Source organism: Thunnus albacares, chromosome 9 (genome assembly GCF_914725855.1).
Source record: "Thunnus albacares chromosome 9, fThuAlb1.1, whole genome shotgun sequence".
NCBI lineage: Eukaryota > Metazoa > Chordata > Actinopteri > Scombriformes > Scombridae > Thunnus > Thunnus albacares.
In genome coordinates, this window is record NC_058114.1 from 34,690,913 (window position 1) to 34,761,140 (window position 70,228).

Genomic DNA, 70,228 nt, shown 5'->3' on the forward strand with positions numbered 1-70,228 from the left:
TAGTAAGCTAGCAGAGCTCTGTTTGTCAGCAAGCCTTTGATGTTCATTATTCACTGTGATGTTCTAACAGAAACACATTGCAACCTACAGCTCCAATTGCACACATGTTCTAGTGGTTCTAATGACTGAACCCTACACTTATGGCTGACACAAGCTTTTCAGGGCTGACATACACAATCTCTCAATCTGCTATACAGTACTTTGTAAAAGTTGTAGGCACTTGTGAAAAAATGCCTACCAGGCAGGTGGGTTGTCTCAAGCATCTTGGAGAACTTGTCCAGCAACTTGTCTCAGTTTCTTCTGTCTCTTCATGTAATCACAGACTGACTCAATGATGTTGAGATCAGGGCTCTGGGAGGGGCATCTGTTGCAGGATTCATGCTACACTCTTAGAAGTAAGGGCTCTTCTTGAAGGGCTGAGGTTCTACCCAGAACCATTTGCTTTTGAAAAAACCTTTTTTGAAGAAAGGGTTCTTCAAGGATTATTGAAAAAATGGGTATTAGAAGATCCTCACCTTCAAATATTCAAATGTTTACCCATGTTTCAAATAGTATTTTTAAATGTCGATGTATTTGGAATTCCTTTAAATCAATTCATTTTACTTGTGTTCTGCCATAGTCTTTCTTTACCATCATTTCATGCCATACAATAATTAATTGCGTACCTGTATTGAACAGACACTATGTTAATTGGTTAGTCCCTCTAATCTGAGATACACTGTATATAGGTGTTGTAGGCTGTGGAGAGACCATAGAGACAAGGGTTGAGTTGAGGGGCATTTGACTTTTGAAGACGTTTTTGATTTTTTTTTTTTTTTGTGGATAATGTCTAATTCATGATGTACAACATTTTTAATTGGTGCTTTTATAAAGAGTTGCTAAGAATACAGTGTATATATATATATATATATATATATATATATATATATATATATATATATATATATATATATATATAAAATGTAGCTTCATAATATGCCTTCAGGTGGGAAGATCATGTCTTGAACCCTCAATCTTCAAAATAGTACTGCTGTGCTCTTACTTACTGAGCCTACATATTAGTTTTGTTTTGACCATTGTAACTACAATCTCTGGAGGGAGGAGCTCATGAGCCTCCCCAAAAAATACCCTAATTAAATTGCCCTTATTTTATTTATTTATTTATTTATGGAGAGTGGGCAGTTGACTCTCCTTATCTATTTTTCCTTTATTATGGATGGTGGGAGGGCTGGGGGGAAAGAGGGGTTACAGTGTGGAGGGGTGTTGGAGCTGGGAATTGAACCCTGGTCTCCCAGGGGAAAGGCTGGGGTTTGGTGTATGGGGCCTGGGAGCTGGCTGCCCTGTTGGGGTTAGTATGTGGGAGCTGAGAGCTGGATTCCCTACAGATTTCACCTCATGGTCTGCTCTTCTCTACAAAATAGGTGTGACATATGAATAATAATTACTGTTCACACATTGTGACCTGTCACCTGTGTATGAATTGAGACTAGAAGCTGGACTGAAGTGACAGAAGATCAGAAACTTCCGAGAATCAAGGTAAGCTAAATCTAATATCTTATTTCAGCAAGCTTGACTCTAACTAAGGACTTTTATGGTGAAAGGTGGACTATTTTAGATAAATTAATGTGAAAACTTTGTGGAGTTCCCTCACTTTCACTTGATTGTGTGCCAGTGGAGGCTCTTAGTATAGGTATATAGTTGGAGGACAGGCTTATTCAATCTGTTCCACTGTCACCATTATTATGTGCCAATACTCCGATTGCTCTCATTGGACCATGCATTACTTTGTTGTTTGTAGATGGCTTACTGCTTCATCTGGTGTAGGAAATGTACCTTGGATTGATGCTACTTTCCTTCCCTCTCTGCTGTGTCACCATTGCAGGGAGATTACATGAATTCACCTGCTGAGGACAGCCTGATGTGCCTGGCTTGTGTCCTATTTGTCATGTTGCTGATTCCACTGGTCCCATGCTCACTTTTGACCTGTTCCCACTGGGACCTACACCACTTCAGAGAGTCTCCCCTCCTTATCCATCATCGTTCCAAGACTTTTAAATTTTTCTTATCAAAAATTGTTTGAATGTTTTCACAATGTTAACAGTGTAAACATTGGTAAATGTAACATATATTGTTAAAATGATTGATGACCACAATATACAATAATTTTTTGCCTGATCTGGAGAATACAATATGGTTCTTCATAGACCCTCAGAAGACAAGCGGGTTCTAGGTGAAACATTTGAAATATGAAGGGTTCTTGGTGGAATCCCTATGTGGGTTCTAGATGAAATCCTTGAAATATAAAAGGGTTTTCTGTGTAGGGTGAGAAAATGAAAAGGTTCTGGATAGAAGCTCTAGTGAGGGTTCTGGGTGAAACCATTAAACCATAGAAGGGTTCTCTATGGAACCTCTCATAGTGGGTTCTGGGTGGAACCTCTCATAGGGAGTTCTAGGTATAACCCTTTATGTTAGATTCTAGGTAGAACCTTCTAAAATCTGAAAACTTCCAGGTGGAGCCTTGAGGTTGTACCAGGAACCAAAAAGGGTTCTCCTATGGGGACAAGATGTAGAACCCTATATGGTTCTACTCAGCACCTTTATTTCTAAGAGTGTTGCCAGCCCAAATGAACCACATTTTATGAACTTCTGCAGCCCAAAGCAAATAGCAATAACCCACTCCTAATGTAGCTAACTAACAAACTAGCTATCAGTCTAGTTATCAGGGAACAACAGAAAGACTAACACCACTGGTAACCCTGTACAGTAAAAGTACATCTGCTGCTGTTTGTGTTTCTCCTTTTGGATACATCATGTGAAATTAGTGTCAGCTCCTCTATCTGGAAAAACACATTATACAGGAGTACTGAGAGAATACATAAACTGTTTATCAAGAAATCCAACACGTAACTTTCCCAAACACTACAAATTGTCATTTTTACATTACTGTTTGGCTATAGCAAACAAGACGCAAAATGTTAATTACTGATACTGATTATTACTTTGTTTTTACTTTTCAACAGTCAACAGTCATACTGGTCATCACTTTATTGCCACTTTATTGCTTTTTTGTCTTATTTGTAGATAGATATGACCTGCAGTGGAAATACACACATGGTGTATAGCATTTTACCGAAATATTGCACTGGAAATTGGACAAATTGCACAAAAGAAAAAATAGTATACAATCCTATTGCACAAGGGCGAAACATAAGATAAACATGATGATAAATAAATAACAAAATGATAAATGAACAAATAAGATATATTGCCTGAGATATATTGTGCTAAGTAGTTGTGATGTTAAAAGTGGTGGGTAGTGGTGACAGAGACAACATCAGTGTTATAGTATGCTACTGTTAAACAGTCTGACTGCCATAGGGATGAGAGACCTGCGGTAGCGCTCCTTCTTTATACTGTGGGTGTAGCAGTCTGATGCTGAAGGAGCTGCTTAAGGTCCTCACGGTCTAATGCAGGGGATGAGAGGTGTTGTCAAAGATTGACAACAGCTTGACTAAAATCCTCCTGTCACTCACCTGCTCTATGGAATCTAAAGGACAGTCCAGGAGAGAGCTAGCCCTCTAAACCAGTTAATCAAGCCTTTTTCTGCCCCTCTCTGTGCTTCCACCTCCCCAGCAGACCACTGCGTAAAAGATTGTTGATGCCACCACAGTGTCATAAAAAGTTCTTAACATTGTCCTCCTTACTCAAAAGGATCTCAGTCTCCTCGGCATATAGAGACGACTTTGTCCCTTTTTGTACAGGACATCCCTGTTGTCTGACCAGTCCAGTTTATTGTTGAGGTTTGTTGAGGTGAACATCCAGGCATATGTGTTCAATATCCAATCCCTGGATATTCATTAGTATCTTCCTGTGGAAGTCTATCACCATCTTCTTTGTCTTGCTGGTATTTAAGTGACTGAGTTTACACTAGTCGACATAGTCTTCGGTGACCTCCCTGTATTCGTGTTAACTCCCTTCTGATAAACATCCAGCAATGGCTATATCATCCAAAGTTCAAGCATTAATTCTTTCCACTGGGGTACAGCAAGAATCTGTGCCATAGACTGCAAAATCAATCAATCAATCAATCAATCAATCTTTATTTATATAGCGCCATATCACACCAGAAGTCATCTCAAGGCACTTTTCACATAGAGCAGGTCAAGACCGTACTCTTTAATTTACAGAGACCCAACAATTCCCCCATGAGCAAGCACTTGGCGACAGCGGTAAGGAAAAACTCTCCTTTAACGGGTAGAAACCTCAAGCAGACCCCGGCTCTTGGTGGGCGGCCATCTGCTTTGACCGGTTGGGTTGAGAGAGAGAAAGAGAGAGGGAAAGGGGGAGGGGGGACAGAAGAAAAACAATGACAACAACAAACAACAACAAGCACAAGCACAGCAACAGCCAGGGAAGGATGCCATCAGGACTGTGAAGGACCGCGAAGGTTCGGCCCGGGAGTCAGGTTTTTCTGTGAGATGAGAAAGCACAAAAAAACTCTGGGGAAGAAGCAAAGTTAGTGACATGCATTGATGTTACATGAATGCATACAGATGGAGAGGAGGAGGAGGAGAGAGGAGCTCAGTGCATCATGGGAAGTCCCCCAGTAGTCTAGGCCTATAGCAGCATAACTAAGGGCTGATCCAAGGCGAGCCTGGTCGGCCCTAACTATAAGCTTTATGAAAAAGGAAAGTTTTAAGCCTACTCTTAAACATAGAGAGGGTGTCTGCACCCCGGACTGAATCCGGTAGATGGTTCCATAGAAGAGGAGCCTGATAGCTGAAGGCTCTGCCTCCCATTCTACTTTTAAAGACTGTAGGGACCACCAGTAAGCCTGCATACTGGGAGCGCAGTGTTCTAGTGGGATAATACGGTATTATGAGCTCTTCAAGATATGATGGTGCCTGACCATTAAGGGCTTTGTAAGTTAGGAGAAGGATTTTAAATTCTATTCTAGATTTTACAGGAAGCCAATGTAGTGAAGCTAAAATGGGAGAAATGTGGTCTCTTTTTCTAGTTTTAGTCAATACACGTGCAGCTGCATTCTGGACCAGCTGGAGAGTCTTTAGAGACTTGTTAGGGCAGCCTGATAATAAGGAATTGCAATAATCCAGCCTAGAAGTAACAAATGCGTGAACTAGTTTTTCTGCATCTTTTAGGGACAGGATGTGCCTGATTTTTGTGATATTACGTAAGTGAAAAAAGGCAGTCCTTGAAATTTGATTTATGTGGGAGTTAAAGGACATATCCTGATCAAAGATAACTCCCAGATTCCTTACGGTGGTGCTGGAGGCCAGGGTAATGCCATCCAGAGCAGCTTTATCATTAGATAATGTGTTTCTAAGGTGTTTAGGGCCAAGCACAATAACTTCAGTTTTATCTGAATTTAGTAGTAGAAAATTGCAGGTCATCCAGGTCTTTATGTCGTTAAGGCATGTTTGGAGTTTGTTTAACTGATTGGGTTCATCTGGCTTCATTGATAAATATAATTGGGTATCGTCTGCGTAACAATGAAAATTTATGGAGTGTTTCCTAATAATATTACCTAAAGGAAGCATATATAAGGTGAATAGAATTGGTCCAAGTACAGAACCTTGTGGAACTCCGTGTCTAACTTTTGCCTTCACGGAGGATTCATCATTCACATGTACAAACTGAAATCGGTCTGATAAATAGGACTTAAACCAGGTTAATGCAGTTCCTTTAATGCCAATTAAATGTTCCAGTCTCTGCAAAAGGATTTGATGGTCAATTGTGTCAAATGCAGCACTAAGATCTAACAGGACAAGTATAGAGACAAATCCTTTGTCCGATGCAGTTAGGAGGTCATTAGTGACTTTCACCAGTGCTGTCTCTGTGCTATGATGCACTCTAAATCCTGACTGAAAATCCTCAAATAAACTATTGTTATGTAGAAAGTCACATAACTGATTAGAGACTGCTTTCTCAAGGATCTTGGATAGAAATGGAAGGTTAGATATGGGTCTATAATTGGCTAAAACACCTGAATCAAGAGTAGGCTTCTTAAGAAGAGGTTTAATTACAGCTACTTTAAAGGACTGTGGTACATAGCCTGTTACTAAAGACAAATTGATCATATCTAGTAAAGAAGTGCTCACTAAGGGTAAGGCTTCCTTAAGCAGCCTAGTTGGGATGGGATCTAAGAGACAGGTTGATGGTTTAGCTGAACAAATCATTGAAGTTAGTTCAGACAAGTCTACTGGAGAAAAACAGTCCAAATATATGTCAGGATTTACTGCCGTTACCAAGGTTCCTGTGTTTGGGGAAAGAACGGTGCTTGTTGAGGGCAGGAGATGGTTAATTTTGTCTCTAATAGTTAGAATTTTATCATTAAAGAAGCTCATAAAGTCGTTACTACTGAGAGCTATAGGAATACATGGATCAGTAGAGTTATGACTCTTTGTCAGCCTGGCCAAAGTGCTGAAAAGGAACCTAGGGCAGTTTTTATTCTCTTCTATTAATGCTGAGTAATAGGCGGCTCTGGCATTACAGAGGGCCTTCCTATATGTTTTAAGACTATCTTGCCAGACTAAGCGAGAATCTTCTACTTTGGTGGAACGCCAAATCCTTTCCAATTTTCGCGATGTTTGCTTTAATTTGCGGGTTTGGGAGTTAAACCATGGAGCTAACCTCTTACGTTTTATTAAACTAAACTACAGGCTGAGCGAGATCGAGTGTTATTCTTAATGAGCCTGCAGCACTATCAATAAGATTATCAATTTGGGAGGGACTAAAGTTAATTTTCACTTGCGAAAAAATAATGGACCATGACATCACCCATTGGTTTATGTGTTCACGTTTCTGAAGCCTCGAGTTTGGCATTTTGACTGTCACCATCTTGGATTTTTGGAGCCAGAAGTGATGAAAAGTGACCATATTTGGACAAGAGGGTGGAGCTCACCCTAACACTAGCTGCTAGCTTGGTTAGCACAGTGCATTTACAGTCTATGGTTAACTGTGGTAATGCTAATGCTAATGCTAATTTTCACTTGCGAAAAACAGTCTTGAAACCATTAAAACAAAATGTACTTACTGGAAAACTAAATATCCAACTCCTTAGAGGTTTTTTTAGTGCGACCAAACACTGAACAAGATTTTTAGGTGATCAGAATGTTACAATTAACTTTCATGAACTGAAAACACACTGAAATAGCGACGGCTATGGCTAAGCCTATACTCTGTGAATCTGGGGTTACACTATGGTTATTAGGGATGTGCAGAGGGCCCAGTATTTGTATTTGTATCAATATTTGTTAAGGCAGCAAAATTATTTGCATTGAGACCTGCTGATAGATGTAACAGCGGAGCAGAGGAGAGAGACTGAGATAGCAATTTAACCAACCTGTAGGCTGGTATTTGACATGTTTTTTGGGGGTTTCCCCCAAAACAAATATTTTTTTAAAGTATTTGTATGAAACAAATATTCATAAAAAAACCTACTATTGTGCTTTGCCGAATAACATATTTGTATTCGGACACACCCCTAATGGTTATGTTACCTAACCAATGTTGTCACCATGGTAGCAACTTGTCAATCACAACATGATTTAATTCAATGGGGCTATAATCAAAATGAACAGCATGCTGTATTGAAGAAAACTTGAAACTAGCGACTGAGACCATAAACTCATTAGGAAAGTTTTTATTGAGGTAATAAATCAAGTGAGAAGTAGGGTCATTTTCCCATAGATCTCTATACAAACTGACTTCTTTTTGGAGCTAGTGGAGTCGCCCTCTGCTGGCCATTAGAGAGTGCAGGTTTAAGGTACGCATTGGCTTCACTTTTCAGACCAAGAACTACCTGCTTGATCTGTGCTCAGTCCCCTTCTCTTCTCATACCACCTTACTTGGTCCGATTATCCGCTCAAATGGTTTTTCTCCCCATTGCTATGCTGATGATACTCAGCTCTATCTGTCCTTCTCAGCCTGCTTCAGTAGCTCTAAATGAATGATGGAACGCCACCTTCAACTCAATGTCTTTAAGACTGAATTACTGGTGATCCCAGCCAGTCCTTCTGTTCAGCACAAGATCAGTATACAGCTTAGCTTCTCCTCACTCTCTACAACAAAGTCTGCTAGAAATCTGGGCGTCATTGATTGACAATTGATGACTGAGCACGCCACTCAACTCCTTGTACAGACAGTGGTCATCTCTCGCCTTTACTACTAACGCCCTTCCTGCAGGGCTGCCAGCATGCACAGTAAAACCTCAGCAGATTGTCCAAAATGCAACAGCACATCTGGTCTTCAACCAGCCAAAAACAGCTCATGTCACTACACTTTCATTACTGTCCACTGGCTCCCGGTTGCTACTCACATTAAGCTCAAGTGACTATTGTTCACTACAGAGTAGCCTCTAGAACAGCACCATCCTCCATTCTGAACTCCCTCATTCAGGTTTATGCATCCTCTCACTCCCTACCATCTGAAAATGAACAACGACTAATTATACCTTCAAAATCCAAAATCTTCTCCTGTATGGTCCCTCGTGGGTGGAAAGACTTGCCAAACTCGATTCAGTAAACAGTATATCTCTCTGTCTTTAAAAAACACTTGAAGACCTACCTCTTCCAAAAGTACTTAAGCACCTAATATGCTCTATATCTCAGTCTTTCTCAGGCTCTCTCTCATTAAAAAAAAAAAGTTTTAAAGTTTTGTACTAGGCACTTACAGAAAGCACCTGCAAGCCTTGTGGCACTTGTCTTAGGTGGAATGTGGAACTGAATGTCAAGGTGCTTATTCTCAAAGGCTTCTCCTTGATCCTTGTAGCTCCTTGTAGCTTGGATTGTACCTCATTTGTATGTCACTTTGGACAGAAGCATCTGCCAAATGAACAAATGTAAATGTAAAAGACTTAACTTTACATTACTTCCATAATGTAAGACATTTATTGATTCTGACATACCGAACTGCTATCTGAGTTGCACTTTCCCTGATGGTAAAAAGAGTACAAGCTGCTAGGGACATGACAACAATTACCACCAGGAGAACAGCGGGTAAAGAGAAGGAGATGAATGAACGAGCCTCCCGGTGTAACTTCTAATCAGTAAGTAGTAAAGTCACAGACATATGAACACATCACCACACACACACACACAAACACAAACACACACACACACACATACACATACATACACACACACTTACACTTGCACCATTCAACCAGCTTTTACAGTCAACTTCCCTTTATTATCACTGAGGGGTTATATCTGGTGGGTTACTGCGTGTGTGTGTGTGCGATTGTCCTTTTCATACTGATATTCGCCATTCCACTATAATTAAGAAACAGACAATGTGGTTCTTTTTTCTTTTCAGTGGACTGAAACACACACACACACACACACTCACACAGTAGATGTGGAACATACAAACATTTGTTCACCAAGTACCAGCGACATTTGACCCCCAAGCCCCTCCCACAGTTCGGTACCCCTCCCCACAATAGCATGCTCCCTTTAATAAGAACAGACTTAAGAAGTGCTCCCCTCACCCAGCTGCCACCACATCTCTGTGGCATCTTGTGTTGTGTGTGTGTGTGGTACTAGCAGGAACCTTGGGGGTCTTGCCTCAGGCCACATAATAGCTCCTCATCACAAGTGATCTCACAGTAATAGCAAGCTTCGCAGCAGCTAATGGGAGCATCTCTTTAATGATGTCTCCATTGATCCAAGGCCATGCAGCTATTTTGAGAAAACTGCTTTTCCACCACCCACCTCCCTTCTAGTCTCTGTCTTTACAAGGTGCTATTAGTTGAGGTTGAGCCAATGAGGTAAATGTGGCTGGGTTAGAAGTGGATCTGGGTTCATGCCTGGGCTAATTGAAGGCCACATCTCTGGCTTTGGTTTCACAATGAGCCCTGCTAGGCTGGTGAAGGTTTGTGGTTCAGCTCTTAACAACTAACTCTCTGGAGTTTATTTTTACACTTATAGTGAACCAACAGCAACACAATAGCTGCCTTGTTTATCTATTTCCTCTGAACAAAACCTACTGACTGAATCATGTCATCCCTCTAACAGTAGGGCAGCAAATAAACAGTTTAACTACTGAGCTTCAATTGTGGGATAGTTTCTGGTTTATTAAAACTTGGGTCTTATTTTTGTCTTTTGTTATTTTGTGTTTTTGTCCATCAGTTTATCAGTTATAACAATATTGCATTCACCAAGTTAATAGCTGAGATCTGGGAGCATGGTGACATCACTAAAAATAGGTCCAACAGGTCAAGAAATACAAGTACTCAGTCAGTAGGATAGGTTGTAAACAAACTAACAGTTCAACCAGATTATCTAAACCACTTGAATGACCTGAAAAATGGCCAATAATCCCTAATTGCAAAGGAAGACAGTACACATTAGGACTGTACCCAAATCAGATTTTTCAAATCCAATTTGCCAATTTGGGCTGATACAAATATTCAGCGGGTGGTTGAGGAGTTCACCCAACTATCTAGCCAGTCTATTTTATTCAGTTGGTGGTTCCTGCTATTTGTTATTTATATAGACAGATCTATAATGGTTTTTTTTCATTTTTTAAATACTCATCATGATATATTGTCATCTTGTGATGCACTGTGTTCCATGTTGCAACAAAAACAGTGTGTCACTTCCACCAAAACATAAGGTTCAAATTGAAGATGATTATTTGAAATTGAGGTTTGTTTATTTCTTGTCTGATCATCTCACTACTCGTGTTTCTATACTGGTCAAACTTCTTTTTATTGATCTCAGCCATTACTTTGGTGAATACATTGTTAGCATTACTGACTGAAATGAAAACAAAACCCAAGTTATAAAGAAGGGGAATTGTCTTTTACATTAACGTCTGTATTTTGTGTCATATTCAATGTCTCCAACATTCAGAAATGCTCATATTTAACAGGAAACCGATGAACTCAGAGCCAGCAAGTTTACAAAAAATTATTTCCCCTGTGATTGGCAGCAGGCATGGCAGCGGAAGGGTGCAAAGGGAATGGGCAAAGCTCCCCCAAACACTACCTGAAATCATCTTTTGTATATTTTTTGACAAATCCATGAAGGCTATTTTTAATAAAAACATTAATAGTTATAAATAATTGTATTTCATGCTAAATCAACCATAGTTGACTCCATGTTTTGATTGATTGCTCCAAGACCACACAAGAACATTTGGCTGTCATAGCTCAGTTTGGCTCTATAAGTGTTAGCAGACAAGCGCCTGCTATCACTAATTAAGCTTCCCCATTGCTCCTCCAGCCACAGTTTATTTTTTAGGAGTATTTTTTGGCACTTTTGCCTTTATTTGATTAAAAGTTAAAAGTGCAGAGAGAGACAGAAAACATATATATGATATGCAAAAGAGGTCAGCAACTGGAAGTGAAGTGGATGTTGCTGATATATGGTATGCGTCTAAACTAGCTGCAGTATAACATCAAAACATAAAAACATGGGCCAAAACCTAATTTCTGCTTCATTGATGCTTACATTGAGTAAAACCCAAAATGTCATCTTTTCGTGGCCTGACATAAAGTATCTGTAAACAGCATTGCCATTAGAATTTTAAATAAAGTTTTGTGAGTTTGAATAGTATTTGGCCACACAACAGAAGTTGGTAAAACTAGATCTGAATCGCTTAGATTTCTTAAATGTGTCAAGCACTTGCGGTGTGTGTGCAGCTCTCACTAGTGAACAGACTTTGAATGTATGCGTGTATATATACACAGTATAATCATGGTCTCTTTGATCATTGCTGTTGTTTCTGGAGTGCCCTGTTTCTTTCAGGGTTTATTACAGGTATGAGTATTGAGAGGACTCTCAGAAACACAAGAACAGTGATGGTTTCTCCTGCCATCCACTTCTGTGTCTCTATTCCTTTGACAACAGTGCCACCCTGTGTCTGCATCAGTGACTGCGGACACATTTACACAAATCCGAGACTGACCCCTGTAGCAGTACAGAAGAACTACAAGACATCACTTCCACATTTAATTACTGATATAACAGAGAAGCTTATAATGAACATTTCCTCTATCAGACTATCTTTAGAAGCTCGATTTCTTACCTGGATGCCAGAGGTGGGGAAGAAGGGGATCTCAAACTTGACATCGATAAGAGGCTGGCCTTGCTTGTCCTCTGCTTCCACACTGAGCAGGCTAAAGGGGGCTCTCATAAGGTATTCTTTGCCACCCTGAAATTCACCAGGACACAGTGAGAGGTTGAAAAAAAACTACACTTACTGGCTTTACCATTTTCTTAGTATAGACGGTAAAAATAAACTGACATTAAAAAAATTACATTTTACCCCATTTATCTGTGCATGATAATAAAAATATGCCTAATACTGCCATGCTGAAATATTTTAATTCATGATATTGATTGTTAACCCTATCCCTATTAGATGTACAGGGAAGGATTTAATGGACCAGACTATCTTGCTGTTCTCTAGGATCCACTTGATGCTGTCAACAGTGGTCTTAAATTAAGGAGAATCAGTGTCAGTGGGGACTGGGATGTGGATCTCTACATTATTAGCTGTAGACATCCTCTTGAACTGACTCTTGGCCTGATAGATGAGAGGAGAAGGTAGAGATCAGCCTAGAAGCATATTTTTAAACTGCTCCGAAATAACCAAATCACACAAATCATCAAAAGTGGTAACATCAAGAGCAGTTAACCAGCGTTTAAAATCGTTAGAATCGCTAGATCCCTAACAAATTCAACATATTCTAGTATATTTTATAAAAAAACAATATATGAACCCAAAGATAAGGGGAGAATAGGGTAACATGAGCCACTTTTTACATTTGATGATTTTACTGCAAAATGAAAGTGTATTTGTTTCAAATCATAATTACTATATATACCTCAGGTTGTTGTGTACCCATGGAAATTAAAACAAGTTTTATTATTATGGTTTTAGAACAATGAAAAAAAAGTTACTCCTACGGCACAACTTACCCCAAGGTAGGGGTAAAATGAGCATGGGGATGGGGTAAATAGTGCTACCATTAAATACTGACATACAAATTACACAAAAACAAACAAATTAATCATAAAATTAAATGTAAATTTGGACTTTATTAATGCCATCAATTTGACAAAGGCAAAAACTTGTCTTGTTGTTCAACATGTTACCTCAACATTTTCAGTAAAGTTTAAACTGTGATCTTTGTGTGTTAGCTACAGAAAGAATGTGCGTGTAAATGTGCTTTTGTATATACAGACGAGTGACTGGAAAAAAAAGGAAAATCAACCTTTAAGGAAAAGCTGCATTTTGCCATGAAGTACTGCTTTTATCCTGGAGTTTTTAGATTTGTTTCATGGGTGCTGCAGTTATCAAACTTGAACTATCTGGAATTAGAGCATTTTTATTTGAAAAGCAGCTGGTCAGGCAAAAAGTTTGTGTCCAAAAATGTAATAAAAATTGCATCTGATGTATCCCCTCTGAGGTGAGCATCATTTACATTTACTAAATCTTTAGTGAATTAAAAAAAAAAAGCGCGATTGTAATTAATGACAGTGAGAAAGTGAGTGGCATCTTCGAGACAGTAGTTACTGAGTTGTCCAACTCTCTGCTTGATGCTGTAATGAGGTAAATCATTCTCCTACAAGAAAAAAACATTACTTCACTGGGATTTAGGTATAATGTCATCAGTCGTCAAACACATGGAACCTGACATACTACATTTGTAGTGTTTGGCCCTAGAAACAGTTAACACTATGAACTCCTAAGAGACAGAGGGAAAGTGCTGCTCCACTTGGTACCAAATATTTTTCGCAGAAAGTTAAGTCTTATGAGAACACCCTGTGTCCGAGCTGACAATAGTGCAGGTGTTCTTGTGTGCACCTGCTCTATCTTCTTCTTACAATTGTCTCCTATTCTCAGACAGTATGTGGTCCAGCTGCTGACACCTGGTTTGATGTCTTTTATATCATGAATTCTCCTTCATTTGGTGAACAGCTCTCCTGTGTAAACTCAGTAAGCTTTCCCCAGGTTAAATGAATGCATAATCCAGTCCAGTGATGGGCTGTCTGACTCTTACCTTCCCCTTCAGGTCCAGCACGTAACTGCACTGGCAGACATGTTTCAGGTTTCAACTGTAATGTCCTCAGTTAACCCACACTGACACAATTTTTACATCATGCATGCGTACAGTCTAACAGCAGCATCGACACAGCACTGCATTAACACTTCAAAGTGGAAGTCAAATCAGCCTGTGGTCTGCTGGAAAGTATAAAAGACCTCCGGTTGTCAGACTTAAGGCAGAGAACTTAAAAAAAAAAATAAAAAAAAAAATCAATAATATCATTAATACCTGGTGTCCTAAAAATAATGGAAAAACTAAAATATGGGTTCTTTACAAATGTTTACAACTCTTTACTATATGTATAAATAACATACAAATGTCAGCCAGATGATGATTTGGAGCTAAGAAACCAACAGATGAAATGTTAGGAATGAAAAAAAAAAATACTCATGGTATTTTCAAATTATGAGATACAAAATCCAAATTATGATAGTAAGCCAAAAGTCAGACTTTTAAATTCAAAGAGATGCTAAAACAAAATGATACCATGTAAAAATAATAAAAGCCAAAACATTTTGCATGACATTTAAATGTAATAGTTTTGATTTACTCTGAGATTATGATAAAGGAAAGTTGTAATAGATAAAGATAGTAAGGTTAGTTTGACTTAGTACTGTATCTCATAATGTGGACTCAACATTAATGTTGTTATCATTTCAAACTTTACTTTTCTTTCTTTTGTGGCAGAGACAGGCATCCATACTACACAACACACTTAAGTAAAGGCACCTTTTCACAATTTCAACTCTGATAAAATGGCAGAAAAAAAAAGACTTGAGGCAAGGGACCATTTCATTACAGTTATTTACAGTCCTAAACTGACTAGTTATCAGTGGCGTCAGAACAAAATTGATCTGCTCCCTGAAAACTGCTCCTTCCTTCTACATATACATGAAGCAAAAAAAATTCTGTTTATTTTGCTTATGTCTCTACACTGTTTGTGGAGACAAAAAAAATGTATCTCATATTTATGATGTTTTTGTTCTGGGGGATTTATTTTAATACTACAACTACATGAAATACTTACATAACTCAGAATAGGAAGTAATTACATGAAAAAGTATCAATAATCAGCAGTGAAAAAAGATTCAAAAGAGGAGCCACCTCACCTTCTTATTCTACATTCTGTCTCAAAGGGTCAGCTTACACAAGTGCTAAAAATGTGTAAATGTTTCCACAAAATTTTGGAGATCTCCACCAGAGAGATTACTGACACCACCCACAGTGAGCAGTTTTCACGAGGACTATTTATTCAGCAGAAAGTAGTTCCATAGTAAGATCTGTAGATTAGTAAGTAGGACATTATTCTTGGAAACAAACATTGCTGTTGAATTTAAATAAACTTTCAAAAATGAATTTATTTTTCAAAATGTCCCCCAGCAGATTAAACTGAATGCATCTATATTGTACATACCATGAGAGGTAAATGAAATCATTTTTTTTTTTATTTGGGTGAAACTGACACTTTAACCAAACAACTAGAGGGAGAGGAACATATTTAACTGTAAATCCCACTTTAAAATAATTTAACATACTTCTTCATTCAACTGTTGACATGTGTGCATAAATCAAAAGCACTGCTGCAGCTATCATAAATGCTGAGGCACAGTCTGACTCAGCACTGTTATCAACCTACACACTGAAGGAGTTCTCAAACTCTGATTTATTTAAAATCAGAAACATTGGAAGTGAAATATGAGTGAGTTAGACTGTAGTAGCAGTGTCCTGGTAAAGGCTAATATGAGAATCCTGCTGAGTTCTGCAGCGTTACTTCTGTTGGTGCCGACTGTTCCATCTGAAATGCTGATGCTCCGTTTGGAAAAACTCATCCATGCTTTTGCAATTGCAGAGAACAGAAGAGCTGCACTTTTTCCACCTAGTGTGGTGCTACTTTGTATCATCACTCTGGTTTCTGAGGAATGAAGAAGGATTTGGGATCTCTGACTAGAATCTCGGATGGAATACTGACAGTGAGACTCAGATCCTTGGTGGAGGTGGTGATGGAGCAGATGGGGAGGTTGTTTGATGCCATCAGTCGGTTGTGGGGGCCTCCTGAGGTTCCCGATTGACTGAATCATGGGAAGAAAAGAATTGTTTAATTTTGTTTAGAAATTATTTTAGTGAAAACAGTACAGTAAGCTACATATTGTACTAGAACACTGCTATCTTATTCCTTTTATTCTACATGGACATGACTGACAACATATAAAGGTGAAGATGTTAACACACAGATAGATAGATAGATAGATAGATAGATAGATAGATAGATAGATAGATAGATAGATAGATAGATAGATAGATGTTAATGTACCTTCCTCTCGTGCCTTCATGCGGGCGACAAAGTTGTAGCTCTTGTTCCTGCGATAGTTCTCGTAAGGGTCGTCTAGTGACACTCCCACACCTTTATACTGGTCCCATTTATCCCTGATGTCGCCTCCTTTGATGGGGTCCTGGATGCCCTGTTCTTTGGCTCCCAACCCTCCTGAACCACTCCAGCCTACAGCAGGTCAACACAAAAGGAATCAGTGGATACGTGCTACACTACATGCTTCATGTTCCCAAATACAGCCTGTAGATTTCAGGATTGAGAACCTCCACATTAAAAACACATAAAACATTCTTACTGGAAAATATAAACATGCGGCTTATCTTAAAAAAACAAAACAACAAAAGCATACCCATCTTCATCAGCAGCTGATGGCCCTTGTTCTCCTCCCCTAGCCTGTTATCTGCAGTCAGTTTGGAGGGAGGAGCCCCCAACACTGACGAGGAGCTGTAGAGAGCAGGGGAGGTGGTCATCTATACTATTATAAAGTATAAAAATGAAAACACCTCATGAAAGTGCGACAGTGAAGAGGACTTACGGAGGGGAGGAGCTCCTGGATTTGGCGCCACGGCGTCTCTTTCCAGGTGACCGAGAACGAGATCTGGATCTGGAGCGAGAGTGACTTCGAGATGACCTGGATCTACTCCTGGACCTAAAGAAAGGCAGGTTAAGACATGTTAGGCTGAGTGCCTCAAGTTTAAAGCATGGATAGCTTTCACAGAACTTAAAACATAACATTACATGTATCCATTGTCACAAGTTCTGCTTCTGTTTCCGCTGTTCTCAGCTTCAGAAACAAGTTCCTGGAGCTAAATATGGGCAATGCTCAGGAGGTGAAAACCAAGGTCCAGGTTCTTTCAGTGGTTGCTGACAATATTGTCAAACCTGATTGGTTGAGCAGATGTGACATCACATCACAATAAAGACAATTGTTTTCAGTGAAAATAAAAATGGTTCATCCCAAACCAGCTTGATGACTATGCTGGTTCCATGATTTGAAGCCTATTGTCTTGTTCTTTTTTTCCAAAGGCAGTATGGGGGGATGTTTTAGATCATTATCTTTCAGTAGGACAAACCCCTGACCAGATACCAGAAGGTATTACATGGCTCTGCAGGAAGCTGTGTTTGCCTGTTTGGTCCAGGTTGCCTGTCACTTTGTGCAAGTCACCAACTCCGGATCCAGCAAAAGAGTCCCAGACCATCACGCTTCCTCCTCCATGCTTTTATACAGACACAGAGTTGGAACTAAATCAACTCAAGTTGGGACACCTGTAGGAATTGTTTACATCAACTTTCAAGGCTTCATTTACTTCCATTGCTGCAGAAAAGCTGTGAGTTGTTAACCCCTTACTTGATCCCTGAAATTTTACATAATTTTTCAGCTTTTGGTAATCTAAACATTTTTTGTTTGTTTGTTTTTTCACCTCTGGCAGTTTACTGCTTACCTTTGTACCATTTAAGGTTATTCACTGGACTTTCAATAAAAACTGGGAAAACTGAGGTGTTCTGAAACTTTTGACTGGTTGTGTATGCACAGTACAAGTCAAAAGTGGACACACTTTCTCATTCCCTTGAATATTAAAGTGTGTCCAAACTTTTGACTTGTATTGTACATATGTACATATCAGCATAGAGGTAACATACAGACATCTGTGTGTTATGTGTGTGTTTCAGACCTGGATCGTGAGTAGGAGCGGGAGCGGCTGCGGGAGCGAGAGGAACGTGACCGTGACCTGGAGGATTTGGAGGAACGAGAGCTGGAGCGAGATGAAGACCTCCCTCTGCTGCGAGAGCGACTTCTGGAGCGACTGCCTCCACGTCCACTGGAAGGAGTAAACCACAAAGGGAGAGAGGGAGGGGGTTGACAGGTACAGGAAGGAGGAGCAGAAAATTGAAATAATAAACCTGTGGGTCATGTGTCTCCATGCCTTAATACACCAATGGCGACTTCCTCCCTAAAAAAGGCCTTCTGGGTTAACCAGTAACAGACTTTTTTAACCAGATCTATGACCAGAATAAACAAAAGAGGGACATTCCAAAGCCCATTGTGAGAGACGTTTACAAAGCTGTCAACACAAGCTGTAAGCTCTGAATATGCGTCACACAGAAACAGGAAGAGATAGAATTAAAGCTGCAAGCGGCAGTGAACGGACCATTGCACCTCAAGCGCATCGGTGGAAGCAGCAGCCGTGGTGTCACTACTGGAGGTCGTTAACATGGCTCTGAATGTTCAGGATTATCGGACACTGTGTGAATTCGGAAAATATTTCCTGTGTGCAGTACATGTTGCTGGAGATGACATACTGGAAATTGTGTATACGTTTGATGAACTATGTGTCAACAGGCTTCTCTTCCTGTTGCCCATAGGCAACACTACATAACTGAAATATTAATGCAGCAATACATTTACCAGAGGGCAACTGACATGGATATACATGTTTATGAATATTGGACATTGCATGTAGGAGATAACACTTCCTGTGTCCACTATGTGGCTCTAGTGAACACCCACAAATAATACATCATATTGCTGTATATCATGTGTAGACCACACTATGTAAATGTCATTTAATTGGATGATTTTGTCACATGAGGCTGACTTTCTATTGACATCAGGTGGCCCTATGACTATGACTCAATATTGACAAATATACATGTTCAGGCCGTTAGGCCCCTGGCACTTTCGTGCTCGGGTCATAACAAGAGACAAAGATCCAGATGAAGAGGACTCTCACCTGTTGCGTTTCTCTTGTCCCTTTTTCCTCCTGGCTCTCATCTTGGCCCTGAAGAACTCATATAAGCCATTCTGTTCCCAGCCTTCACTGATGGAGGAACAAACCACAGCGATTGAGCATAGCTAATAAAAGTACTGTAACTACAAAGTGGAGAACTTGACGGGAGAAAATTAAGGGATTGAAAGGCCAATAGTGAAAAAGTAGACATTGTATGACTAGGGTGAGTTCCCATAACCAGTTTCATTTCGCATCCAGTTCCAAATTGATAAAATCTCTTCTTTTTATTGGTAATGACCATGTTGTAGGTTTACATGACAAGCATTGCCTATGGTAGATTACATCAGCTGTACATAATTAACATTAATGGCAAACTTTACTTGTAAAAAGGTCAAAATAAAACTCAAGTGTTTTGCAGTGGTTACATCGCTTCTTCAACTCTTTCTTTCAATTACCAAAAAACAATGGCCACTTATGGACCAAGAGGAAAATTCTGATGCATTACCCAAATCACATTTTTAATTTCAGTCAGATTTGTCCTGCAGACAGAGTTGGTGTGTATGTACCTGTTACGGGGTCGATCATGGGATGGAGGGCTGTAGAAAGCTTCCACAGCAGCTAGCAACCGATCACTAGGTGGCATGGGAGGGGGCAGCCGGATGTCTTTAGGATCCAGAGGCTTATAATCACAGTCCTCAAGCTGAGCAATAGACAGTACAGGATCATGAGACATGCAGACCTGGTTTGACTTTTAGTCTGTTAGTGCATATATTTTCTATTTACTAGACAACTTTCAGTTTTGTTACAGTCTTTTCTATTTTGAAAACTACAGTGCTGTGGTAGGTCTGGATCAGCCTCCATTATTATAATCTAATTCTACACAACAAGTTACTGCCATTCTTCTTTCATTCTATTTTCCAAGAGTACCTGTCTGTAAACTACTCACAGTCTTGTAACCTATCTGATCTATAAGCCAAAGAGGCAGTGCTGGATCAGTCTTTACTGTTGTTTTTTCTCCTCTGGTGGCATTTAATCATGCTGGCTTTCTTTTAACAAGGAAGTAACACTGTCAGCTGAGCAGTTTCACAATCTGATAACATTCTGATTTATTTTCATGCCCTTGTCATCAGATCTGAGGTAGGTGATTTACTTTGACTAGTGGAGCCATGAGACCAGCTGGCAGGTCAAAGTAGGGCACGTTGGGCACCAGACTGGGGTCATCTTGGACCGGATGCTGCCGATGACGGATGTGGGGTGAATGGCCGTTGAAGCCGTGGGGGGGTGGGCCAAAATCTGGGTGTTGGCTTCCACCCCACGGAGGATGATCAGCCCCCATACCTGGGGGAGGGAGCCTCTGATTGGGATGGTGGTGGGGAGGAGGAGGAGGAGGACCTGGCATGTCTAGTAAACGGTAGTGAATGCAGTTAGATGTGCGGAAACAGGCAGCTTTAGAGCAGAGTTGCTGATCAATAACATTGTTTTTCTGCGCTCACCTCCGGGATAATCTCCCTGAGCGTAGTCAAAGCGGTGTGGGGTGTATGGCGGCCTGTCGTAGTGGTGTCTTGGAGGAAAGTCGTCCTGCATGAAGCGTGGCGGGAAGCGTCCAAAATTGTGTGGTGGTGGGGGGGGCTGGTTGAAAGGAGGTGGCTGCTGGTGGGGAGGGAATGGCCCTCTGAAATGGGGAGGTCTCTGTGAAAATCCAAGTTAGACAATACAATAATTCATGTAAATGAGCACAGTCACATTCAGACTCAGATACACTGTAATTAAAGATGGTAAATGTCTAGTGAACAATGCAATACAATAAAAACTGGTAAAAAAAATCATAGCAAAGCAATTTAAATCACATGCCTGCATGCGTGGAGGAAATGGGGGCTCCCTCTGGCCCCAGGGGGGCTGGTCAGGCTGGTTCCCCCATGGTGGCTGCTGGTCATATGAGTTCCAAGAGGGGGGGCCTGGGTCAGACCCACCTGGACCACTCCAGGGGCCTCCTTCTCTGGGTGGACCTCCACTCCAGTTCCCTGGGTCCCTCTGTTCATTCCACATCCCTTCATGGCTGTTCCAAGGAGGACAAGGAGGGGGAGGCTGGTTTGGGTCAAAAGGAGGCTGGGGAAAGACAACAGTCAGAAAGTAGGTGAGAGTTGCTTGTTGCCTGAGGTGACACATAAACCACACAAACTCCAACATGATGCTGTGATATTGTTGCATGAAGCACAGACACACAGACTTTTAAATGGGAGCCGGCGCTTGAATAGAGGAGACATTGCCATTTTTGTGTTGTTTTAAATAAAACGTTAAAATGTTCACACTCCTTTGTAACTGTTTATTCATGTAACTAACTGTGTTGCTTTCATAAAGCCATGATTATTCAAAGCTCCATCAGATTGAAGATTTTGAATAATCAGCTTAAGCAAGGCTCAGCATCTGACAGAGCTTTGAATAATCGATATGGCTTTATGAAATCAATACAGTTAAAAGTCATGTGAAAAAACATTTGGAAAACAGTGTGAACATTTTATTTAAAATATTTAAACATTCAAAAAAACAGCACTGTCTCCTCTATTCAGCTGAGTCTTGTGATTGGTTTGCTCGATCAATGTGAAAGCGCCTTTATGTGCCCTTCCCTGCAATGTTACTGCTTTCATTCACAACACAGCCGTACCAGCGTCTTTCTGAAATGTTATTTGGTCTTGAGGTGGGAAATTGGCGTTACAGATTTCCCTGAACATCGACTCCTGCTCCCATTCACACATGATCCCATGCAGGAAATGTTCCTGAACATTTCGGGGACAGACTGCGTGTGTGAAAGGGGCTAATAAAATACGATTCAGGAAGTCCTGTTGAAGCTACAGATTAATTTGTTTAAAGACTCTAAAGATCAGATGCCAAAAACACCACACAGCAGTTTGTAACACTCACAGACAGGATTTTACAACTCTGACCACTATCCCACAGCTACTACATTGCCCTACTACACTGGTCATCTTCATCACACAATATAAACCCACTGATGATTGAACATGTGGAGCTGGCTGATTTGAAACTCACGATATGCGTCCTTGTAAATTTGACCATTTATAGTTTAGAATACATTTTCTTTGGGATGTTAGGTAGAGGTGATGGATAGCAGAGATCAGCCACCACCTTCCTGTCCAAACCCTACTGAGCTGCTGCATCTCAAAGCACCTACAAACACAGACTGAAGAAAGTATGCACACGCTCACACAGACTTTTACCGGCTGGTTGGGGTTCCAGGGACCCATGTGCTGGGGGTCATACCACGCAGGCTTGTTGGAGGGGATATCTGAGGGACCACTGGGGTTGCTGGGGTCCTGAGGTCTGGATGAAGCTCCATCAAACTCCCCTGGAGGAGGACCTGGCATGGGAGGCTTCACATCCCCTGCACACAACACACATACAGACACATTACAGCAAAAAACATAAACACACATACATGTACTTGCCCAATTTAGACCAGAGGCCTGTATCACAAAGCGAGTTCAACTCAGTTTGGCTCTCTTTGGGTTACCTGGCTTCACTGAGCCGCGTAACACACTGGTGATCCCGAATAACTGGTATCATAGACCTGGCTATCAACTGGCTCTGATAACTCTGGATTTACCCTTCTAACTCTGAGCATATTCACATGAAAGAGGCAGAGTTCTTAAAGGGGACATGTTCTATATCTTTAATCTGGGGCTCTACTGAAATATATTTGCATGATTTACAGTTTAAAAAAACTTGTGTAGGAATTATTATACATGTCATTTTAAATACATTTGGCATTTTCAACATGTTCAGTAATATACAGTGAATATTTTTGCTGTTTGTCTTTTTGATTAACTATTATTAGTATATGAGATACATTTTAAAAAGTTAAAAGAGAGGAGAAGAACAGTAGTTAATGCCTGATGAAATCTACTTGACCAAAATGTTATAATTAAAATGTATATGCTGTTAATAATTAATACTGTGAGGATTTAATTCTCTAATAAAAGAAAACAGTGGGTATATTTTGTATTTCCAGTTATCATCACAAAGTCACCTCATGAGCTAAAGTGCTGGAATGTAACAGGTATCTATACTGTAAGGAATCCTGGAGGCACTGAAGGAAATTAAGTGTTATTAAAACACAGCTATTACTGTTCTTCATTGTGTATTAAGAGTGATAAACTATCCCTGTTTTTTAGAAGCTCTGTTTCAAACCCAGAGCGAACTCATGGAGAGCCTGGAACAGCAAACTCATTGTACTAATCAAAAAAAATATCTATTGCTCTTATAAACTCTTTATAAGAGTATTTGCAGTATATCCCTGTCAGGATTTTGTCGGAATGATTTTTCCAGTGATGTGTCAGTCAGTAGTCGAGCCATTTGAGCCAATCCTCTGAAGTTAATGTGTTCTGAAGCAAATTAACCCTTCACCATAGGTTACCATGGTGATCTACCCCAGTTAAAAGTGAGCCAGCTTTGTGATACTGGAAAACCACAGGCCCTTGGTCACAGACAAACCTATTCAGCAAAGCTAAGAGGACAAGATGAAAACATCTAGAAAACTGTTGAGTGGTTATTATCTTTTGTAGTTCTATGCAAGTGTGACATGATTTTTCTTAATGAGAAAGTTTAAAATTGAATAAGAATGTGACTGGAGTGTAATAATGTTCGGGTCATTAGCATTTTGGTTTTGTTGTCATTTAAACAATAACTCTGGTTTCCTGTATCAGGCTGTGCCTCTGGTTTTATTACATGTGTCTTCTCACCAGCTTGTGTAGTCATAGGAGGGGCCTTTTCAGGCTCTGTGGGGATAGCCAGCTGTGCTACAGGGGCAGGCTGCGGCTGTGGCTGTGACTGCGGCTGTGGCTGTTGCTTCAGGCTGGCAACAAACTCTTCATGCTGGGTCTTCAAAGCCTGGATCTGCTGCTGGAAGGCCAGCTGGATCGGCTGCACCACCGCAGCGTACTCCGTTATCAGAGATGCCTGAGAGGACAAGGGTGAGTGAAATCTGAGACTCTGACAGTGTTATCAGTGAATGAAAATCACTAAGGGCCTGATTTTTATCATGCAAGCGCAGCAACAAGCGCAAAGCGGTATATCTTGAGTGCATGGACTACCTCCAAGTACACCTGCTATTTTGGTTCATGTATGTGCAGCAGCGCAAAGTGCACAAGGCCTGGGTGAAATAGATTATATATCAGAGGGTGTGGTGATCAGCCAGTCCCATCTCTGGTCTCACAGGTCTGAGCTAAGTGCAGTGAAGAACAACATTAGCTCAACAAATGGAAAGATGCTTCTTCAGGAAATCATATTGCTGTCTGGAGGTGCAGATGCACAATGTGAACACAAAGCAGCACACATATGCAGCATGAGGTGGATGGTGTGGATTTTTTAATGATTTTTTCAGTTAATCATAGCACCATGATAAAAATTAATTAAAAATGTTGTGAAGCAGTTTATATGATCATATCAATCCAATGCTATTTCAGCTTTACTTCTACTGAATTTCAAAAATTATCACATCATACTGTCATTGATGTGACAACAGCATTTGCACAGAGGTGCATTTAAGCAATAAAATATTACACTACTTTGGCTAAAAATAAAATCAGGAGGGAGGCATTGGCACACAGGATTGATAAGCCTACTATAATCAGATGTCTCCCACTTATATATACCAACCAGTCTTATGTGAGAAGAGATGTGTGTAGCTATTTTGTAGCAGCAAATTTCGAGGTCAGAAAAATACCAAACTGCCATAGCACTGTTTGTGTTGGTCACTGTGCCTTCAAAATTGGGCCCTAACTGTTCATCTACTCACCTGGTACTGGCCGAGGCCCAGTGCTGGATTCTGGAGCTGCTGAATTGTCTCCTCATCAAAATACCCATTCTTCTCCCAAAGCTGCAACAACTGTGAAGGAAGGGGAGGATGGGAATCATCAAAGAAAAGTGACTTTAGACTCAGGGTACAGATCATTTCTAGCTTTCCAATTCAATAAATGAAGAGCAGAACAAGCAGAAACTGACGAGGAACTTTTATTCACCAAAGCTGTATATTTAGTACGCATTTGTATGAATGAGTATTAGACTGCTGCACTGTCTGTTGATATAAGCATGTGGTTGACACTATAAGATACACTCCAGTCAGTGCAGCTGACATGATGACATTCACTATACCATAACATCACTAATGTTTTTTGAGGGGAAGTCTTTACACTGGTGACTCAAATTCCATTCAAGTTCATGTGAATGTGTTTAATTCTAATTATTCTGTGTTGAGTTTCAATGAATTATGATTTTTATTTTATTGCCAAGAAATACTCTTATAATCTTTCACTTCTGGGGGCTAGAAAAAAGAGTTCAAGATGTTGAAAATGGACATGGATTAAAATCCAAACCCACACTCTTCTGATCCTAGTACAGTATGTATGTGCTTTTAATCTGCAGGTGTTTACCCTGGTGATCTTCTGCTGCTTCTCCTCCTCGACAGCCAGGAAGCTGGTGCAGTAGATGGGAACCACAACTTTCTGCAGGGCTGCCAACAAATCCTTCTGCTGTTTCCGCTGGCTAGGATGATACATTACAATACACATCGCATTACAAGAAGGAATGCTGCCCACATTATAAATCCTTTTTAAATGCCCAAATAAGTTACTTTATACAAGATTTCATAATTGGACCAGGGTTGCATCTAAAGGTTATTTTTATTATTGGTCAATGTCCACATATATGTAAAAGTTTAAGTTAATTAATTAGCAATGGATGCCAAACAGCCAAAAGCTATGCTATTTGTTCAATGTTTGATACCACTGTACAAACACAGTACATGGTTTTAATTCTTGTGTAGGTATGTGTTCTTGAATCAGAGTTCATGTTATTGCAGGTGTAATAAGGAAATATAACACTACCTAACAGGCTGATTATATTACTCCTCTAATCAACTCAGTGTAGGAATAAAGTGATCCAGATGTGTTTATGTATGTATTTAGGCTTGTGTACCAGTGATGGAGAACATCATTGGTTAAATAGATGAGATGTAGGCGGAGCTCAAAATGTGCTCCATCAGCAGTGATGCGGTTGCGAAGATGTGATGTCATCAGTTCACAGTGCTGCGGAGTCTTGGCATTGTTGAACATCCAGTTCTTACCAGCCTGAAAGACAGAAAAACACATGAATGAGATGTAAAGCTGTTCTTCAACTATTTTGGACGCACATAAGCAACCCTGAAAGAATCTCCATTATGTTGGGCTTACAGAGATGGCATCTTTGGTGCAGGTGTCTATAATGGGCTGCAGCAGGTTGTCAAACTCGGTGATGTCCAACTGAGTTTCCAGCAGCAATTTTTGGGTTTGCTGCTCCATAGCCAGAGCTATGGCTGCAGTCACTTGTTCCTACATTGAGAAAGGCAGAGAGAAATGCATCAGGGTCATTCCATACCAACTCACCTTGGACCTCCTAGTTCATGTCATGGATTTCCTTGAAAAAATGAATGTAAAAACCTCTGTTAAATTCATGGGACCATGCAAAATCCTATAGCTCTACTCAAATACTTTTTTAGTTGAATGAATTTTTCAAGTTTGGCCCTCTGATCTATATTTCATCATTTTTGCAATTCTTTGTACGTGTATTCTAAGCCTCACCGATTGCTTATTTTTCACTGGATTGGGTTGAAGTTTTTACACAATTTTTTTTTCAAAAAAATCCATGACATGAACTGGGAAATGTTCCGAATTCTGGGTGAGTTGTCATGGAATGACCCATCAGAAAACCCTATCAACCACTCTTCCTCAGCCTGCCCGTTCTCTTGTTGTTCCCTGAATTGTAACAGGAGTTAACAGAAAGTAACAGGGATAGATACAACAGACTTTAACAGTGAGGATGTATTCACAGGTATTTAATTCACCCGCATAACTTCTGATCCATGTTACAGGATTACTCTTCTGTACATGTTGTAATTTAATCAAATTAATTAGACTTAAATACAGCACATGCAGTTGGGTTTATTCATTTGGTAAAAAATATCTCTCAGAAAGAATTAGTCTTGCCACCACACAAAGCCCTTCCCTGACTTACTTCTCCTTTCTGGCTGGCTACTCAGACATTCATTGGACTCCCCAGCAGAAAAAAGAAAAAACTAACAAAAAGGATAAATAAATCATCCTTGAGGGGAGGATATCCTCTGTGCCAGATTTATTTATTGGTTTCTTTCTTGCTTGGTACCTGTCTGAGTGTATGCATATGCTGCTCCTGCTGCTGCAGATTCCATTGGCTCTGTTGGATAAGCTCATCGATAGAAGGCGTAGCAGGTGGAGCAATTGGAGGCGGAGCAATCATCTGTATTTGTGGAGGGGGCATATCAACCACATCTTTGGCACCTGGGTTGTACATGTCTGCAAAGACAGCAGCAGAGAACATGACAATCAGGACGTTTGGTAAAGTTTTGATTTCAGGGCTGGAGCTGGGAGGGTTTATGCTGTACAACTGCTGACATCATGCAGATGCCCAAAGAGAAAGATGTATTGCATAAATAATATACATGGTAGATATTGTGTTGTTTGTTAATAAAAAAAACATTTTTAATCAAAGTGACCTCTAAAGCTCAAATAACATGAAAAAGCTTACGCACAGCAAGCAGATGAAACGTTCCAGGGACACAGCAGAAGAGCGAACAAAAGTTAAAGACATGCAACCACTACTGTCAATCCTAACCCCTGACTACTGCAGAAACAGCTGCTGCTGAAAAGAAACATGTTGGCATTAAACAACAGAAGCACCAAGGTTTCCAAACATAACCCGGAAATATTAGATTACTCAACTACAGCCGGGCTGCACAATTAGATGAAAAAGGTGGCAATATTTTGCTACAGATCAAGCAGTGAGTCACAAAATACTTTAGTATAATTAAACACATATTCTAACCAGGGATGTTGATCATATCAGCCATGTAACACCTGGTCAATTTCTGATCCTTTTTCTTTTCTTTTTTTTTTGTGCTGCAACATTGTGTTGAAACATACAAAACTGGAAAGGGATGGCAGACACTTGGTATAAAAAGATTTAGGCCTCTAGTGTGACAGCAGAGTAGGATAGCAGAAGAAGACCGAAAGGTGGAGTTGATTAAAAACAATGAGCTATGCGGGTTGTCTCTCTATATAGTATATATAATATTTAAAAATCACATTTCACTGTCAGCAGTATTGCATTTTATCCACACTTATTTTAGTCTTAATTTACTATATAGTAGTCATAAAGCGACGTTCTGTTCATTCTGCTGTAACTACATGTTTCTCTTACATCAGGCAGGGTATCTGTATAATATTATAGGGACTGAGTCTGTGCATTCTATCCGGAGGCTTTCCAGATAACAGAGAGAGAAGCTGAATATTCATAACACATCCACATCAGGATCGACACACCGGCCCAGCAGTGTGTGCCAGTGCAAAGAGACGAACACACCAAGCCATTATCAGCCACTGCTGCCACTTTATCGTTATGAAACTAGGCCTGAGACTGGTAGTGAAACCCAATTTTTCCAAGAACTGAGATAATTATGCAGATACTTGTGTCATGAACCCAACATTTGCACTTTTGTTGAAATCATGCAGCCTTTACACTACAGCTGCCCTCTGAATCGTCAGCAGAATTACTCCAGAGACAGATCAAACTACAAGGCTTACTTAAAGACAAATCACCAGGCTCCTCCTTCTGTTTGACTGGTCAAACTGATTCAAGGAGGAGGATTAGGCCCATTTTTATAAGCACCATTAAGATATTCCAGAGATATCTCCAATCAGGCTTAATACAACAAAACAGCACAAACTCAAAAAGAAAATATACTAACATAAAAAAGCAACGGATTACAAACAAAAGAGCGTTCATGCACAAGTGTGATAATGTCCAGCAAAAAGGTGCAAAAACAAAATATGACTTTCCAACTGAAATTTTGAATTCATCTGACAAATCTGGTTCCCAATAAATACCTTCAGATTTATACTCCTCCCCATCGTGGGTAGAGGGATCTAAGTGGAGAGAAGCAAACTTTAATGCATTTCAGTGATATTACATGACTGACAGAAGAATTCCATGCAACCCTGCACAACACTGTGTTATTTCCAGGCTGTTGGCCATCTGACCAACCATCAGTGACCAAAGCCTAGCTGCTTGGACTGCATCTCCATCAGCAAGTGACATTAATAAAAAAAAACTATAAATACACTACAGTTAAATAACTTCACTGATTTTATCCTCTTCCTCTCCCTCAAATCAATTGCTTCAGTGAATTAAAATTGCATGTACACTATTTTACCCTTTTATTTGGTGTTTAGTGTTCCCTTTTATTTTCCACATTTCGTATTTCCTTGTCCTAATTTTTGTAATAATTTATATATGTCCCTTTTAGCCTGGGGAGCTAAGTTCTGTTGCTTATATTATGATAAGAAGGGTGCAACTAATTATGTCCCTGACAAGGACTGGTGTGATTGACAGTTTTTCATTTAGCCTTGCTGGCATCTTGCTTAAATGGAGTGAAGGCAGTAGGTCAGTAGGTCATAAGAGGCGGCAGGTCTTCAGCTGAATCTCTATCAGCTGATAATCAAACAGCAGCGGGTGGCAGAGGTCCTGTGATTAACTTCAATTTCATCTTTAAGCATTGGCAGATACAGTACAGTAGAGTTGCAACGATTAGTCACTTAATTGATTAGTCGATCAACAGAAAATTATCGGCAATTATTTTGATAATCAAATTAACTGTCAATTTAAAAGTCAGTTTTTAAGCAAAAATGCCATTTTGCTGCATTTTCAAACTGAGTATATATTTGAGTTTTAGACATTTGGTCAGAGAAAATAAGATATCTGATAACCTCAGGCTGTAAGAAATTGTGATGTTTTCTGAAATTTCTAGATCAAGTGATTAATCAAGAAAATAATCGTTAGTTGCAGCCCTAGTAGAGACCTAAGATTTGACTGACTAGCATCAACTGTTGTTGACATCATGTGTCTACACACTGCTTGTCTGGTTGTTAGGGAATGCAGGACCCTGATGAACCTCTGGTGACACAACCAGCAGGTTGTGTTATTTACTGGATGAACACATGGTTGGGCTCATAAACACAGCGGTGCATTACTATGCAGATGTTGCACAGACTTCTTGAGTTTTTAATTCAACTGATATTTTCTGCTTTTGCACTTTTAACAAACACTACTTAGTTGTGCAGATGTAAGCTTCTCACATACAGTGAGAAGAGAATATGCATTCAGCTCTGACCTACCTGTACCTACCATGACGGATACATACATATACACACACTACATCTCATTTGGTGCACAGGATAGAGGATACAAATAAAGTAGATATCAAATATTAAAAGAAAATTCCAGTTTACTACAACATTGGTCTTATTTTTGAACCTTTGGCCATCATTTCTATCACTTATGATAACATTTCTATCACTTATGATATCATTGTACTCAAACAGGTAACTGTTAGATTTCTCAACAAAGTCCAACATTATTACTACTGGTAGGAATGATAGCCAAAAAACTACCACAGTAAGACCCAGTTTGTATGAAACCAGAATTTACTTTTAAAGATGTGAACTAGGCCAGACATTTTCAGTCACAGCTAACAACTTGGTTTCTGCTACAAAGCCACAAGGGATGAGTCTGAATTCATGTCACCGAGTCATGGTGCTCAACAGGTTTAGGAGATCATTTACTAGATCACAGATTTAGGAACGTGGTTCTTGTTTACGGGCTGGGTACTGTGGTATGCAATACCTGAATTTGGTTACAGATTCCTACTTATACATGCTTCTTACAATAACCTACTTTAATGAGCAATGTTTCATAAAAGTTTTTATAACTGTCTTAATTAATACAGCTGTACATGAACTTCAGGTGGGTGGTATGAATAAAATCCTCTATCATGATGTATGCACTTTTACACTGTATATGATTAAATCCTATCCACACAGGTATGAATACCTGACATATCAAAGTATTAAGTCAAATGTAGAAATTATATTGCAATCCAATATTTCCATTAAGCAGTCCTGCTCATTGATTTTCAATATTAGCTATGTTCCATTTGGTCGTGTCAGCCGGCCAGTTATTATGTATCAACAAGGCAGAGAGGTGTCCACCACTAAATACAATTAACTATAAAATTGACCACATTCTTCTTCATGATTCTTTGAATCATGGAATATCTGATAAAAGTTAAGAAAAAGAAAAACCCGTTGTCATTGGATGCCAACCGTGGGTACTTGACTGTTTAGTGCTACAGACACAATTTACAATTTAATCTGTCCTAAAACCATATTGAGGGTCCATACCCAGATCCACTCAAAATAAAGATTCGCTCTTTCAAATAAAGAGTGAATTCCAAGTTGGATTCAGTTCAGCACAGATCAGCTCCATGTGGATTTGCGGTGAAAATGCGGCCTAGAAGATGAAGGCAGCTTGTGGTTGCACTGCTGCTCCATTGAGAACACAGCTGTAACTGTGAGGAGGTATATTGTTTGCTTGGTAGGGATGCTAGTAAAGTAGGCTTTGGATGCCTATAAACAAAAAGAAAAAAAAAACACTCTAAAACAGAATACACATTATTAATATGATCCTGGAGAGTTCAATTAACAGTTTATTACTGCTTATTAACCTGGTCTTTTATTCTACAATAAAAGCTTTCTTTGATTATTTTCATTGATTTCTTATAGGCTTCTATAGTTCTGGGAAGAACCTATTAATCTTTAATACCAGATGAACTGAACATTCCAATATCATACAAATATCTATGTGAAAATTCTGGTTTTAGAGTGGACTGTCCCTTTAACTACATACGCTGCTGTTGCTCCATAGCAAGCTTGCACTTGTAGTAGCTGAAGTATTCTCCTCCAAAGAGGAAGGAGAACTTAGGGTTGTCCTTCTGTTTCTCCATTGTCATCTTTTCAAACTCTGGCCCGTTCCGAGCGACAAACTGGGCCAGCTTGTCAATCACATTCCTCAGCTCTTGATCTGCACAAGGACAGAAAAGAAGAGGAGAAAAATACAATCAGAGCTCAGAAATAAAAGTGATCACCCACTGCATGATTAAGGATGGGTCACAATTTTTCAAGTCTTTCTTAAAACAACAGTCAGGTGCCCAAATGAACATTGAAATAGTTTTTTCTTGCATAATCTTATCTCCTGTCCATACCGACCATTAGAAGATCCCTTCATAATGCACTTACAATGTAAGTGATGGGGGACAAATCCACAGTCCTCCTTCCATGTAAAAATGTATTTAAAATGTATCTGAAGCTAATATGAAGCTTCAGCGTCCAAATGAGTCAAATCAAGTAGATATCTTTCAACGTTACAGTCTTTTTAGTGCCAAAGTCCCTCTTTTTGTTACTATACTTCCACCGCAGCTCAACAGAGAAACACTGTCTGAGGAAATACAAAGAGGGAATTTGATGCTAAAAAGACTGTAAATGTTGCAGATATCCACTTGATATGACTAACTCAGACTGCTGAAGCTTCATACAAGCTTAAGATCAACTTTTAAATGTGTCTTTGCACAAAATGAAAAGTGAGAAAAAGTTGAAAAATTGTAAACCTATCCTTTAAAAAGTTAGAACTCTGATTCATATCCTGATAGCGTGAAGTGACACACCTTCTTGCTACTTTTGTACAACAAGATAAATACAAACACATAGTTTTAAATGAAGATCAAAAATAGAACATCAAAAGCAACAATATATAGAAAACTTTTTTTACTTCACGTCGTACAAATTGAACAACGACAGTCCACGCAGCGGATGGGACTGTCCTGAACGATCGTAATCTATAGTCTGCTTTCACACACAGCACTGTCTGTAGGGTACGCGGTGATCATGTTACATACAGTAATATGACCCATTTTTACATTACTTAACTATATCGATAACGGCACCAAATTTATAAACAAAAAAAGAAAAGGAAACTGCCAACTTAGCTGTGGACATTAGCTAAGTAAAAAAAAGAACCAACGAACTAGCTAGCCATTACCCAGCTATTCACACATCATTATTCATACTGCTTAGTTGCAAAGGTGTAAGCTGCAAAAATACCTGCAAGATAGCTACAAACGTGTCTAACGTTAGTCAGCGGCTCTGTTAGCTGTGGTATACATGGATGTATGGTTTTATACAAAAGGAGCTCCGGGTAGCATGAGTGCTAGCGAACGCTCAATAGAAACCATACAACGGTGCAGCGTCACACTCACCTTCGGGGGGGTTGGGGATATCCATGTTTGGCTTCAGTTACAGCGAACCCGCTGAAGCTTAATATAAAGTCCAGAAATCAGTCAACTCGCTCTGTATTTCACTAAATGGTTGATACAAATTGACAAAAACCACTTGCATGGACACTGTTACACCGGAAGTATTATGATACAGAAACAGCGCCACGAAAGTAACTGTCTGATTTGTCTACAGCGCCGCGTGCGGGGAGCAGGGGGATGATCGCGTCACTGTTTTACTCTCGTTTCTTTGTTTTTCGCTGAGAAATGTAGTAGTCATATGTATGCATGGAGCCGGCTTTTTTCACAACAGCTAAGATTAATGCGGATAGTTTTCACTGTCTGTCCCATAGCTAGGCTATGCAGTCTATGGCCTGGACTTCAGACAGGAATATTTTAATAATTTAATAATAATAGAGGTATGTGTATGCAAGTGCTACACTGTGCTTCATTTGGCTGACGCCTAACTTCTTCTCGTTCTTCTAAACTTGAGAATCCAGTGGAGCTCTACATACATACATACATTACACAAAGATTTCTGCAGTCTGAAAAAAGGTGTAGGCTGAAACTACAGTTTATTGTGGCTTCCCTTTTTAAAACATATCCTATTTAACACCAAGAGATAACCTCAAATAACAACAACTTAGACAACTGGATGTCAATTCTACAGTTATCAGGTGATATCACTCATTTTTGCCAAACAGAACTCATCATGCTGCTACGTTACTTTATAGGCATGATGATACAAACATCTATCATTCACAAGTAAGGGAATTTGTTGACTGGTGCAAAACAAATCGCCTAATTGTAGGTGTATGTGTATATGTGAGTGATTGTGTATGTATATGTACATGACCTAATTGTCTCTGAACCTCAAAGATGTGGAACTTGTCAAGCATCTCCTTTAGAACTTTCCTGAGATGAAAATCATTCTAGCATCAGGACCAGGTGCCAACCAAAGAAGTTGGTGATCACAGTCCGGTGGTCATACGTAACCAGCCAATTACAAAAGTTCAGTCCTATAAGTATTTTGGTGTCCATATTGATAGGACTTCAACCTGGAATATTCAGTTTGACTGGATATTTTGACCTCTCCAGCGAATTTTTTTTGTTTGTTTTTTGGGTTTGTTTTTTTTTTTTTTTTTTTTTTTCATAGATTGCGTCTGTATGGAGTCGAACAAAAAATATGTTTTTATTTTATCAGGCAGTTTTGGAGAGTGTAATCACTTATAGTATGACTTCATGGTTTGGGTACCTTCCTGTATCATCAAAATCAAAACTGTCGCATTTGGTTCAGACTGCGATGAAATCATCAGTCAGAAAGATCACAGTGCTTAAAGTTTTCAGGCATCATGCCTGATGTCAGGCATAGCCCACAGCAGTTTTAAATTCATATAATACTTAATTCAATACATTGTACACATTTGCTCCTGGATAAAGTTTTCAGGCTCACAAATATTTCCTTGCTTTAATCTCTGAGATCATCATAATCTTCCATCTCTCTTTGACCAGTGTGTACTTATGCAACCGATGGTTTCTAGCATTGTGTGCGTTGTGGTCTGATGAAGAGGCTCCAACCAGGATATCTGGGGAGGTGACCGTTTATTCCTCCGGTCAATTGTGGCATCTAACTTGGGCTCCTCTCCCATGGAGTACAACAAAAAGAGGTAGAGGGCAGAGGTAAAGGTGGGAGACACATGGATGTATCCATGGGGAGACATCATTTATAGGGGGGGGCACGGAAGAGAACGTCGGGGTACAGGAGCTGAGAGTCAGATGTTCCACCCTGGAGGAGTAGCACGTCAGGTTATAACTATTTACAGATTTTTTGTAATTAGAATACTACATATTACTGCTGTTTAATTGACTCTGATACACTTAAACAGATAAAGGAAATCCTCTGTGACCCACCTCATATTCTGTACTCTGAGTATGAGCTGTTACCGTCAGGCAGACCAGACGGAGCTCAGTAGTGTAAATCGGTTTAAAAACTCCTTTGTGCCTGTATCAGTTGGAATTTTTAAACAGTCGCCTAAGCAGAGGTTACAGAAGCTGTACTGCAATACAAAACCACAAACTGATTGATGCCTCTCAGTGTGTATTTGTATGTGTGTATTTTTATGTACTCCCTACTGTTTTCTGTTTGTTGCTGTTGGGTGCCCATATACATGACGGATCAGTTTTCCAATTTCTGAAGGGTGAGCTGTAGAAATACTTTTATTCTGAAAACTTCCCCTGGAAGCCTCTCTTGCCAGCGGAAGTTGCAGGATTCGAGCATGCAGCAGTCGCAGCAGCTGCCTGAGCTGTTTGAACATACCCAGTAGTCTAATCTCTAAAGGTAACCGACAAGTTTTACTCTCTTCACTGACGTGTTTTGGTGTATGTGAATTCGGTATGAGCTAATTGTGAGGAATGTTTAGGCGGAGTTAGCGGAAGGTTTATCTAAGGAAGCTAACAGTTAGCTTCAGCAGGTCAGTCTTTCATAACCTCAGCTGGTAAATTAACGTTACGCCAGTGGACTGAAACGTGGCTGGCAGCCTTGTTTTGTAGTGTTGAGGGCTGTTGACGAGATGAAACGATATCGCTAAACAAATAATTTATCATTAATATACAGTAAAATACACCGCAAGTCTACACCCAGCTGCCATGTGTGTCAAGCCATATATGGCAGCTGGGTGTAGCGAGAGCAAGTGAATTGAGGACTCATGATAGAAACCTTTATACAGTCTATGGTAGAAATTCATTTCAGTATTTAAACTGAAAACTCTAAAAGTTTTTTCTTTAATTTCTTTTAAAATTGGCTTGGCCTGTGCAACAATGGAATGTTATATTTCAGCAAGCTGTAATAAAAGTAAACACAGGTCGTAATTGAAATTTTGGTTTCTTATATATGACGAGTTCTGTCTGATGTAATGCACAGGATTCGTTTATTTTACAGCATATGTTTTAAAAACACCTCATATCGTGATATATTCACAAGGAAATATCCATATTAATCCTCTGATGACTTTGTCTGCAAGCTTAAAATTGATTTGCGATGTTTGGCAAGTTAGAAGCAAAAGAACTGACCGCATGAGCTAGTTTACTGAGCCAAAAGTGATGTCTTTGGACTGCTTATTTTATCTCTTTAGTGCTCATAACCCCCAAAATGGTGAGATCTACAACGATATGAAGCAGAGGAGAGCAGCAAACACTAAAATTTGCACCAGTCAGTGTTAATTAGCTCAGTTGATTTTGATAAATTAATTGTAATTAACCTCTTTAAGCTGGTCTGGTATAAGTCGTATTCAAACGAATCAGGCGGTGCGAAGAAAACGCCGATCCCCCATTCACTTGAAAAGGAGCAGTGTGTTTTGGCTGCTGACATTTGAGCTGTAGCGGCGCCGCACCGGCCTGCGGCCGGAAAGTTCAGCCGGGCCGTTTTTAGACCAAATCAGGCGGCGCGGCCTACCGCCGTAGGGTTGAGCGGAGGTGTGTGGGGGTGTCGGCGTGTTATTTGTGCTCTAGAACGTAACTGCTGTGAAACAATCAGAAAATAATGTTTTATTGATCTGATTCACCGGCTTTCTCGCTACCAGCACTCCCTCTCTTCATTCATTATTGTTGTCTTGTTCGACCACAGCTGATCTCTCGCAGGTGCTCTCTCTCTTTCTCTCGTCTTTTTTAAAATGTGTCGGAAAGCCGACAGCAAAGTCTAACTTTACTTGTACCGTTATCAAACGAAAAGAAACGTCCTCAGAGTTTACGATCAGTCTGATCTCCGGCTGTTATTGGCCAACGCAGCCTTCAGCCGCAGTGACGTCGGGTTGTGTTTCTCAAAAAGTTGAATCTAGCTCAACTCTCCGGCCGCTGTCCGTTGCGGCGCCGCAGCTGAAACGCACTTCCCCCATTCAAAGGAATGGCGTTTTCACCGCACCGCCTGATTTGGTCTGGTTTTGGAGAAACGCATCCCGACGTCACTGCGGCCGAAGGCTGCGGTGGCCAATAACAGCCGTAGATCAGACTGATCAGAGCTGTAAATTCTGCCATGAGGGAGTACAAGGGGGGACATTTCTCTTCGTTTGATAACGTTAAAAGTAAAGTTAAGCTTCCCGACTAATCTTAAAAAATACGAGAGAAAGAAAGAGGGAGAGAGAGAGCAGCCGTGGTCGTGCGAGCTAGAAAGTGAATGAAGAGATGGAGCGCTGGTAGTGAGAAAGCCGGCGAATCAGATCAATAAAACGTTATTTTTTGATTGTTTCACAGCGGTTACGTCCCACATCCCCACATACTTCCGCTCAACCCTGCTGGGCTTCATATTTGTAAACAGTTAAATAAAATAGCTACTCAAATGCTATGCATAGATAGATATAGATTTACCACTATCTAGGTATAATCACACAAATGAAACAAACAGTGCAACAATAAATATAGGCATAATCGATAATAGAATATATTTAATAGACAAATGATTATAATGTCTTACATTTATTCGGCAAACAGTGTTGCCAACACAGCCAGAGAAGGAAGATGGTGGATTGGGACCACAAAAACCACTCCACAGACTACTCACTAACTGGTCCGGACCACTAACTTCAGTGCCCCCAGTGGTAGTAACCAGTGATCTGTGTTACTGACCATGGTCAGTGGACAAATTGCTGAATTGACTACAGCCCCTACTGGATTGGGAGCACAACTAAACTGGATTCTAAACTGTGATTTTAACCATAAACAAGCTGTCATTGCACCAACTGACCAGCTGTGGTCATGCAGACAACTAAAGAGAAAGGAATGGGTTTAAAAATGTGAGCAGAACAGTGTGAGATATTTAACGGGAGAAGTAGTTAAAAGAAGAAGCAGCTCAAATGAACTGGTTAGATAATAATTGCAGGTGAATATGGCTTAATGCAGTTTGCACACCAATAAACCTAATGCATCCACCTGTCTTTCTCCCTGTGTTGCAGTATGGCCAGTGTTGAGCAGGTGACAGCAGTAGGACAGGTTCTGGTGGACCCAGGACTGGACCTGTCCCAGCGGTTCAGAGCATTATTCACCCTGAAGAACCTGGGAGGTACAGCCTATAAAACACATTGCCTAACACTGAAGTATCTAACATGTGGCTTGGAAATTAATTCTCTTTCTGCCCCTTGGTAATTAACAGCTTTTGAAATGGAACTTTTGGTTATATAGTAGGAAAGTACAATGACTCAGTAGACAATATGTATAGCCAAATTCACCAGAACAATTAATCTTCAAGATGAATACTCTAAAGAGGAAATCTGTGTAATGTCTTGCACTATGTGGACTGATGTGTGTGTCAGGTGTTGACGCTATAGAATGGATCAATAAAGCCTTCACTGATGAGTCTGCTCTGCTGAAGCATGAACTGGCCTACTGCCTGGGACAGATGCAGGACAGACGGGCCATACCCGCTTTGACTGCTGTACTCAAAGATACACAACAGGAACCTATGGTCAGGCATGAAGCAGGTATACACACATACTTAAATCTCCTTCCTGACACAAGCCAGACAGCAGCAAAGGATGTTTTCATGATTATAGTATGTCAAAAATGTGTTACAGCACACCATTACATAACAGACATGTATTTACTGTTCAGTAATTCAGAGGATACTAAGAATTGAAACACCAGTGCCTTGTATCTCTGTATGCCTGTCTGTCACTCTGACTGTGTCTGTTTCTCTAGGAGAAGCTCTGGGAGCCATTGGTGATCCTGTGGTCCTGGATCTACTGAAAGAGTACAGTCAGGATCCTGTTGTAGAGGTAGGAACCTAACACTTAGCCTGAAATAACCAAGGCAGCGCTTTCACATCAATAAACACCCAGAATGTTTATGTTTTCTTAACTTCAACAGCATTAAAGTGTACATGCTAATAAAGACAAAGATCTGGGCTGCTATTATTTGCTGGAGGGATTTAACATTTTATCTGTCTATGTATCTATCTGTCTGTCTGTCATCTTGTTTTTTGGGTGACACTTTAAGTCCCCCATTTACCATTTATATACCATATATAAACAGTTAATATAACAGTTAATATGGTTCATGACACACTATAATGTACCTGTAAGCAGATATAAGTGTTTATTAATTTATTAGTCAACAACTATAACTCCTCCTGTGCACTCTTAAGTGTTTGCTGCTGTATTAACAGATACTGAATGACAATACGGCAAAACACAGATGCAATTAAAACTGCAAGCAGCGTTGAACGGGCCCTCGCGCCTCCATGCAAGGGCTTCTGTCACGGGCATGTAGATGTCCTCAGACCCGGGCTGTTTTTAGACAGTGCAAGAAGGAGATAAACATCACTTCCTTTGTCCACTATTTTGCCTGCTGCTGGGGCTGCTTCACTGAAATTTAGTAAGGGGCGCTACTCAGCCAGTTTGCATCACTGATGGAATTTTGTCATGTAGACGTGTTCAGGTCGGGAGTCTTATCAATGTTGACTGTAGTCAACCAAAGAAAATCTTGGCCGACTAAAATGGTACATAATCTTCAACTTATCGATTAGTCGTGCGCGTGGGGGGATGTAATGGGACTGAGTGCACAGTAAACTCGGCAGCCACACATTTCTCTGTTCTGTATTTCTCTGTTTTGTGTCTTCAGGTTAGGCTAACCCATTGTTGCTAACTTTGGAGCTAACCCCCCACGTGACTTTTTAGCATTTATTAACTGACACACTGTAGTCTGTACTGTACATCTACTGCCAGACTGACAACTTACTACTAACCTTTTCCTCTGCCCTGCTCGCATCCACCGTCACTTCTCTGCCCCTCACTCTTTCCCACACGCTACGCAAACATACTCCTTAAAGGAGCCACGCTACCAATAGTTTCCCAGGCAAGGACAGAGGTTGACTCACGTTCCGGAACAGCACTGCACAGAGACTCCCAAACGCCGTCGATTTCAAATCAAAATCAAATATTAATCTTTTTTTTTGGCCTGGCAGGGGTTCTCGTTGTGTCATTATGGAGAAACACAGATTTGGTAAAAGTTCAGTACGTTCAATAAACGTTGAGTATAGTTAGACTCAGCAGTCTCCATTAGGTTGAGCGAGTTCAAAGTTGTGAAAACAACGGGGGTGTTTTGAATACACAGGTAATTTGTTAGTCTGGACCTCCCTCCGCAGGAAATAATGGATTACTCCTGGAAAGCTATTGATGTAGCACTTTTCTCCTTATGAAAATAACACAGAGATTATTCGACCAATGAGAATTTAGTCGGACGAGAGCATATCGACCAACTAATCGACCAGTCGACCAGCAGACTACAGCCCTACTTATCAAACATGCAAAGTTTGGTGCAGACTGGAGCATTTACAATAAAGTTATAGCAACTTCCTCTGTCATGGCGAAACATCAAATCTCAACGGTGTGAGGATGAGAATTTTCTGCAGGGTTAGATATGTCTGTCTTGTTCACACCTGTGTCACCAAAATGATGCAAGTTTTGGGCCCATTCACTTGAATTTTAATTAGTAAATTGAAAACAAATTAATTTCCTAATTTTCATCAAGTATCTTTTTAGAAAAGGAAAGAATTTTAACCCACATGACCTGGTGAAAGTTTGATTGACATGTGTACTGTCAGGTGTGTAGAGACAATAAGTAACTGCAGCTGGACACAGAAAAATACTCATACACTTGAATGGAGAGTGTGAGTGAACCCACACCTTTTTGAACATTTACTGCTTCCACATAGTTTTAGATACAGACTTCATTTGAACTTTAAATGAGTCACGAGACTTTGACCTACAAATCTTGAATTTACATGTTTTTCTATCTTTTATTGTTTTTGAGATATTAGAGTGTGAGTTTTAAAGTCTTTTCTTGCTCCTCCTGTGATTTTATAATGAGTGTGTATTGCGGAATGTTTCACAGCACTGAGGGAGTGACATCACCAGGAGCAGTTGGAGAGGAGGATTTTGAGTACGCTTTTTGTGAAATCTTGTGAATCCCATGACTTTGGCCAAATCTTACATTAAAAATCATATTTTTCAGTAGGAAATTTTGTGGCAAATCCATTCATACAGGTTTGAAAGTGGTCAGACTTATAGTTTAGACATCAGAAGCCTCTGTTTGACATAAAGTCCATGCCCATAGATTGCCTCCCCATTGATTTACATTGTAAGGTGTGATGTGGCACTGCAACTTTTGAGGGCTTATATAATCCAAACCATTCGAGTTGGGATTCTTTTTTTAATTTCCTTGTTCTACTTTATTATGATGAATTGGAGTTTAAAATGTCAGTATGGACATAATACATTAATTTAATAAATAGCTAAAAAAAAAAAAATTTTTAAATTGTACTTGTATATGGACAAACAGTACCCATATGACGAGTTCTGCTTCTGTACTGACTTCTTGCCATATGAGCTCTTTGGTGAACTGCTGCTTTTGTTGTTGAAAACTTGTGAAGGACTTTGAATTTTAAGGGATTATTTTCACCTTTGTATAATTTATAAAGAAACCTACCCTAAAATATTTGCTCTGTTGCAATGTTAAGGAAAAATTATTATCATGTATGGTTCAAGTTAGCTAAACTCATGCTCTTCAGTATTTAGTATACTAAGACTAAGTAAAAATTAAATCAATACTTGATTGAGATCCCTGCCACAAATAGTTTGAGCCAAAAATATGAAAGCAAATGGAGGTATGTTAAAGGTTTGTTAGTTCTGATCAACTGATGGAGAGTGGTTCTTCTTTAGTTTGTATTTTGGACAACTCACAGACATTGATTAGATAATTCAATTTGTCAGGGACAACCAGTTCTTTTTTTTAGCTGACAAAATGAATAACCAGCTAAAACCTCTTAAAAGTTGTTAAGACCACAGGATTTAATGAAAATCACAGCTTGTGCTTTGAAAATTGTCCCCAAATCACAATTTCAACATAAACACAATTCAGTGTACAAACTGTATTGTATGAACAATATAGCATATCACATATCATCACACACTGTATGCTGTTCTACTGTCCACCCACAACAAACACTGCTCCTTTTAACTGTGTTGTGACTTTGCTTCAGTCTTGAGTCTCTGTGTTGTCATGTCAGAAACATGTAAACAAAACTAATGTGTTATGTCACGTCATGTAATGTCCTCTGTCCTGCAGGTTGCAGAGACATGTCAGCTGGCTGTTCGCCGTTTGGAGTGGCTGCAGAGTGGAGGAGAGAAACAATTAGAGGAAGGAAGCACAGATAAGAACCCCTACTGTTCTGTAGACCCAGCCCCTCCAGCAGTGAGGAAGAGTGTGTCAGAGCTGCGCTCCATCCTGTTGGATGAGAGTCTGCCACTCTTTGAACGCTACCGTGCCATGTTTGCACTTCGGAATCTGGGCAACGAGGATGCAGTGCTGGCACTGGGAGACGGTAAGATACACAGTCATATGCACTGGCTTACTATTGCATCTTTGTATTCATGCAGTCATGAGAAAACCCCAAAAAAGACCTGATTACCTTTAGTGATTTTCATGTTTTGACCCCAGTTTAAGGCTCAGTTTTCTTTGCGTCGAAACATGTGTATAACAATTAGCTTGGGAAACAGTTTAAATGCAAAATGGAAAATAACAATGCATTTTTGAGAGATGTTTGTTCTTTCAAACAGTGACAATGTGTTTCCTCTATGGGGTTTATGCTCCTTCATAAACAGAAAAAAAGGCCATGTAGTCAGAAGATTCAGAAGTGGAATGCACGTTTCTAATTTACATGGACATCATTACATTATTAACATGTTTGGCTCAAACCTCTTGTAAAACCTAATAGCACATTTAACAGTAATGGTAGACCATTACTGTTAAAACAAACATGAGTGATATAATTAAAAGATAATTACAACATTCAAAAGTAGTGTTATGTTTCAAAAACAGCTACACAGTTGGTTATGGTTATAATGGCAAACTGCTGTTTTTGGTGTGAGAATTGCACTCATTCAAATCATGATTTTGATATGAAGATGAATTGTTTAGCTTAATGAACTGTATTAGCTGCAGCTGGGTTCTTCTTGCTGTGACTCTGGTAGAAGGCTCCATCGGAAACGGGAGTTAAGTGTTACTTCCCATTTAGGCGAATAGTGACTGAAGATGCCTTCTGCTTTTGACAGTATGAACTGCCTCTCAGCTTCCCAGTGAAGCAGCACTGTAATGTTGTTGACAATGTTTGGATCACCTGTCTTTTAACCTGTTTGTCTCCAGGCCTGCAGTGCTCCAGCGCTCTTTTCCGTCATGAGATTGGCTACGTCCTGGGTCAAATGCAGCACCCAGCAGCAGTACCAGCCTTGTGTGCAGCTCTGGAGCGTTCTGATGAGAGCCCCATGGTCCGGCACGAGGCAGCAGAGGCTCTGGGCTCCATTGGGAAAGAGGAGTGTCTGGCTGTGCTGCAGCGTTACCGGGAAGACAGAGAACGTGTTGTCAAAGAGAGCTGTGAGGTTGCTCTGGATATGCTGGATTATGAAAACAGCGACCAGTTCCAGTATGCAGATGGACTGGTTAGATTACAGGGTTAAAGGTCAATGTCAAAACTGAAGGGGCCTTCACTCAAATGTCTTCTTCATACTTTTACTATATACTATTGTATTTACAACATAGACAGCTTGACAACTCAGTGCTACGTCAACAAAACTACTGGATCTCTGGAATGAAGCTTTACATTATGAAAGAATACTCGGTACATGAATTCAATAATGAGTGCGGGAGTGAGCTCTCAGCTGTAGGAAGTATAGGTGTTACAGTTGGGTGGGGCTGTGCACGGCCATTTCTGTAACTTTCCAAAACGGACAAGCAGACATTGACACCCACTTCATGCAGTGATTGGTCTGTGCAGAGATGAGAAAAGAGTCAGAGTTTGAACTTCACTCTCTAGCTCTTCTTCTTCTTCTTTCATGACACAACTATTTCTGTGACTTTTCATGTGAACACTATGACTACCTCTTAGGAGAGACTGTCTGAAACATGCACTGTTATCCTCGAATTTAAACAATATAACGTCTTCCACCGTCCCCCCTCCCCTCTCTGTGACGGTTGGCTGAATTCACATACAACATGAAGCAAAGCTCATCAGTCCTTACTCTGGCAAATTTACGGTAATATTATTTGTTCTTTTTTTTGCAATAACTGATGTGTTCCCCAACTGAAACTGTGTCGGTGTCGCAGTGGAGTGTTTAACAACTCAGGGCTGATTTCTCTACTTTTCGAGAAGCATTTTTTCATAATTTCCCTCCAGCCCACATACTTTTTTCTGCTATCATTTGCAGTTTTGATCCAAGCTATACTGTGGTGTGATCAGGTCTGCTGCCAGTTCATTCTTCTCTAAGGAATAAGCCAAAGAGCGATTTCTCTGTTGTGGACTTACAGTATGTTGGGAAGTACACAGCCCATAATGTTTGGAAGGTTCATTCCATTAATCTGCTGCAGAGTGTTGATTAGCACTCCTATTACTTCATCACCATGGAACGTATTAATTTACAGGTTGGAATACAATTAGCATCTTTTATCATGCACAGCCAGCTGTGTACTGTATATATAAAATTAAAATAATGTTGTATACATTTATGCTGTTGCTCATGATCTCAGTTTCACAAAATGTGTGTCCCCAAAATTATTTGTGCAAGGGAACCTTTCTTCACAGGGTCAGGGAACATACAGAAGCATTATGTCTACAATGTGAAAAAGCTCTGGGCTGGGACAAAGTGACACCAGTGAAGGAAATATTTAGAGTATGAGTATGGCCCTTCCTCACACAGTTAATTTAAGAATGAAGTCTGTCCTACTTTGTTGAAACCAAGTCTGTCTTATAGCTGTGTTGCACGTAACTTCCCTGTTTCAACTTCACATTCAGTGGTGGAAAGTAACTAAGTACATTTACCTAAGTACTGCACTGAAGTAGCCTACAATTTTGAGGTACTTGTACTTGAGTTTTTCCATTTGATGCTATTTTATACTTTCACTCCAAATATTGTATAATATTGTGTGAGGGAAATATTGTACTTTCTACTCCACTACATTTATTTGACAGCTTTAGTTACTTTTCAGAGGAAGATTTGACACAATGGATAATATAACAAGCTTTTAAAATACAACACATTGTCAAAGATGAAACCAGTGGTTTCCAACCTTTTTGGCTTTGACATCTTACAAAAAGCAGTGTGTAGTCGGTTTCTGATGTGTGAGTTGTTAACAGCTCCATCAAAACATGATTTCATTTCAATAAATGTTCAAATGATCCAATATTTCACCAAAAATCAAAGATTAGAGAAAAAATTCAAAAAGTGAAAACAGATTTGTTAATCAGAGCTTCCTGTCCCATTAATCATCTCATGACCCTCAGATTTATCTGGTGACCCTTTGGAGGGGCCCAACCCTTAGGTTGGGAACCACTGGACTAAACTAGCTAACTGTATATAAAGTAGTTCAAACTAGCGTCACTTCCAGCAGCTACAACAGTAACATACTGCTTACACAGGGATGCCTCAGTATTAATAATCTAATGATGTCATAGTATATCAGTCAGAGGGTCCAAACAACTACTTTTACTGCAAATGTTTCATCAAGGACTTCTACTTGTAATGGAGTATTTTTATATTGCTGTATTGTTCCTTTTACTTAAGCAAAGGATCTGAGTACTTCTTCCACCACTGTTCACATTTCATTTGTCTGCCCATGGAAATCTAATTCCATTTGGTGATAGATGGAGTACTTTATTAAACCCAAAGCGAAATTTAAAAAAGAGATGCAAGATTTCATATTTTCAGTGTGGTTTGGAACGTTGAATTGAGGCCGCTCCTCCAATTTGTGATGTTGTGTATGGTCAAGGTGTGGCTGATCCGCTTTTAATTCAAATCAAACTACCAAACTACAAACACTTAGTGCTCGTTTCGTGATATTTAATATATCTTTCGTTTACATACAATTTAAGACGTGGTATATTTAAGCAATATTACACGAGAGTGTAAGCAAGCGCCTCGTTCCTGACCGCATCACTGTCGTGCCAATAATAAGGTAAAGCACACCCTCGAGTATAATATTGCGATTATAAATTTACCAACAAAATAAAATATATACACAAAATTTATTCATATTGTGGGGCAGTTCGCTCTAAATAATAAAAAAAAAACTTTGTGCTTTTGTTATCTCCGTTTCCATGGAAACACATGGGGTATGACTAATACCTGGAAAACAATCACTCACGTAAGTAGAATCCTATGTAATAAAACCAAGATAACTATTCCAGCAAGTAGGTTGACCCTTAGTAACGACCAAGCATCAGAGGCGATTTCTGGTCCCTGTTAAGTCAGCCAGCCTTCAACTTCACCTAATGCTTTCTGGAGTTCGCGGCATTTCCCAAACTGAATAAATACCTCACCTATAAACACAAAACCGCTTTGCTAGCTCAATCTCGTTGTAACTAAGATATCCGCTGAAAAAAGTAATTTTTCCATGGACAGATTTAGCTACTTTGTCCGCAAACTTCACAGACATTTTTAAGCTAGTATTGCCGTGTCACCAGCACAGCTGATGGATAATGCTTGAGTAGAAGTGTGTGAGTAGAGTAGAACTTGTGTATGGGGATGCCAGGCAACGATAGAGAAGGGAGAAGGGCTCGGGTTTTGTGTGTGTGAGTGTGTGCGTGCGTGTGTAACTCGTCCCACAGTTCAATCCAGTTTCACAAACGAAAGACAACAGAAAACTCCGCTCCGGGTTTTCACCGCAGATCCCCCCCTACAAAAAAACCCAAAACAAAACAAACGAAAGACACTAGCAAAGCAACACAGTAGATAAAAGAAAGCCAACACAAACGTCAAATGGGTCGGACCACCGTGTTTAACTATATATCTTCAAACATTAGTTACAGCTGAAAATGACAACAGAAAAAAACAAGTTTGCCAAGTTCACATATCTCCGCAATTCTAATCAACTACCAGACGTCTACCCAGAAGTGACTGTTGTTGTTAGCGCAACGTAACAGTCTGTAGTTCTAATGAATGGCAGAGTAATATTTTTAGTGATGAGGCTTTTTTTCATTTGAGCACGGCTAAGTGTGTTGTCATGCTGATTTGAGCACGTTCTAAATGTCTAGTTGATCAGTCAGATTGCTTGGTCGGAACTACGTGTTGTATAATCGAAGATTAAATTATTATTATTATTATTATTATCATTATATTATTGTTATTGTTATTGTTATTGTTGTTGTTGTTGATTGAGATCAACCTAGAGTTCCGTTTCTGATCGTTTTTTTCATCAGCGCGTGCCAGCGTCCACAGCCCTAGCATTCTGTTACTGTAACCATAGCAACAAGTTGGGGTCGACACTGCCGCTGCCCCGTGACGCTGTTATAACATTGGTAATGTCAGATAACTACAAGTTTTAAACGTCTTTGACCGTCTTTTAGTTAACTTTAGTCAATTTTTGTTTCAAACTGACAGTCTGTTGAAAGAAAAACGTTCAGAAAGAGAAATAACAAAGGTGAAGAACAATGGACACTCAGGATGGAAAACAGGACAGCAGTCAACAGAGACTGCAGGCAGCTGCCTCCTTCAAGGCTTTCATGTTGAAAAACAGCACCAAAAGCAACCTGGACCTGTAAGTAACGTGCGTGATGCCGTTAGCTCAGGATTTCAGGACATGTTAGCTAGTTAGCGTGCTTGGGCACAGCATGGATATATAAAGAGAACAGCATGTAACATAAAACAATAGCAATAGAGGAGCTTAAACCTGCAGAGAACCGCTAGGACTGCTCTCCTTTTTAAAAAACAAAACAAAACAACAACTTTTATTTCCTCTCTTCTGTCTTATATGTGATTGTTATATGATGCCTCTCTGTTGTCTTGAAAATAAGTGTTTAATATTGTACCATGCCATTTATGTTTGTATGAACTTTTCACACATTTCAATAAAGGTTCTGTAAAACAAAAAGCAATAGCATTAGCCCCACTAGTAAAATACAAAACACGAGATTATCACTCCAAAAACATATCGAAATAAACGCCTTACATTAAATATGTTATTTAAATTTGACGGTGTGTTTACATCAGATATGTAACACAAAACATGGAATTAAAAAAGTCCTAACTTCCAGGTAAGCTATCTATCAAGGGTCAACAGATGCACACGGCAGAATGAAGGTCGCAATTTTTGACACAGGCCGTCAGAAATTGTGACGTTACAGCAGGTATTCTGAATAAGGTTAAACAACAGGCTTTTGTGTAGTTGATACCTATGAAACAGTGCCCCCTACTGTCACAATTTACGGTAGTCAGAAAATGATATGTAACCTTACACCGATAATAGGCCATTGACAGGTTTAGTCAGTTATCTGGACTTTGCTGTGTAAATTAACTTCTAGAGCCGCCTGAAAGATTCAACATTGAGTCATGATGATGGGCTACAAGGAATGATTCATCGCTAATTTTTCCATTTATCCAATAAAATGCAATTTTTCCTAATCTGAAGGTGAGGTCTTTAAATAGCTTTTGTCTGATCAACAGTCCAAAACCCAATGATATTTCAGTGTTATGTTAATTAAAATGATATATAGAAACACTGAAAATTCTCACTTGTGAGAAACAAGAGACACCAATGCTTAAATTAAATGATGAAATCATTTGTTTATTATCAAACTTGTCAGTGATTATTTTCTGTTGTCTGACTAATAAATTAATCAACTAAGCATTTCAGCACTTTACTAAAAAATGAAATACACAAAATGATGATTGTCATCAGTAACTTTTCAGGTCTGAAGTTTATATTCAGCTGCTCCAGTGATTTTGGACAATAGGGTCAACTCAGCTAGAGATGATGATGTCATTTGGTGACAACCGGTGTACTTCCACTGATATTGGTTACTTATAGTCATTAATGCTGGTTTATAGCTATGAAATAGAACATGCGTGTCCCATTATGGCTGGTACCCATTGCTAACCATCTTCTCAGGATAATGACTGTTCTTTACACTGGTTAATTGGTATTATGCTTATGTGCTTATTCTCTGCTTATAGTATGTATCCGTTCTTAACAATAATAAATACAAATAAACATAGCGATTGATGTTTCATACATATATATGTGTATATATATATATATATAGTAGCAACTGTTTGTTGAGCTGCCTGTTGGTCTTAAGGGAGACATTTGTTCAAATTCACAAAATAAAACACTAAAGCTATACAACCTTGTAGAAATTATATGTGTGAATTCCATTTCTGGTTGGACATTTTCTTAAAAATGAACATAGGATGGTGCAACTGTAAGGAAGTAATGTTGTTCTTTTATGTTACAGCTATGACCACCTCACCCAGTTGCTGATCAAGGTCATGGATGAGCATCCACAGAATGTGGTAGATGTGATTGAGGATATGAGCTATGATGTGAAGCGGGGATTATTTGAAGACAAGTGGAGCACCTTGCGAGACCTTCCACAGACTACAGCTGCTGAGCGGCTGGCTGAACATCAGCGCCTGCTGTTTTCTCGGCCAGAAGAGGCTGACCATGAGGAGGAGCTGGTAATGGCCATGTAAACTTACACATTTGTTTTGGTGATTTGTAGGGGAAAGGGCACATAGACATTTCAGCTTACCTGTGCAACATTAGATTGAGAATTGAAAGTGTAGATTTCTCATGAAGCCAGGTTACATATCATTCAACAGCATTTTATTGATATTAAATCTGTTCTCTGGTGTTAGATGTGAATGCCTTCCTGGATCTTTCTCTGGTCAGAGATCTAAAACTTGTCACATGTGGAAATATAGCCATTATAATGTAAATAAGACCCTTACAAGCCTTTTCACCTGAAAATATATTAAAATAATATGTGGTTTATGTTATGTAACATGGTTTATCTGTCTTCCATCAGGTGGAAACACCTCTTCCTAATGTAAGTGAGATTGGCTTCTACATGGAGCAGGCTGGAGTGGGTCTGGGCAGAGAGGAGATGCAGAGGGTCTTCCTTGCACTCAAGCAGCTTGTTGAGTCCCAGGCACTGCAGCGCTGCCGACTGTGGGGCAAGATTCTGGGCACAGAGAGCAGCTATATCATTGCTGAAGCTGAGTACAGAGAGGGTGAGGAAGAGGAAGAGCAGAATGCAGAGGAAGCAGCCAAGGAAGAGGAGAGAGAGGCTGAGACTCATGAGAATGAGGTGGGGAAGTGGAAAGTACTTCTTTAATCAGTCTTCTTTATTTATGTTTTCTTTAATCTTTGCGCAATTATTTAATCTGTTCATTCAAACTTAATGCTTCCTCCATGTTTACCTGTTTACCTAGTAAATTCAATTTAATGTTCATTTCCACAGCATTGATTCCATTAATACAACCACTCTTCTGCTCTCATTTCTTGCAATGGTTCTGTTCATAGTCTGACTGTGTCCCTAGCTGCCATTCTCCACTGGTCCTCCAGAGGCCCTCAGACTTTTCTCCCTTTTTGTTTGGACTGGACTGGGTGGGAGAAAGCTGTTTTGACTTGTATCTTTAAAGACTTCTGGCATGATATCATTTAAGATGCCTTTATTAGTTAGACTGTATTCATTGTGTTTCTGGGTTTTGGTTTTCTGTTTGCCCTGTGTTTTTCCTCCTGTGTTCATGTACTCCTCAGCCTGCTTTTCCCTCCACACCTGCCCTGTGTCTTCTTCAGCCAATCAGCTCTTTTACTGTTCTCCTGTTCCACCTGCACCTCATCCCCTCGTCAGTTTAGATTGTATTTAAATCGTGGTTTTCAGTTCAGTTTTGTTGGATCCTCTGTTCAATTTGTTCAGCCCTGTGTTGTTCAGTTTTGCTTTTGACTTGCCAGCTTTGTTTTTGCCTTCACAAGCCCAGAATAAATATGTTATTCTTCAGCCTTGCTCAGCCTGAAGTCGCATGCATTTGGGTCCACCTACTCCGCTCTGCATAACAGAAGGATCCGACCAGTCATGAACCCAGCAGGGCAACAACTTTTTTCTAAAAAAAGTTTCTGAGTTTGATTGGACTGTGGCAAAACTCATTGCCTCTCACTCTCATTAACGTACACCGCTCCTGGAGACGATCTGTGTACAGCAGCAGTATTTCAAGGAGAGGCCGTGGGCAAGTCATTTTGTTCCCTACCTGGATGTCATCCGTGATAAGCTCAACCATTTCCTGCAGACCAGCTCACTTGACTCTCCTATAGTGTCCAAGCCTGCACTCCAATCTGTTCACAACCAACCTGTCACTCAGATAGTCAGGCTCAGTTATATGGCATCATATTATATTATATTACGGCACTGGGGAGACCTCAATTTGCCAGACAAGCCTCCAAGCCTGTCAGCCACCAGCAGCCATACTATCTTGTTTCCTCCAAGCCTGTCACTCCTGCCTCCTCTTCACTTTGGCCTGCACCTGGGACTGCTAGCCTCTAGTCTACCTCTGCCTCTGAGTTGGCTAGCCTCCTGCCTCATCATGCTCCTCCAAGTCCAGCCCCAGTCCCCACAGACACTGTTGACTGGACAAGGCAACCAAGAATGGACCCAGCATATCAACTTCTCTTTTTGGAAAAGATAGTGGTGCTTTTTATCACAACTCCTCAGCGCAAGCCTCAGCTGTGGAGGGAGGTCTGGATCCAGAGCAAGTGGTTTGCAGACAGGCCATGGATGAGACTTCTGTATCCCCAATATGACACCTTTCTGGAGTGTTACCTGCAGTCCAGCCCAGCTCCTTCATCTGAAGTCCCCAGCTCGACAGAGTCTCCACTCCCCAGCACCGCAGAGTCTCCGCTGCCCAACACCACAAAGTCTCCACTGCCCAGCGCCACAAAGACTCAGCCCCTGGTTCCCAGCTGTCAGCTCAAGCACCAGCGCTAGAAGCAGCCCTTCCTGCTGTTGCTGCTGTTTGTTGTTGCTAGTCATGTATCTATTGTTGTTGTTGCTGTTGCTGTTGTCGCTCTGCTTCTCTGTGTCCCCACCCCCCCACCCCCTTCTCTCTCTCTCTCAACCTAACCGGTCAAAGCAGATAGCCACCCACCTAGAGTCGGGTTCTGCTTGAGGTTTCTTCCTGTTAAAGGGGAGTTTTTCCTCACCACTGTCGCCAGTGGTTGCTCGTGGGGAACACCTAGAAATCCCATGCTAGCACCCATAGATGTCTTATTTCATTTTTTAAAAAACCTTCTGAGCACTTCTACTGTATCACTGAACACGCTCTTAGTAGACTGTTTGGATATGCTTACAGGATATGTCCTTTAACTCCCACATAAATCAAATTTCAAGGACTGCCTTTTTTCACTTAAGTAATATCTCAAAAATCAGGCACATCCTGTCCCAAAAAGATGCAGAAAAACTAGTACACGCATTTGTTACTTCTAGGCTGGATTAGTGCGATTCCTTATTATCAGGCTGCCCTAACAAGTCTCTAAAGACTCTCCAGCTGGTCCAGAATGCAGGTGCACGTGTACTGCCTAAAACTAGAAAAAGAGATCACATTTCTCCCATTTTAGCTTCGCTACATTGGCTTCCTGTAAAATCTAGAATAGAATTTAAAATCCTTCTCCTAACTTACAAAGCTCTTAATTGTCAGGTACCATCATATCATGAAGAGCTCATAGTACCGTATTATCCCACTAGAACACTGCGCTCCCAGAATGCAGGCTTACTGGTGGTTCCTACAGTCTTTAAAAGTAGTAGGCTTAAAACTTTCCTTTTTGATAAAGCTTATAGTTAGGGCCGACCAGGCTCGCCTTGGATCAGCCCTTAGCTATGCTGCTATAGGCCTAGACTGCTGGGGGACTTCACATGATGCACTGAGCTCCTCTCTCCTCCTCCTCCTCCTCTCCATCTGTATGCATTCATGTAACATCAATGCATGTCACAAACTTTGCTTCTTCCCCGGAGTTTTTTTTTGTGCTTTCTCATCTCGCAGGAAACCCTGGGTTCTGGGCTGAGCTTTCGCGGTCTTTCACAGTCCTGTTGGCATCCTTCCCTAGCTGCTGATGTGTCGTTGTTGTTATGATTGTTGTTATTCTGTCCCCCCTCCCCCTTTCCCTCTTTCTTTCTCTCTCTCAACCCAACCGGTCAAAGCAGATGGCCGCCCACCTAGAGCCGGGTTCTGCTTGAGGTTTCTACCCGTTAAAGGGGAGTTTTTCCTTACCGCTGTCGCCAAGTGCTTGCTCATGGGGGAATTGTTGGGTCTCTGTAAATTAAAGAGTACGGTCTTGACCTGCTCTATGTGGAAAGTGCCTTGAGATGACTTTTGTTGTGATTTGGCGCTATATAAATAAAGATTGATTGATTGATTACAGCGGCTGTGGCTCAGGAGGTTGTCCACTAATTGGAAGATGGGCGGTTCGATTCCCTGCTCCTCCAGTCTGCATGTCGAAGTGTGCTTGGGCAAGATACTGAACCCCAAATTGCTCTTTATGGCTGTGCCATCAGTGTATGAATGTTTGTGAATGGTTAGTTCCCCCTGATGGGCAGGTTGGGACCTTGTATGGTAGCCCCTGTACCCATTCAGCGTATGAATGTGTGTGTGAATGGGTGAATGGGTGTAGTATAAAAGCACTTTGAGTGGTTGGAAGACTAGAAAGGCACTATATAAGTACAGTCTATTTACCATTTTACAGTTTTTGATGACATCATAAGGGTTATTTCCTAAATTTTTGAAAGCTTCTTCCAGAGTGTCCTTTAATCTTTACAAGTTAAAGAAGAAGAAATTAATTGGCTAGGAGTGATTTTTCTTATCTTGTGGTGGCTTTGTTTTCAGATGGATCCATTTCCTCAGTCGACCTATAAACCCCCACCAGCTGTGCCAAAGGAGGCAATAGGAACAGGTGCTAACAAGTTTCTTTACTATGTGTGCAAAGAGCCTGCTCTACCATGGGTGAAGCTTCCTTCAGTCAGTCCTGCCCAGATAACTGTTGCTCGCCAGATCCGTAAATTCTTCACTGGGAGACTGGATGCTCCAGTTGTTAGCTACCCGCCTTTCCCTGGGAATGAAGCCAACTATTTAAGAGCGCAGATCGCTCGGATCTCTGCTGGCACTCAAGTCAGCCCCCAGGGCTTCTACCAGGCTGGGGAGGAGGAAGGTGATGAGGAAGAGGAGGCACCACGGGACAGCTATGAAGTGAATCCTGACTTTGAGGGTGTTCCAGTCTCTGAAATGGCTGAGTCTTTGTCTGCCTGGGTGCATCATGTTCAACACATCCTGAAGCAGGTACAGGTCTGATCAAAGCAGCCTTTTCTCTGTTGGTACAGTAGGTGAGCTTTTCTAATATGCAAACATGGACTCCTTTAGGGTCGCTGTACTTGGGTGAACCTGGCTGTGAAACCAGGAGAAGAATCTAATGAGGAAGGAGAGGCTGAGGAAAAGGAAGAGGAGCCGGATGAGCCTGAGCCAGAGGTCGGACCCCCTCTGCTCACTCCCCTCTCCCAAGACATAGGTCAGTCTTTGATTTTGGCCATTTTCGTTTGAAACCAGTAAAGGTAAACAAGTATTTAATTTTCACTGGGGATAGGAGGACATGTTTCCCTCACTTTTTAAAATACACTACAGGCAGCTGTCCAGCTACTCTGTTCACATCACACAGCCCAATAGAGCTTAAAATAGAGGGAATGGTTAGCATTATTACATGATTAATATAGCAGGTTTGACTATAATCGTACACATTGTTTATTGGCCCAGGGCTGATAATTAGACTGTTGTTGAAGCTGACCGTTTCTTTTCAATGATCTGTTGGTTCTGTGCTGATGATGAGGTGTTGAATTGAGGGAACTCAGATAGCCATAAAATTATCTCCTGTGCTGCTCCTCCATGTGGTTTCTGTGGTTGCAGTGGTCACACAGCAAGCTCAAAGTTCAGCCATCATCAACTCAGACAGCTGTCATGGAAATTCTTTTGACTGATGTATCAAATCTCTTACTTCATGTAGCATGAAGAGAAGGACACTACAGCATTGTGTTCTTTGGCCACCATCTTCAGGATGCTGGCTATTATACCATCATGAAAACAAGATGAAGGAAACACTTCCTGCTTAGTTAGCTACAGTTTACCAATAGAATGGCCTGGTTCATACTAGTTGCTGCATACATTCTGGTTGTTAATCAGTTATATTTAACTGGTAGGGCTGATTGCCCTCAGCACTTCCTCTGTGCCGATAACTAGTCAGTAGATTTCCGCTGGCTCTCTTATTAGCTGACAGAGGCAAGTACCATTGATTTTCCACTAAGGTAACACATGCAACAATAGAATTAACACAGAAATGGCAGCTACTTGCTGCTGTTGTGTTTATATTAAGAGACAATGGCAGCTACAGCAACTGCTTGCTGTCTGAAAGCAAAGGACATCACTCTTTGTGGTAATGGTAAAAATACAATATAATCTATTATAAAACATCAGCTCTGTACCAGTGAAAATAAATGAAATTTTAGGTAGGGTTAGTGCACTGAATAATGCAACAATTGACATTACTGGTAATTTTTGTTTGAACACTTTTATAGCATTGACACACTAACTTTTTTTGGTTGATGAACTTATGACTTTATTGTATCCCCTCCACTTCTGAAACCAAACCTATGTTCTTGGAGGCATCTAACTGTTTTTAGTGTTTGTGCCTCAGAATTGTTCAACACCCCTCCCTGGAGCTCCAAGATTTCCTCCGCTCTCACCTCTCAGCATGCAGTAGCTGTGCTGCGTTCCAACCTCTGGCCAGGAGCATGTGCATATGCTTGTGGAAAGTATGTGAAAAAAACAGAACATTCTGACTCCCTTTGTTTGATTTCTCACAGTATACTGAAGGCAAGGTTGCAATTTACAAACAACCATGTGCTGTCTCTTCCTTTAGGAATTTTGAGAACATATATGTTGGATGGGGTCTGAAGTATTCAGGGGAAGGGTACAGCCCACCAGTCCCCCCGCTACCACAGAAGGAGTGTCCCAGTGGACCAGAAATCACAGAGGCCCTGGACCCAACGCTGGAGGAGGAGCAGGCACTGCAAGAAGCTTTAGAGGAGCAGCAAGCTGCCCAGGGGGAGATGATGGACACAGACGAAGAAGAGGAGGAAGATGATGACTGAGAAGAGAGTCACACATTTTAAATAACTATTTGATCTGTCAAGTATTTATTTGTAAGTCAATGGCCAAATAAATCAGTTTGCTCGGTGGCATGGTTTGAAGTTGTAAAGTCATCTAAATACAGCACAGATCAAACTTTGAAGATGGCAGTGGTGTACAGATGAGGCAATGCTTACAATGATCCACAAAATGATCATATAAAAAATATAAAAAATATTCATCTTACGATTTGCAGAAGTAACAAAAGAAGTTAACCAAGTTAAAAGAAGTTAACCAAGAAGTTTGGCTTTTTACCTGTAAATTTGGTTTTATGAATATGGCATTTAGCCAGTAAAATTAAAGGATTTGTAATATATAGCTGATAATTCAATTTAGAGTTTTCTTTTAGTATTCCAAACAGAACATAAACAGAGATGATTTTTTTACTTTTTTGTGATCATAGATTTACAAAGATACACTTAGATTTTTGCTCGTTGTACTGCTGGCACGACCATCATAACATTATATTGGAAAATATGTACAATTAAATAACGCTAAAATATATTGACTAAATTATGTCCAACAACAAAAATCTACTGTATTCTGATATCAATGGAATATCTTGCATCAATGGATGACCAGCCCAAACAGGCTTACAAGGCAGACAATCAATTTCCATGTAAATAGGTGTGAGGCCAAAAATACAAATTATAGGAGAACACGAATAGTATATTTTGTATGCCTACATACTTAAAATGCATCAAATAAACTGATCTCATATTGTATGTGTGTTATTCAGTCTAGTTTGCCTAATTTTCCAAGTTTTAGAAATAAAACTATTCCATACTTTGCCACTCAGTCCAACCTCTCATTTTCATCAAACCAAAATAATTCCGGATTTTTGTTCTGCATTCTTATAACAGTGCACACAAGTTATCATATAAATAGCCTACAGAAAAACCAAGTGCAATTTATTTTCATCATATTCCATCTCCACTGTCCTCCTAACAAATATCTTATATTTTTTGAATAATTGAATGTGTGTTCTCTTGTTTGCGCACATAGATGTTTAATTTTAGTGTACACTTTTTTATAGCAGTCATAAAACTAGACAGTGATAACCTGCATAAACTTGGCACTTGAAAGGGTTGGCGTACACATATGATATAAACACAACCCCTCTTTTGAAATGAATTACTCTATCAATAAGGATACTCACCTGCAGGAAGTACTTCCTTCAAATAAACAGATCATAATTATCTTGGAGCAAATGTTTTTAGAGCAGTTTATCTCCCATGTAAATAATCCCCTTCCCCATGGTATAAATTTACCAATCCACGACAGTTTTAAGTGAGGTTGAAATAACTAAATATTTACTCCTAGCACTTATATTTATTTTTTAATACTAACCCACGGTGTGATCTCTTTTTTGTTTGTGTTTTAAATGATTTTAGCATTTATTTTGACTTACAGTTCTTATATATTCCTAGTTTAATGAAATTGCTTCTCTTTTTATATTTTATTTAGTTTTTTAAAACTGCTATTTTAATATTGCTTTTTAATTTAATGGGCTGAATTAAAGATGAACTATAGGAGGCCAGCAGTTTTATAAACAATCTCTCCTCTGTCCCTCCAGAGCTACTGTACCAAATTAATTTTATGGTGTTTAGTAAACCTGAGATGGATTTTATTACAGCATATTTAAATTTTTTTACTCACCTTCAAGTTCGGGGCACAGTGCAGCTGGATAATAAATAAAAGCAACAAAAATTAAACCAGTAGGGGCAAACCTAAAACTCAAAATGTTAATAACCTTCAAATATTTATGAATATGGTATAAAACTCAAAAATTCTAAATCCCGTTAAAAAAATGGAAATCCATGACATGGTTAAATTTATACATTCAGAAACAGGGTTAAAATGACTCAAATAATACATTTTTAAAAAATGACCACATTATTAAAAACAGGATAAAAAAGTTATTATAAACCAGGAATTCATACTTTTGGTTAAAATCATAAATTCAGCAACATGGTAAAAAGGACCTTTTTGAAAAAAAGTGAGAACAAACAGTATTATAAACAGGATGAGCAGCAATAACGTTAAATAACAAAATATTTACAAACAAATTACATCAGGAGGATTATATGAACAATAAAACAGAAGCAATAACTTTTTTTCTAAATGCTGCTAAAATTCCAAAATTCATGTTTAAGATCAATTCATAAATTTTTACAGGGTTAAGATGAATTAAAATTAAAATTATAGGAAAACAGGCCTAAAAAGTTCAACTTCTGCGTATAAAATTACCTGGATCTTCCGGGATCATTGGGCCCATGGATCATTGGAGCAAGCGCACTGGTGATTTTCACCGGCCGAGCCGGCTACTTCCGATTTAGCCCTCTGGATAATTTTTGAATGGGGATAAAACAATCAAATTGGCTTCACAGCCTGGTGCTGTTCCTGGGGGCTTGCTGTAGCGATTTGACCATCACCATCTTGGATTTGGCCGTCGCCATGTTTGATTTTTGGAGCCAGAAGTGACCATATTTGGACAAAAGGGTGGAGCTGACCATGGCGCTAGCTGCTAGCTTGGTTAGCACGGTGCATTTACAATCTATGGTTAACAATGATAATGCTAATGCTATTTTCCGCTAGCAAAAAACCATTCAAACAAAATGTACTCACTGGAAAAACTGAACATCTGACTCCTTAGAGGGTGTTTTATCACAACCAAACACTGAACAAGAGTTTTTAGGCAAACAAGTGTTACAATTAACTTTTATGAACTGAAAACACACTGTGAAATAGCAGCAGCCATGCCTATACTCTGTGAATCTGGGGTTATGCCATGGTTATGTTATGTAATCAACATTGTCACTGTGGTAGCAGCTTGTCAATCACAACATAGCCACGCCCCAAAGCATACACTGCTTTATCATCTGTTTCACTCTAAATGGGGCCATAATTTACAAAATGAATATCATGATGCATTGAAGAAGACTTTATACGCGATTGAGAACATAAACAAGTGAGAAATAGGGTCATTTTCTTATAGACTTCCATACAATCGGACTTCTTTTCAGCCAGTAGAGTCACCGCTTGCTGGCCATTAGAAAGAATGCAAGTTTAAGGCACTGGCTTAATTTTTTAGACCAGGAGCTATGCGTTTTATGGACATCCGCATACCTCCAATTTGTTGTGACTGTGTGGACTTCTTTCTGTAGATGCCAATCTACTGCGCATGTGTGGAACTCATCCTCCAAATGGATTCCAGAAAGTAGTATAAAAAGAGCTACCACACATCTGTGGTGTCCACAGCTGTCCGTGTACGTGTCTGCTTGGGAGTATATCTGTGCTCTTAGCTGCTGATGCCTGCAGGCCTAGCCATTGATGCAGTATCCGATAATTATGAAGCTGCTCTTTACAACATGAAACGTTTTAATACCTCCAAAACACTTGGTTGTTATTGTGATCATTTTTTATTAATTGTCACCTAAATGAGACAATTGAAACCCTTTGTAACGCCCTCTGTAATCCTATTAAAAACAGTGTGGAGATATTATACAGTGTAAGATACAACTGATACAAGCTGATACTTGCGCGTTAGTTTCTATTAAGGGTAAGTATTAATGCTCTTGTCGGTATTAGATACATATACTAGTTTTGTTACAGCCTGATACATTATAGCAAACTTACAATGTTGTGATGTGAACACAGAGTTAGATATTATAGCTAATGCCCATAGATAAATACATCTATATTTGTATCTATAAGCTAACGTTGGTCACTCAACAAGACATCTGCCCAGTTCTCCACTGCTTCTCCTTGCACCATAACTCAATTTCTCTCCTCTGACCATTATTTCTTCTAACCCTGGTCTATTCCTGGTCTCGTGGATGTCTAGCAGGCTCATAATTATAAGGCTGTGGTCCATCATATGTGTATGAATAAACATTTTCAACATCTTAAGTGTCAAAGTTAACCCTGAGATCCATTCATTTTTTATTGTTCAAATTCACAGCTCTCCCTTTTGTTACGTCACTTCTGGTTTGGCTTTTTTAGATGGAGAAGTAAAATCTAGTTTCCACATAATTTTATTATATTCACTGGGGTCTCCAACCTGCAAGTTACTCTTTAACATAGTTGCTTTTTAACTTCAAACATGCTGGCTGGCTGCTGTTTGTTCTTCATGCAGAATGTCATCATTCTGCATGTAATCTTTAATCCCTTATCCTGAAAAAACAAACCAGGATCTCTTGCTTGTAAGTGCATTGATGTTCCTACTGTGTGGGTTGACGTGCAGTTCCTCAGTTTTGTGTTACACTCACTTCACTTAACGAGGATTTTGTGGACAGTGAATAGTAATGTGAGAATGTGAGAATGTGTGTGTGCGTGTGTGCGTGTGTGTGTGTGAAGCTTTCAAGCTGCAGAACTGTCATGCTGTTATTCCTCCTCCCATATGATTACAGTCAATCAGAGCTTTATTCATCTCCTCGGATTGGACTATGAGAGCAAAAATATTGAAATTTAGTGCTTACATGGTTGTGTTAATGGTACACATACCATTAACACAACCACAATGTGGGAAGAAAGGTTGTGATGGGAGCGATTCAAATGTCATCAGAGTTTAATTTACTGAACTTACATGCTGATCATCCTACTTTAATTTGATCCATAATAACAGTTAAACACATTTATATTTTATATCATTTATCATCATTTCCATTCAGTCACATGTGAGGCTGAAAATTCCTGAGCGTCGGGTTTTCATATGAGTTACATCATTTCCATTTTTCCTGAAACATTTAGCCAAATAAATATTTTCCAGTGTTCAAAAGACACTCTGATCATATTCTGGATCTGGATCTAAATAATGAATTCAGATATTATATATCAAAAAATACAGATGCAAATAATCAATAAATAGTATAAACTCATTCTGAGAGTAGAAATGGTTCCTGTGCCTCTGAGCAGGACACAGTACACATTGTAAATACAGAATACAGGTTTTTATGTATGTTTGTTTTTTATTTAGGTGTTTGTTAAACAGGTAACACGCTGCAGAGAGGAAACAGCTGCTGGCAGTGATAACTGTGCACCTTTATTAGTATTATCACAGTGCACATGTGTGCAGACACAAACTCCATCAGAAGTTTCCACAGCTGTTAAAAACGACTGACAGCTGATTCGGTTGTGATCAGCTGCCGCCGTCATCAGAAACAGACGTTGCCTCACGTGACACTTAAGAGGAAAGAATGTCTCATGTCCCTAAAACAAATGTCCTTGTTTCTTCTCTCCCCACTTGGTTCCCTTGTGTCTCTCCATGCATCCACGGTGGGAGGGACTAAGACGCAAGGAAAAGATACAAGTGAGGGAAACGATGATGCAATTTCAGAGACTTGGGATGCACCCATAGACTGTATATAGAGATGCACATAGTGAGGTGTGATTTCACCCATTTGTGTACATTGGAGCCAGTTTTAAAGCCCAGAGTTACAGCATATGGTCAGTGCCATCTTTTCTGTTTGGCCAGCACCTCTCAAAGAAGGCATGCAAGATGTTGCTTTTCATGCTCTGGAAACACACCCCACTTCCGCAGAACCAAGCTAATGCTAGCTTACTGGGAACTCTGAGTGCTGCACACTTGGGCTAACATTAGCTAAATTGTGTTAACAGGGCAGGTATCATAATCAAGTAACATTAAACTTAGTGAAATATTGCAACAGTAGTCTTGACTCAGTGTGAGTCCTGCAGTCGGGGAGAGCGACAGGTGAGCCAACTGTCAATCAGTCGTCAATCAATGCCCACACGGCAGACATCAGAGCTACTATAAGTCCTCAAATCCTCAAAGAGCAATAATTTCTAAAATGACCACTTACACACTTATTAGAGGGCCTATATTTAGCAATTGAGACCATAATGACTGACTGAAAAATGTGTGACCCACTCTTGGTTAATCATTAAATCTGTCAGCCTGATTCTCATATCATCCCATCACTGAGTCACTGTTTATCTTTCAGTCTCATGGTACAACTCCTAACCTTGACATACTGCATTTTGAAATTCAGTGTGTTCACGTTACGGGTGTGGAAAGAGCCTGTACAGCTTACTTTTAGCAGTTGTCTGTGAAACAAGTTTTCAAAGCTGCTGAAGTGCAGACTGAAGAATAAGTATCACCTTTTAAAGTTATAACCATTCAGTACAGGGACCAGGGACCGTTGAGCCCCTGGCACTTCCGTGCTCCGTGCCCTAATAATAATTAAAGCTGCAAGCAGCAATGAATTGCACCTCGTGTCTTTCAGAGGGAGCGGCAGCCGTGGTATCACTTTTGGAGGTCTTTTGACATGGCTCTGAATTGACAGGATTATCGGACATTGTGTGAATGTGTGAAATATTATTTCCTGTGTGCAGTATGTGGGGCTGGACATGACCCATTAAATATTGTGTATACATTAGATGAACTATGTGTCATTTAGGCTTCACTTCCTGTTGCCCAGAGGCAATACTACATAAATGAAATATTAATGCAGCATTACATTTACCAGAGGACAACTGACATGGGTATATATTTTCATGAATATTGACATTGCATGAAGGAGATAATTATCACTTCCTGTGTTCACTATGTGGAGCAAGCAAACACCCACTAATTAAACATCATATTGCTGTATATCATGTGTAGACCACACCACGTAAATTTCATGTAAATCAGATGATTTTTGTCACATAAGGCCAACTTCCTGTTGTCAGTAACTGGCACTCTGAATATGACTCAATATTGACATGTTGATGTGTTCAAGTCTGGACTCTTATTAAGCATGAGAAACTTGGGGCAAACTGGATAATGTAAATCTTTGGGGCATCTTTAGATGTCATTTGAAGTTGCTTGGGTTAAATCTCTTGGAGGAGTTTGTTAAAATACAACACCTGTCAATGGCTTCACTTTGCGAAAAAAAATGCAAAGTAGATTCAAAATGGCTGACTAGCAATGATGAACAGGCCCTCGCACCTCATCCGCGTCGGATGGAGTGGCAGCCGTGGTATCAATACTGGAGGTCAGTTGACAGGGCTCTGAATTGTCAGGATTATTGGACACTGTGTGAATGGGTAAAATATTATTTCTGGCGTGCAGTATGTGGTGCTGGATAGGACTTATTAGAAAACGTTTGTACATTTGATGAACTATGTGTCATGTAGGTCCTCCTGTTGCATGAACGCTATACTACTTAAGTGAAATATTAATGCGGCAATACATTTACCAGAAGTCAACTGACATGGATAGACATTTTCACGAATATTGGACATTACTTGTAGGAGATAACTATCACTTCCTGTGTCCACGTGTGGTGCTAGAGAACACCCACTAATTATACATCATGTTGCTGTATATCATATGTAGACCACACCATGTAAATCAGATAATGTTTGTCAAATAAGGCTGATTTCCTATTGTCAGTAGGTGGCGCTATGAAGAGTCAGGCCTGGACTCAAACATGAGAAATTTGGGGCAGACTGGACAATGTAAAGCTGAGTTACAACAACTTCTTGTGGGCAAAATTGCCAAGGGTATTCCATGAAAACAAAAAAGCTTTGCAATTTAGCATTGCAAAGGTCTTTAGATGTAACCTACCAAATTTGAAGTCTCTTGGGTCAAATTTCTAAGAGGAGTTCGTTAAAATACAAAACCTGTCAATGGCTTCACTGTGCTGGCTGACTTCCTGTTGGACTTACTGTATGGCTCCAAGAGACTTTTATTTTAAGTCTGGAGATGATACATCTGCGTACCAAATTTCATAAATCTAAGTCAGAATTAAAGGTGGGGGCTTTGACTTTGAAATTTTCTAGGGGGCACCCTTGACCCATTTTTTCACACCCATGTCAAAGCCCCGTATCTGACATCAAATTACACCACTTGCATGTGCAAAGTTTTGTGAGTTTTTGAGCACCCCTAGCACCTCGAAAATGCGAAAAGTAATTAGGGGGCACTTACGAGCCAAAATGCCATTCCCAAGCCCAATTTTGATACTAATTAAAGAATTTATTAGTTCGAACACATTATTATTAATAATAATAATAATAATAATAATAATAATAATAATAATAATAATAATAATCGAAAAACAATAGGGCCTTCATACCACTCAGTGCTCGGGCCCTAATAATATTCTTTCGAATTACAATAGGGTCCTCGCAGCACTTTGTGCTCGGGCCCTAATTATAGTCTTTACAGAAATAATAGGTTCTTTGCACTCTCAGTGCCAGGAACCCAATGGTCATGCTTGGGCCCTAAATATTGTATAGCTGGGAAGAGTGTGTGTGTTTGGTGGGGGATGAGTAAGTCTGTGTGAACGGAAAAGAGAGAGAGAGAGAAAGAGAGAGAGAGAGAGAGAGAGAGACTGTAGCTGTGTCTCAATTCAGGGGCCACATCCTTCAAAGGCTGCATTTGAAGACCGAATGCGTCACAGTGCTGTGACCAAGGCAGTCCCATTTCAAAGGCTCCCTCAAATGTGGCTGGGAAATGCAGCCTTCTTTTCCTGAATTTAGAGGAGCCAACAGATGTATCCTTCATGACCCAACCCATCCCAGAATGCATTTTCACACCAATGGGCAGCAATCCAGGGTAAGCTGTTGTAATTTTCACTGTGGGACTGTTGATATGTCACTTTATTGAGTTTTCATATTTTTTCAGGTGAGAAAGTAACCATTTAGAGTCTCATTATGTGGTCAGTTTATCCAAATAATGCATGTTTGGATATTTGCTCCAGCATTTTCAGAGATGTGAGGTGCCACTGGTCGGGTGAGGCCAGCCGGTCATCTCAGCTGCTAGCAGCCTAACTCCTGGCATGATCGGCCAGGCAATGTTCGTCGTCATTGCAGGGAGAATATGATCTGATGAACTATATGTGAAGCTCTTTGGTAATTTACCACTGGGTCTAATGTCTCCGCAGCATTTTGATATATGATATAATTCCTTTTGGAAGATAAATGTTGGTCTCACAGATGAAATCTAACAATTGTAACTGCCACATTAGTTTGTCAGAATGTAAAGTGAAGCTTCATGCTTTTACTGGACAGAACAACAGCGCTGCCTCTGCGGCTCGACAAATAACACCCCATTTCAATAAATATAAATGTACTATATATAAATGGCGGCTGTGGCTCAGGAGGTAGAGCGGGTCGTCCACTAATCGGAAGATCGGTGGTTCGATTCCCGGCTCCTCCAGTCCACATGCCGATGTGTCCTTGGGCAAGATACTTAACCCCAAAATTGCTCCTGATGGCTGTGCCATCAGTCTATGAATGTGTGTGAATGCTTAGCTTCCTCTGATGGGCAGGTTGGGACCTTGCATGGTAGCCCCTGTACCCATTCAGCGTATGAATGTGTGTGAATGGGTGAATGTGATTCGTAGTGTAAAACGCGCTTTGAGTGGTTGGAAGACTAGAAAGGCGCTATACAAGTACAGTCCATTTACCATTTACTAAAATGAACAGATCAATCTATATTAAATTTTGTTTTATTAAGCTACATAACAGTTTGGATTTCTATTACAGCTACATTATAGACTCAGTAACATAATGTACTACATCTCTGTGATTGAGGGTTTTTTTTTTTGAGAAAAAAGTGTTAGTGAAGCTTTGGTGAGCTTTTTCAGCTCATGAAGGAAGATATGAGGTTGCAGAAAAAGGCAGAGGAGAAGAGAGCATAGGAGAGCAGAGAGAGAATGGACAGGCTCTTCTCTCTACTCAAGAGATTAGTTGAAAAATAGGAAGAGAGGTGCTGGTTGACTCAGTATGAGCTGGGCCGATGACAGTGTTGGAGCAGTGTGTTGCCACACAGTCATTGGTGAAGAGGGCATACCGGACTCCAATGCTGATCATGACGTGGAAGAAGTGATGTCACCAAGCCTAACCCTCTGGGACCTGTTTGTCAGGAAATCCAGGATCCAGCTGCATAGGGCACTGCTGAGTCCAAGGTCCCTGAGCTTGATGACCAGCGGAGAGGGCAAAATAATGTTAAATGTTGAACATTATGTTGAACATAATGTGAAATGTCCACAAACAGCATTCTTAAATGTGTCCCTCTGCTCAAGGTGGGTGAAGTCAGTGTGGAGGGTGAGTGTGATGGCATCATGCCTGGACCTGTTCTGCTTGTATGCAAACTATAGGGGGTCCAATGAGTCTGATAGGGAGGAAATGATGAGGGCTTTGACTAGTGGCTGAAAGCACTTCATAATGATGGTGGTTGTGCTACTGGGCAATAGTCATTAAGGCAGGCAGCTTCTTCAAACATTTGGGGACCACAGACTGGGCCAAGGAGAGGTTGAAAATATCTGTGAAGACATCTGCCAGTTCATTTGCATGCACTTTGAGGACTCAACCAGGAATGCCATCTGGGCCAGGAGCCTTAAGCGGATTTATATAGGAGTAAACTCAATGTGCTTAGTTCACCAAATCTCCATTTTTGTGAGCATCCATGCTTGTGTCGAGGGCAGTACAAACCTCGCCAAGGTTAATCCAAGATTTTTGATTTGGGAACTTCCACATAGTAATCCTAGGCACCACATAATTAATGCATTTACTGATATAGCATATGACTGCCTCCGTGAAACTGCTTCACTTGTCCATCATTGTATGTTTTTGGTGATTGGTCTCTCTTGATTCAGTCTCTGCCTGTAGGTGGGGAGAAGCAGGATGGAGGCATGGTCCGATTTGCTGAATGGCAGTTGGATGAGGGCTTTGTTATGCTTCCCAGTATGGAGTGTAAACATGATGCAGCATGGCTGCACTGTTATAGTGTAGCAGGACTTTCCTCAGATTGACACGGTTAAAGTCTCCATCTACAATAAATGCAGCCTCTGGATGTGGAATATCCTGCCCGCTGATGACCACATACAGCTCCTCCTATGCAGTGTCAGCTTGTGGCAGGATGTGTACAGCCGTGAGCAGGACCAATGTAAACTCTCTCAGAAGGTAGAAGGGATGGCACTTAATCATGAGGTGCTTCAGATTAGGACAGCAACTTGAAGAAACAACTTCCACATCTGTGCACCATAAATTGTTTACCATAAAGCACACACCTCCTCCTTTGCTCTTCCCCAACTCTTGTCCAATCCTGCCGGTAGATGGAACGTCCCGCAAGTGTAACAGCATGGTCAGGGGTCGCTGAGTCCAGCCAGGTCTCTGTGAAAACCATCATGTTACAGTTCTTGCTTTCATGCTGAAATGCCAGTCTGCCCCAGTATATTATCCAGTGACTGAACATTAGCCAGAAGAATATTCAGGAGAAGTGGCCGGTTTTCCTGTTTTCTCAGCCTGACCGTAGTCCCTGCAGGAAAAGCAAAAAAACAAAAAAGACATACAAAGTATTAAAAAATACACAAAACTGTAATTTTGGGGGAGGTCGAAGGATGGTAACCATCCTCACCGGCACCGTCCTACATCTGAATTAAAAGAGAGATAATGATTCCCTTTCTTTGACAGTCTGAAATGATTCAGTGATGATGATGATGGAGACAGGTTTGACCTCTCGATCGATACAGGGATTTAATTCTATAGTCTCAAAGCTCTGGGTCAGGAAGAATCAAGAGAGCATCGAGAATCAAGAGAGAATCATAACCACCACCAACTGCTCCACTGGAGGTAATGAGGGAGGAGCTAGCACTGCTCTTTCACCTTCCCCATCACAAGTTATCCTGCAAATCTGGGGACTGAACTAGCACAGGCACCAGCAACTTTCAACCTTGCTTTTCTAAACTGTAGGCAACCACTGCCCCCCCACTCAGTCCCTCTACAGTGAATGCAGATGCGGTTCTGTCTCCTAAATATGTACTATAAACAATTTATAATAAACATCATCTTTATATGGTGGTTGACCTAAGGGGACAGTATGCTCTGTGAAAAGTCATTTCCGAAGTTAGTTTTAGGCGGGTGCTGTGTTCGACCATTTCTGTAACTTTCCAAAACTGACGAGCCGACATTCACACCCACTTCACATCATGATTGGTCAGATGTGTGGATTTAACCCTCTCTCTCTAGCTCGTTTTCATAGTGCTTTTTCATTCTCGACATGACTATGTCTGTAACTTTCAACAACTGAGTGCATCACTATTAATGTCTTCCAGGAGAGACTGTCTGACAATATGCGCCATTATCCCCATATTTAAATTATATCTATTTAAATGAAATCTCTCTCCTCCGTATGATGGCCGACTTTTCACATTTGGAACAACTATAAACACTTTTAATTTGATCATACCAACTAGTTCTCATCATCCACAAACTGACCATTTGGTCTGCCTGGTTTGTCTGCACATGAAAATTTGGGCCATGTGTGGATACATTGAAAATGTTTGTATGATGTGTGTCATATAACATGTTAATGTCTGTGCTTGTGCAACATAGCAGGAATCGCCAGTCCACAATTCTTGGCAGCCATAGGTCAACAGTCCTACCAAAGCATGAAACATACATTTTCTCCACAAGCAGTCATTCCGGCTGTCTGTTGTCATGTTCATTCGTACCTTGTTCTCTGGTCCAGCCTTTCCTCTCTCCACCTACCTCCTGCTTCATGTCATTCATCCAGTCACTGCAGGTGTTCAAACTTTCTCTTGTGCTTCTTCTCATTCATAAATCATCCTTTTACGCATTGTCTTACTCGTTTTACAGGCACCCACCACCACCCCAACTCCAGTTACCACCAGAGCAGAGCACTCTGCTAGGATCTGCCTCAGCCTCAATCATGCCATTCACAACAAGTCCTCCAAATTAAACAATAAAATACATCATTTGACCATGTGACTCCAGAATGATACATAATGGTAAACCACTTGGTTAAGTTTAGGGACAGATCATGGTTTGGGTTAAAATGATCACTTTGTTAACGTTAGAGAAACGTGGTGTGGGTTAAAGTTACTACTTCCTTAAAGTTAGGCCACCTTCATCGGCATGGCTACAATAATAACCATGGGATTAAGGTTAGGGGACGATTGTAGTTACAGTTTTGAAAAAACTGTCCTAACTCAAGGTTGGAAACAGGAAACAAACAGCAGTCACCTGTTGCAAAGTCCACTGTTAGGTTTATGCCTCCATTCACCCCTCCTCCTCTAAATGAGGAAATCTGTCCACATATATATACACCTCATCTGAACCGCTAGATGGCATCTGTCACTCGAATATAACTATGTTGTTTTTGGGTGACTGACATTATGACCTACTGTTGTTTTTCTTTTCTTGGGAGGACAATTTCTTCATTCATGGAGTCTAAGTCTGTGCCAAAACTTTATTAATAAATCGTGTTCATCTCATACTTATGTGGTGAAGTCTCTTCTAATTAAATTATGCTGCAGCCCACTGTGTCAACATCCCCGCTGTGCCAATACAGTAGTCTCATTAAAATGAATGAGGGGGCTGCATTTCTCCGGGCAGTGCTGTTGTCTATCTGAACACATCCTAAGCAAGAAAACCCACATATCCATGTACCCACCCTCATCCTCCATCCTCGACCTCTCTTGAGGGATCACAAAATGTGGTTTCCCAGTTGGACATGCCCTGTAAACCTCCACAGGGATCAGATACCTGAACCACCTTATCTGGCTCAGTTTGACCCTAAAGAGCAGTGATTCTACTCCAGGCTCCTTCTGGATGTCTTAACCCTGTCTCTAAGTTGAGCCTAAACCCCCTGCAATGGAATCTAAACCTTAGTTCCATCTTATTCATACTCATGAATAAGACCCCTTTTATCTCCCATGGGGCAGAATCTCACTTCCAATCCAGAGTGAGCAACCACCGTTTTCTGACAGAATGAGATAATGCATTTGGAGATACAGACTCTCATCTCAGCTGCTTCACACTTGGCTGCAAACTGTC

At 40.2% G+C, this 70,228-nt stretch overlaps 3 protein-coding genes across 6 annotated transcripts; 2 read left to right on the top strand and 1 right to left on the bottom strand.

Annotated features, from left to right (window-relative positions):
- Window positions 1–14,870: 14,870 nt before the first annotated feature.
- Window positions 14,871–33,553, bottom strand: LOC122988476 (calcium homeostasis endoplasmic reticulum protein). Of its 4 annotated transcripts, none has more exons than XM_044360800.1 (20): window positions 33,372–33,553; window positions 31,967–32,140; window positions 29,110–29,148; window positions 27,350–27,519; window positions 26,383–26,520; window positions 26,129–26,280; window positions 25,585–25,696; window positions 24,951–25,040; window positions 23,896–24,112; window positions 22,363–22,538; window positions 20,990–21,244; window positions 20,632–20,827; window positions 20,289–20,539; window positions 19,705–19,838; window positions 19,142–19,228; window positions 18,083–18,229; window positions 16,945–17,058; window positions 16,759–16,853; window positions 16,392–16,577; window positions 14,871–16,149 (listed from the first exon to the last, which is right to left on the bottom strand). In XM_044360800.1, exons 1-20 carry the CDS (start codon window positions 33,394–33,396, stop codon window positions 16,112–16,114), a joined length of 2,796 nt encoding a protein of 931 aa, XP_044216735.1. In that variant the 5' UTR covers window positions 33,397–33,553; the 3' UTR covers window positions 14,871–16,111. The 4 variants fall into 4 exon arrangements, with proteins under 4 accessions (XP_044216735.1, XP_044216736.1, XP_044216737.1 ...); XM_044360801.1 differs by having other exon boundaries at window positions 22,375–22,538; window positions 33,372–33,552; XM_044360802.1 differs by lacking the exon at window positions 29,110–29,148.
- A 2,059-nt stretch (window positions 33,554–35,612) lies between these two features.
- On the top strand, window positions 35,613–44,930 carry dohh (deoxyhypusine hydroxylase/monooxygenase). The gene is made up of 6 exons (XM_044360804.1): window positions 35,613–35,724; window positions 38,330–38,436; window positions 38,687–38,854; window positions 39,072–39,148; window positions 42,498–42,753; window positions 43,575–44,930. The coding sequence occupies exons 2-6, from the start codon at window positions 38,331–38,333 to the stop codon at window positions 43,883–43,885; spliced, it is 918 nt and encodes a 305-aa protein (XP_044216739.1). The 5' UTR covers window positions 35,613–35,724; window position 38,330; the 3' UTR covers window positions 43,886–44,930.
- Window positions 44,931–47,581: 2,651 nt separating this feature from the next.
- rsph4a (radial spoke head component 4A) lies at window positions 47,582–56,477 on the top strand. The gene is made up of 7 exons (XM_044362685.1): window positions 47,582–47,957; window positions 49,654–49,876; window positions 50,227–50,508; window positions 54,074–54,523; window positions 54,605–54,749; window positions 55,926–56,043; window positions 56,151–56,477. The coding sequence occupies exons 1-7, from the start codon at window positions 47,851–47,853 to the stop codon at window positions 56,380–56,382; spliced, it is 1,557 nt and encodes a 518-aa protein (XP_044218620.1). The 5' UTR covers window positions 47,582–47,850; the 3' UTR covers window positions 56,383–56,477.
- Window positions 56,478–70,228: the final 13,751 nt, after the last annotated feature.

What these genes read in the sequence shown, in the direction of transcription:
- LOC122988476 (XM_044360800.1), bottom strand. Translation starts at nt 33,396, where the DNA reads ATGGATATCCCCAACCCCCCCGAAG. An exon ending in GGAGGAGTATAAATCTGAAG is followed by an intron (nt 27,520 to 29,109) that starts GTATTTATTGGG and finishes CTGTCTTTGCAG; the next exon opens with ACATGTACAACCCAGGTGCC. An exon ending in AATGATGTTCTCCATCACTG is followed by an intron (nt 25,697 to 26,128) that starts GTACACAAGCCT and finishes GTATCATCCTAG; the next exon opens with CCAGCGGAAACAGCAGAAGG.
- dohh (XM_044360804.1), top strand. Translation starts at nt 38,331, where the DNA reads ATGGCCAGTGTTGAGCAGGTGACAGCAGTAGGACAGGTTCTGGTGGAC. An exon ending in TATGGTCAGGCATGAAGCAG is followed by an intron (nt 38,855 to 39,071) that starts GTATACACACAT and finishes CTGTTTCTCTAG; the next exon opens with GAGAAGCTCTGGGAGCCATT. An exon ending in GTCAGGATCCTGTTGTAGAG is followed by an intron (nt 39,149 to 42,497) that starts GTAGGAACCTAA and finishes TCTGTCCTGCAG; the next exon opens with GTTGCAGAGACATGTCAGCT.
- rsph4a (XM_044362685.1), top strand. Translation starts at nt 47,851, where the DNA reads ATGGACACTCAGGATGGAAAACAGGACAGCAGTCAACAGAGACTGCAG. An exon ending in CTGACCATGAGGAGGAGCTG is followed by an intron (nt 49,877 to 50,226) that starts GTAATGGCCATG and finishes GTCTTCCATCAG; the next exon opens with GTGGAAACACCTCTTCCTAA. An exon ending in TTCAACACATCCTGAAGCAG is followed by an intron (nt 54,524 to 54,604) that starts GTACAGGTCTGA and finishes GGACTCCTTTAG; the next exon opens with GGTCGCTGTACTTGGGTGAA.